The sequence below is a fragment of the Vulpes lagopus genome, chromosome 4 (assembly GCF_018345385.1).
Source record: "Vulpes lagopus strain Blue_001 chromosome 4, ASM1834538v1, whole genome shotgun sequence".
Lineage (NCBI taxonomy): Eukaryota > Metazoa > Chordata > Mammalia > Carnivora > Canidae > Vulpes > Vulpes lagopus.
The window spans coordinates 144,683,280-144,754,885 of NC_054827.1; the positions used below are offsets into that span (position 1 = coordinate 144,683,280).

General features: G+C 46.8%; 1 protein-coding gene and 1 long non-coding RNA gene across 2 annotated transcripts; both read right to left on the reverse strand.

Moving 5' to 3' along the window:
* Positions 1-32,414: 32,414 nt before the first annotated feature.
* On the reverse strand, positions 32,415-32,840 carry LOC121489075 (nuclear transport factor 2-like). Its single transcript, XM_041751546.1, has one exon. The coding sequence runs from the start codon at positions 32,838-32,840 to the stop codon at positions 32,457-32,459; it is 384 nt and encodes a 127-aa protein (XP_041607480.1). The 3' UTR covers positions 32,415-32,456.
* A 6,989-nt stretch (positions 32,841-39,829) lies between these two features.
* Positions 39,830-49,664, reverse strand: LOC121489981. The gene is made up of 2 exons (XR_005987475.1): positions 49,442-49,664; positions 39,830-40,205 (listed from the first exon to the last, which is right to left on the reverse strand). It is a non-coding gene; the product is annotated as an uncharacterized LOC121489981 (long non-coding RNA).
* Positions 49,665-71,606: the final 21,942 nt, after the last annotated feature.

The window sequence follows — 71,606 nt, forward strand, 5'->3', positions numbered from 1 at the left end:
TTTCTGAAATCCAATTTTTGTGTTTGTTTGTTTGTTTGTTTGGGGAGGATGTGACAAAGAGCCAAGTTCTATTTTAAGAATAAACTAGAGCACTAAGCATCTCAGCTCTGCCTATAGTGTTTCTCTTCAGCTAATAACTGCTTTGCTGCTCTACTGTCTCCCTCCAATAGACACCGTAGCTTGATGAGCACCAGCATTCTGGTGTCTCCAGAATTCTCTTTTCCTCCCTTCCTGGCTCTGTCTCTTCTTTTTTCCTTTTCCTTAACCAACACTAGCTGGTTCTATGAAGGCTTCTCCCAGGCTGCATACTCCTATTCATCATCCCACTTAGCTGAGCCCTTGGAGGATGCACATCTTTGAAAGAAGAATTATTTTTCCTGCTGCAAATCTATTTCTCCTCCTGTCACATTAATATATCGATAATAAAGTATTAGGATTTGAGAGATATAATCAGATTTCTCTTTCTAGTTTATTTTCTTACTCTAAAAGAAGGAAGTTTGGTAATACCAATTAAATACATTTCCTGATTGTACAAGAACTACTTACCGCTGGCTTTGTCTTTAATGGTATTTGGGAATGAAGACACCCCACAGAGTAAAGATGAAAGTATAAATGAGAAATAGAAAAAAAGAGTCTGAATGCAGAAATAGTATCCTCCAATAGACATTCAATACAAAAAAGGGATGTTTGAAAATACGGACCCTTGGAAGGGAGAGCTGTGGAAAGGGTTAGGATACGCTCCCATCTCCACACCACATGAGTCAGAAATCTGTCTCCCCAACCAAGTAGACTGAGGAATATGCTAGGCTTCGTAAATCCCCTTGGCCCTTCCCTTTTTGCTTGGTAGCCTGGTTTATCCCTGGGCATGCCCACAGATCTTCTCCCCTGTGGTATGACCAAGGGGACGGTCTTAGCTCATCAACCTTGGGGCCAGAATGACCTGCTTTGAATAATTAATGTCCCAAGGGCTCATGATTACCCGTCCCTTTGTTGGGCACCATATACTCAAATTCCAACTCAGGATATGGGATAAAAATCAGACTATTGTGTGTGCTTTACGTCCAAGTACTTTGTGTAAGTTAAGTGATTTAGCCCATAGTCACATCCCAGATTTTTAGGAAATAACAAGAATGAAGCATTATAATCACACATAGAAACTTTTGAGAGTGAAATCACTTTTATAGAATGCTAACGCTGAAAGGCGCTTCACGGTCCTCCATTCAAATCCATTTGTTAAATGGAAATGGAGCTGAGGTCCAGAAATAAGTGACTTGCTGTAACTAATGACAAACTAAGTGTCAGAACCCCCACGACAGTGCTCCCTACACCACAAGATGCACCCATCATAAAAGCTCAGTTCTGCTTAGCTTTCAAGCAGAACCATGTGGACAAATATAATAGCAGAAGTCACACATCAGTTTGAAGATGGGCATTTGTAAAAAGCCTGAATGGAAAGCATGAATGTGTTAATATAACACTTCTCTTGACCCCGTGACCCCCTATTTACCAAAGGTACTATATTACTCTTACTTCCTTTCTAGACACTTGGTTACAGGGATGTTGTTTCCTCTCGTTTTTACTGTCTATGACTAAATAAAATTTCCTGGTTAGAAATCTCTTTAACCCCCTGTAATTTGGCTTCTGTTTCCACTCCTTTGTTAAAAGCTGCTTTGACAAAGTTCATCAACAGTAGCTTCACATCCATATTTGTTCTTTTCTTTCTAGAACTCTCTGCTGCATTTGACACTGTGAAGGAGTCCTTCCTCCTTTTCTCTCTTGCTTTCCTCCTATCTCTTTAAACACTTCTCAGTCTCCTTTTGGGGACAGCTTCTAACCACCTAGAATTCTTGTTCTCCCTGGAGTTGTTCTTGCTTTATTCTTTCACGTGCTTTCTTGGAAATACCTTATCCAGTCTCCAAAGTTTTAATCTTTATCTGTTTTGGTTACGTGTTGCTACAACAAACCACCTGAAACTTAGTGGTTTAAAGCAACAATAAATTAAGATCCCCACAATTCTGTGGGTTAAGTGGGTGATTCCTATGGTTTTTGTAGTATTGGCCAGGGTGCTGAGGAGGATGATAGTTCCAAAATGGCCTCCTTCACAAGGCTGGTGATTGATGCTGGCTCCTGACTGGGAGTTCAACTAGGGCTGACAGTTGAGGGTCTTTGTATTCTTCTACATGGTCCTTGCCTCGTGGAGGTTGAGCTTCCTTACAGATGGTGGCTGTGTTCCAAAAAGAAGGTGGTAGAAGCTGCCAGTTCTCTTAAAATGGATATTCAAAAGTCCCAGGTGTTACTTTTGCTGCATTGTATTGACCAAGGAAGTCATGAGGCCAGCCTAGGAGAAATAAACCTCTTCTCTTGATGGAGGAGTGTGACAAAGGTTCTCTCATTGAGACCAAACTCCACTCAGGCTTCCTGACTTTTGGACTTTCATGTACATCTGCCTTGTCCAGTTTTAGTGAAAATCCTGCTAAGCGGGTTTAGCCAGAATCCCTCATCTTCCATATCTGATCACCCTCAGGATCTGATTTAGGTTCCTTACCTACCATCCCCTGGGTGAGCCCCCTGGCTTATCTTCAGCAAGAATCCTACTCGATCAGTTTAGCCAGAATCCTCCTTTACCCCCAACTTTTCCTTGTAGCTATTTTCATCCACTGACCCCCACCCCAAACTTGCTTCTTGGCTATAGATGATCACTTACCCATGCCATGTTCAGAACTGAGCCTGATTCCGTATTGAGATCTCTTTTTCCTTATTGCAATAGTCCTGAATAAAATCTGTTTCACTTCTGTGACTATAGTCCAGTCCTAGTTGTCCTTTGACAGGTAACATATGCATTCAAGGAGGGAAGGAATAGATAGTGGATATATTTGGAGATTTACCCACCATAGTTGGCTCTCTGACCTCAACAATGAACAATACTCTTGTGTGCAAAATGCACTCACCTCTCCCTCAAAATTCTCATCCCCTATGGCATTCACTCAAAGTCCAAGATATCATTTAAATCAGGCGTAAATGAAGATGAAGAGGGCACCTGGGTGGCTCAGTGGTTGAGAGTCTGCATTCAGCTCAAGTCATGATCCTGGGGTCCTGGGATTGAGTCCCACATCAGGCTCCCTGTAGGGGCCTTGCTTCTCCTTCTGCCTGTGTCTCTGCCTCTCTCTATATGAATAAATAAATAAATAAATAAATAAATAAATAAAATAAATAAATAAATAGAATAAATGAATGAATAAATAAATAAAATATTAAAAATATAAAATAAAACAGATAAAGATGAAGCACCTCTGGTCTGCTTCAGTCATGGTCTTTTGGGTGTGGAGATTTATGAAACATAATAGCAAGCATCTTGTAGTGATCTACATTGCCTGTCTGAATAAAGTAATAGATGTTCCCACTCAAAAAAGGAAAAGTAAAGGAGGTACATATTACCACCACCATCCTTAGCAGTTTTGAAATCCAACTGAACCCATGTGGTCATTTTTCTCTGACTCCAGGGGAGAGAACAGTTCCTTGATTAAGAGTTTATTTCTTGCTCCATGTGAGTGGTTTTCCATGGCATTTGACTCCTCCCTCTGGAATCTTGGCTTCTCCTTCTGAGTTGTCCTTCCTTTCCTAGAGGAAATACCTTCTGTTTGCTACTGGGTAGCTTTCTCAGCCTCCTTCCTGCTCATAGAAAGGGACCGGGACCTCTTTTCATTTCCTGTGATCCATCCCTTACCACATTCTAGATCTATAACCTAAACATCATGCATTGTCGTTCTCCAGTGAAACATTTCTCTTCTGATTAATAGTTTCTCAAGCCCTGTTTGTTGAGTTTAAAGTGACAAAATTCCTTTTTAAAATGCCGTGGACTGTGAATTAAATTATAATTCATGCACATAAATCTCTTTGAGATATGATCCTCAAAATCAGTGTGCCACGGGGCAAAAATCTTTAAGGTTCTCAGAAGTCCTATTGTCTTACTGAAAGGGTCTAGGAAGTTCTCCACGAGGAAGATCTTTTATCGAGTTGAGAAGCTTCTGAGGTACTACCTTAAATATTTCTGAGGTGTCAACAAAACGTCTTAATATCACATCCTTGATCTGATCTTTACCAAAGGCTATGTTTTCTTAGAAGCCTCTGGTTTCGATTTTTCCCTGTGCCTATTCATATATTTATTTATTTATGCCTCACCTCCTTTAAGTAATCTCTACAGGGACACCTGAGTGACTCAGTCAGTTAAGTGTCTGCCTTTGGCTCAGGTCATAATCCTGGCGTCCTGAGATAGAGCCCCATGTCCTGCTCTCTGCTCAGCAGGGAGTCTGCTTCTCCCTCTCCCTCTGCCCTCCCCCCCACCCCAGCTCATGCTTACTCTCTTACATGTGCTCTCTGTCTCTCTTTCTCAAATAAATACAATCTTTAAAATAAAATAAAATAAAATATTTTAAAAAGTAATCTCTATACCTGAAGTGGGACACTCTACCAACTGAGCCAGCCAGGCACCCCTCCCTGTGGCTCTTTCTTACTCTGAGTATCTCTTGTTTCCCTGAGAGCTGCAAATACAAAATTGTTTTAATTTCCCATCAAGCAGATTTTGCATCAGAAGTTCTGCCTCTAAATTCTGCTTGAAAACTGAAAAGTTCCTTCTTAATATCATCTCATTCTTCTTGTACTTTATTATTGGCAGCTAAAGGAAGTTGTCACTCTGCTTGGAAATCTTCTTAGCTAGACCCATACATCAATCATCCCGCTGATTACATTTTATATATTTATACATATAAAATTAGGTTTTTGTTATAAGCATCACTGCACTCTTTCAGTTACCAATTTATCTTCCTATTGCCATGGATTAAGCCATTTAAAACTAGTAGCTTAAAACAGCAACAATAACCATTCATAACCATTCATTATCATGATTCTCTGGGTTAATAGTTTGGGCTTCCTCATAGAATGGCAGTTGCATTCCACGTTATGATCCAAGAGGAAATAACTAAAGGTTTTCTGTCTTCTTAAGTCTTGAAACTCAGAAGTCCCAGAATATCTCTTCCCCAGCATTTTGTTGGGCAGAATATTTACAAGTTCAGATGAGATTTTAAGGGAGGGCCACAGAGTCCTCCTGTGGATGGGGGAGTGGCATATGCATTACCTGGAGGGAAGAGATTGATGGCATCTTTGAAATTAGTGATCACACCCTCCAATCACACCCTCCAGGCTGTAAGTACTGAATTTACATTTCCAACTCTGTCAACATTTCCTTGGTTTCAAACCCTTCTGCTTCCTATTGGGTGTTCCCACATGTACCTCAAATCCATATGCCTGAGACTAAACATCACCCTCATTCCTAGACCTGTGTCTCATCCCCTATTCTTTATTTCAAAAAATGATAGCCATCCAGGCCAGAAACCAGAATTCATCCCAGTTGCTCTAGTTCTGTTACCATTCTGGCTCCCATGCACACACAACTGACCAATGTTAGCTCTTTGCTCTTTCTCAAATATGCTCTCTCTTCTCCATTCCTAATATTATTCCAGCTTAGGCCGTCAGCAGACTCTCTTGCTTGGCCTGTTGCATTATCCTCCTTCTTGGTTTTCAGGTCTCCATTGTAACCCTTGTGGTCAAGTTGAGGTGTGGTTTTATGCCAATTTGGCCACTTGATGAAATAAGTAAGATAAAAGTAGAAAGAAGGGGAAGAAAGGAATTAAGGAAGAAAAAAAGAATAAAAGAGGAAAGAAAAGGACCCTTTTCAGGCATAGATTAAAATTATTTACACTGATGATGTCATGGTTTAATTTGTGGAAGGAAGTAACTAAGAAATTACTACTTTTGGGCAATAGACTAATAAAAAGAAAATTGTAATTTCAAGACAAACTACTTTGTCCACCTTATAATCAGTTTCTTTTATTTTTTTTTAAGATTTTATTTATTTATTCATGGGAGACACAGAGAGATAGGCAGAGGGAGAAGCAGGCTCCCCACAGGGATCCTGATGCGGGACTTGATCCCAGGACCCTGGGATCATGACCTGAGCTAAAGGCAGATGTTCAACCACTGAGCCACCCAGGTGCCCCTCTAACCAGTTTCTAACATAAGGTCTTCTATAAAGAACTATAAGAAAAGATAGTTAAAATTGCCATCCTCTCATCCTATATATATATATATATGGAGAGAGAGAGAGAGATCTCTATATAATAATTGCTAAAGTGATCTAATATCATAGTACTCTTTGCTTAAACTCCCCCCAATAGCCACCCATCTCCTTAACTAGGCCCACAGAGCCATACTGGCTGGACCCCCATGTATTCGTTCAACAAATGTATATGGTGTGCCTTTAACATGTTAAGCTCCCAACTATACCTCACTTATCTTTCTCCTCGTACTCTATAGTATTTCTACCTCTAGATTGCTTGTTTCTCCCTGCACACACACCCTTTTTATTCCTGTTGTCTTGGTTGTTTTCCCTCTGCTTCTTTGTTTCCCTAACTTATTCCTATCCACTCCTCCAGATTCTGGTTAGACGCCACCTCCATTCCAATGACTGGACTATGGGCGTCCCCAAAACCCTTCCTTATCCATCATCTTCTGTCCAAATAATACTAGTATTACTGTTTATAACCCTATCTCTCTGTAACCTTCTTGAGAAAAGAAATCATGTCTTAAGAAACTATAATATAGTGATTTATAACCCAGTTTCTGAAGACCTACTAAGTTTAAATAACAGCTCTAGTATTTACTACCTGGATAATTCTAGGAAGATACTTAGCCTTTTTGTGCCTCATTTCTGCATTCTTAAAGTGGGGAATCATACTAACAGGTATAAATATTATAGGTTTGTAATGGGGATTAAATGAGTTAAGACATATACTTAAAATAGTGCCAGACAGGAGGTGGATGAGGGGATGGATGAAATAAAGGGGATTAAGAATACACTTATAATGATGAGCACTGAGTAATATACAGAATTGTTGAATCACTACCTTGCACACCTGAAACTAATGTAATACTGTATGTTCATTATACTTTAATTAAAAACAAAAGCAAAAATCAGTGTCTGGAACTTGGAAAGAAGACAACAAGCATGACCTACTCTTACAATTGTTATTATGATGACTCATCTAGCACAGCACCTAATGCTTAATAAATATTTGTTGACTTGAATTCCTTCTTTTTGCTTTTTTCACTTTATGGCATGACCTTCCCTCTTTCTTCTCTTTTTTTCTTTTGCCAATTTCCATAGCTCTCGGTTTAAGTCATAGGTTGTCTTTAACCTTTGAAAGGTGGGATTTCCCACACCACCCTACCCCCACCCACCCCAACTCCCTCCGACCTGGGGACAGTTGCAGAAGTAAGTGAGATCCAAAGATATAGTTCTATTTTCCATCTCTTAGCACTGGTGAATGTCTCCTTGGCTGATTGTGAAGGTTCTTTCCCAACACCAGTCAAATGGAGGCAATATCTATCAGTGGTTACTGCTTCTTCATCTGCCCACATCCTGAGCAAAACAGATGGGGGAATTCTTTATGCATCTAGAAGAATCCCAAAGATACATAGTCAATTTGAATGCCTGATTGCCAATCATGATTCAAAGAAAATGTAGCAATGAAAAAGCATGTGAGTCCCTCCTCATAAAAACAGCTCTCTAACTGAGGAAGGGAGTATCCCCTAAGAGGTAGAACCAGCCAAGAACTGAAATAGTGATCTTGTTTCTTGGCTATCCCTATGGTTTCCTGTATGAAAATAAAATGAAGTTAATCATGTTTGCACCTCGCTAATATGGCTGCCCCAGTTGTCAGGAGACATTTTTCTACAGCCCTATTCTGAGAACTTCTTCATTTAAAAAATTCTTTGCATTTCCCTGAAGCTTCCTACACAGACAGTCCTGACTTCTGAATTCACTCTTATTTTTAAAAGGATCACATGATTCCCCTGTTACAAAGGCCCTATTACTGCTTCTGTCCAGTAAGAGGAAAAGTCTCTATGTTAGTTTTTTGTCTCAAATTCCTCCTTATCCTTTATGTGCATGAGGAACTGAAGCGCTGCTGCCTTTGACCTGTGGCTCTGGCTAATAGCTCAGAATCTCTTTATAATATCTCCTCGCAGGAGACCAAGCGGAGAGGACCTTCTGGAGCTCCTAGTGTGAGTAGGGCATCTGAAAGGATGGTTTTTCTCTAAAGAATGCCCTCCACTCCTCTCTTGCATTTTAGAAGATATGTCTGTTTACAGAAGGCAAACAAAATGGTTTGGTTATGTAAAAAATATAATAGGACAACATGAAAACACCTCCAAGGAGCAACCAATATCCAAACAAAAGCAAATACAAACAGTAATATCCCTTTGGCTTCCATATCCCATAGAATAAGCGAGTTACATGCAGATTCAGGAATTAACTTTAATGCAGTGTTTCTCACTGGGGGTATTGTAAGAAGGTGCCCTCCTTGGGTCCCTGCCTTCTGAGGTCAGTAGTGCTCAGCTCTCCTTCTTGTCCCTCCCCAGACATTGAGACAATCCAGTAGAATTCTACAGATTTTCAGATGTCATCCCCCATCCCAGGGGACAGTACCACTTTTCCCTAATACCAAGCTGAAAATCTTGTACTAAAGAACGCAAGTAAACAAACACCTTATATTAAATTCCCATGTGCCCTAAAACCTTCCCAACATGTGAGTAGGTATTTACCATTGGCCCCAAATCCAGCATTCGCTGGCTTATAGAGATCACTCTGTGTGAATATAACCTCCCCCTGCCCTTAATTGAGTAATCTATCCTAATTCAATTCAATCTCAAACTGGGTCAACCAGTTTCTGTCCTCTCAGAATTGTTTACTCAGAACATGAAGTTGTCTCATGAATGGCAGCTCCTGCTGCTAAAGATCCTGAACCCTCTCAGTCCTTAGCTTTCCCAATATTCATTAACTCTCCATTTCACTGGATTAGTCTCGCCAATACCCTTCCTTACAATTGTCTTTTTTCCTATGCCAACCACAAGTGATTTTTCACGAGTGGCCAAAAAGTTCTTAGCTAATTTATCATTTTAATCCCATTTTCCCAATTTTTAATTTTATGTGAAGTAATAGTTGAGGGGGGGGGTGCTACTCACACCAATCTCAACATAGGGTTGAGGAATTCCCAAACGAGACAACCAAGAGCTGACCCCCAATGATAGCTTCCATGATGCCCATACCTAGCAGGGATGAGAACGACCAGGCCATTGTCCTTCTTTATCTCTGGAAAGGTCCAACTTGACTTTCCACCAGAAAAAAAAAAAAAAATTTGCCTACACTCATAAATTGGCAAAATATACCTCTTGCTATAATAGATATATTGCCTCTCTGAAGTCCTTTTGGATAAATTTCACTAAAGTTCCCTATATCTTTTTGTCTGTCTTCCCTGCAACATACACAAACATTGTCCAGACCTCAAAGATACAATGATTAGCTGTGGTGGTTTTTTTTTGTTTTTTTTTTTTTTTGGTTTTTTTTTAGTTCATTAGCCCTTCTGATATATTAGTAGATTATCAAAAGCAGTTTCAGTATGTCATAAAATCTGTTTGGTATTAAGTTGATACATGATGTGTTTTTCTCCATCCAGCTACATAGTTTCCTTCAAATCTGGACCAGATGAGCACCCTGGGACTTGTATGAGCTCATGTGTGTATCTGCAAGGAATGCAATGCACTGCATCCCATTGGATGTGTGGAACACGTGCTTGGCCCCAATGGAAACATCCTTAGGCACTGATGCCTCAATTAGGGAAAAGATAAAGACACAAGATCAGATATGGCATCTGTAAAACATTAATATCCTGGTGATGCTCTCCATTTAAGTCTATTTTTTGGTTTTCTTTGATGGCTAGTTTAGGCAAAATTGTGATGTGCATAAAATTGCCCTTATGCAGCCCCGCCCTTTGGGAATAGCATCCCATCTCTGCCCCTGCTGACTCTTACCTTCTCCCTGCTTCAAGCTTGCTAACCCCCTATTGTGTGCTTCTGCTCATTCATTCAGTAGACCACGTTTGAACACCTATTAGGTGTAGGTATAGGGGAAAGGGAATGATAAATAGTCCTTGCTTCCAAGATGCTGGGGAGGGGACAGGAATGGGAACAATTGTTTTACAGCGGCATGCATGTATGATTCGGTGCTACTGGAAAGGTGATGTGTCCAAACTAGTCTGAGGGAGGTTATGTGGGTGAGGGAAGGCTTCCTGGAGGACCAACTCAGGAAGAGAACCTTGGACAACACCCAGGAATTAGGGCTACTGCAGGCCCATCAGAAGAGAAAGGCCTCCCTTCTAGCAAGAGGCAGGTTCGCGCATAGCACACAGTGTGGCAAGCTGAGTGAAACCTGGATGTAGTCTCTACTCACCCTCTCAGCTCGGTGGCCTAGTGACAGCAGCAGCCAGCAGAGCCTTCCATATCCATGGGGAGAGCCCTCGGATATTCATTTCCTGGGGCTGCTATAACAAAGTACTACAAACTGGGTGGCTTTAAAGAGCAGAAATTTATTCCCTTCCAGTTCTAGAGGTGAGAAGTCCAAAGTTAAGGTGTTGACAGGGCCACATTCCCTCTGAAGTCTCTAGGGGGGAATCCTTCCTTGCTTCTTCCAGGTTCTGGGGGCTCCAGACATTCTTTGGCTTGAGGCCACATCATCCATTCCCTGCCTCTGTCTTCACATGGCCTTCCCTTCTGTATATCTCTGGTCAAATCCCCCTCTGCCTTTTTCTTATAGGGCCTCCTGTCATTCAATTTAGGCCCTCCCAGGTAATTGAGAATGATCTCATCTTGAGAACTCTTAAGTTGATTATAGCTGCAAAGGTTCTTTTTCCAAATGCATCAAATTCTTATGTTTGGGAAGTTAGCACATGGACATCTCTTCCTGGGGTTGACCAGTCAACCTGCTACACCATGTGAAGAAGGGAGGGAAGGGGTTTTTAAACAGTGGCACAGAGTATGGAAAGCCAAGGAGGTATGGGAGGGCAGGTTGTTTCTGGAAATGGCTTGGAACCCTGAACACAGGGTTCCGGGGGTTGGGGGTAGGGAAGAGCTGAGGTTACCTGGGAAGCAATCTGCCTGTATGCCGGCCAACAGGCTTGGACTGTGCCCCGAAGGCAAGGACCAGGTTTTACATGATCTTAATTTTAACTCAGAAAGATCAGTGGGGTTGAAGGTCAGAGGAGGAGGGTGAGACTAGAGGTGAAGAAATTCTTCCCAGAGGGTGTCACTCCTACTGAGGTGAGGAATTCAGAAAGTGAGGGCAGGAGACCCAAACACAGTGATTGGTGACTGGTGTGAGCTTTGTGAGGAGGGAGTTGAGGGTCTGGGTTGATCCCCAGGTACCTGTCAACACTCCAGCCCCTGCAATGTGCCCACCTGGCTGTCCACATTCATGTGGTACTGGACACATTAGCTCTTTGCAGACAAGCCACTTGCACTTTAGAACTTGAATGTGAGTCTTTAAGAAATCACATTTGGACTCAAAAGAACATCCCCTTGTGCTGGGTGGCTTGGTGTCCCCCAAAATTCATGTCTACCAAGAACTCATGTATGTGACCCTTGCAAAAGGGGCTTTGCAGATGGAATCAAGTTAAGGATGAGATCATACTGGGTGAATGCTGGTCCTAATGCAAGGACTGGTGTCCAGCTTCAAAGAGGGAAGTTTGGGCACAGAGCTGCACCCGGAGAACACCATGTGCTGACGGAGGCAGGACTGAGTGAGGAGTCTACAAGCCAAGGAAAGCTAAGGATTGCCGGCCACCAGTGGAAGCTGGGAGGAGACAAGGAAAGATCCTTCCCTAGAGCTTCCAGAAGAAGTGTGGCCCTGCTTACACCTTAAGTTTAGATTTCTGGCTTCCAGAATGGTGAGAGGATAAACTTTTGCTTCTTCAGGCCGCCCAGTTTGGGGTAATTGTGAGCAGCCCTAGGAAACTAATATACATCCTGGAAGGTGGGATTTCCATACACTGTGGACAGCCATGGGGAGTGATATTTCCAGGAGTCTGACTGTGGTGCAGAAAAAAGAGCATGGACCATCAGGGCATGCCCAGGCCTGTCCCTGCGCCAGGAGTCTCAGAAAGGACCTTCATCTCAGAAGGGTCTTGTGAGGATTAGATAAGAAAACGAGTGTGTCTATCAAAACATCGCTTAAGGGCTCAGTCTGTTAAGCATCTGCCTTCTGCTCAAGTCTTGATTCCAGGGGTCCTGGGACTGAGTCACGCATCGGGCTCCCTGCTCAGTGGGGAGTCTGCTTCTCCCATTGCCCCCACACCCCCTGCGTGCGATCTCTCTTTCTCCCTCTCAAATAAATAAATAAAATCTCTTTTCAAAAAACCATTGCTGGGCAGCCCGGGTGGCTCAGCGGTTTGGCACCGCCTTCAGCCCAGGGTGTGATCCTGGAGACCCGGGATCGAGTCCTGCCTCGGGCTCCCTGCATGGAGCCTGCTTCTCCTTCCGCCTGTGTCTCTGCCTCTCTCTCTTTGTCTTTCATGAATAAATAAATGAAATCTTTAAAAACAAAAAACAAAACAAAACAAGACATTCCTTAACATGGTCAAAAAAAGGGAGGTAGATGACAGTGAAGGTGGTGGTAATAACGAGCAAATTGAGGCTAAGATTCATGTGTACTGCATGCTTGGAGTCAAAAGAAGCACACACACACACACACACACACACACACATATATACATACTCACTACACAAACATACACATTCACATGTCATGTAGAGTAAGAAGAGTAGCTGGGCATACTCCCATTAAAAAAAAAGAACACATCTTGCCCCCAGATGGCTCAGTGGGAGGAGCATGTGGCTCTTGATCTTGGGGTTGTGAGTTCAAGCCCCACACTGAGTGTAGAGATTACTAAAAAAAGCAAACCTAAAAAAAATTAAAATGAAAAAAAAATATATATCTATGTGTGCATGTAACGAGGTGAGCATGAGGAAAGGTGTGGGATGCTACATAGCCAGTCAATGAAGTTTGTTACCTTAAGGGAAGGTGATAAACTTTATCTATTAATTTTTTTACATTTTTTAAAAATTTAAATTCGATTTGCCGGCGTATAGTATGATACTAGTGCTCATCTCATCAGGTGCCCTCCTCATTGCCCGTCACCCAGTTACCCCATCGCCCTACCCACCTCCACTTCTGGGAGAAACTTTGTTTCCCAGAGTCAGGAGTCTCTCATGGTTTGTCTCCCTCTCTAGTTTTTCCCCATTCACTTCCCCTCCTTTCCCTTATAATCCCTCCCACTATTTCTTATATTCCCCATATGAGTGAGACCATCTGATGATTGTCCTTCTCCGACTCACGTATTTCACTCACATAATACCCTCCAGTTCCATCCACGTCCATGGTGGGCATTCATCTCTTCTGATGGCTGAGGAATATTCCACGGTATACACAGACCACAGCTTCTCCATCCGTCTGTCCAAGGACACCGAGGCTCCTCCCACAGTCTGGCTATTGTGGACACGGCTGCTGTGAACATCGGGGTGCAGGTGCCCTTTCACTTCACTGCATCTGTATCTTTGGGGTAAATCCCCAGCAGTGCAGTTGCTGGGTCGTAGGGCAGCTCTATTTTCAACTTGTTGAGGAGCCTCCACACACAGTTTCCCAGAGTGGCTGCACCAGCTTGTGTTCCCACCAACAGTGCAAGAGGCTCCCCTTTCTCTGCATCCTCACCAACATGTGTTGTTTCCTGTCTTGTTCATTTTGGCCATTCGAAGGTGATAAACTTTAAAAAAAAGAGTGCGTCCATAGCAGGTGCGTGTGCCGCTCTCCGACGCCACACACCCACACGAAAGCCATTTCTGTCATCTTTATCACCCGCTGCTTTCGTGCCACTTTGCTTCCCAGCCGAGAGTCCCATATTTTGACAGTTAAAAGAAGCAGTGTATTTTGTTTACAAGTAATTTTTTGAAAACAGTCTGGCAGTTCAGAGTTTAAACTCATTATTATCCTTTCCTCTGGTCTCAGGAGCTCCCTCAGCCCTGCTCCCTCCCCGATGACCTCCAGGAGGGATAGGACAGAAAGTGACCTTTCCTGGCCCTTTCCATCTGTAGGCACCTGGCACAAATGCCTGTTGGGGTGTAGCTCAATAATCTCATTTCTTGATTTGGGGACCCCTGTCGCAGAAGTCCATGGGGCCCTATATTCACGCCTTATTGAGATCCCTGCACCCAGAGGCCTTGTGGTCGCCATGTCTCTGGGATTTACCTGGTATCAGTAGCTCCATGTCCCCTTCTGGAAGTTGCACAGAATTTCCAGGACAACAGGCCATCGGAACTGGGGTGGCTTCTCCATCTGTGCATGCGTACCCTTCTCTCGGCCTTCTTTATTTTTGTTTATTTATTTATTTGAGAGAAAGCCAAAGTACGCAAGTACAGGGATGGAGGGAGGGAGAGAATCTCAAGCAGGCTCTCTGTTGAGTGCAGAGCCCGAGGTGGGGGCTCGATCTCACAATCCTTGAGCTCACGACCTGAGCCAAAACCCAGAGTTGGATGCTTAACTGACCCAGCTGCCCAGGCACCCCACTGTCAGCCCTCTTTAAACCGCCCTCTGGGCAGTGCCCTGTCACTTGGCACTCTGACAAACACAGGGCTTCTGTAAGGGATTTCCGGTTGTCTTGAGCTGGCCTGCGGGGATGAGCATACAGATCCTTACACTTGGAGTTCCCAGTTGGTCTGGGTTTTCCGATTCCCTTCACTTCCTCTCCCCCTAGGGTTCTCCCTGAAAGGGGAGGGGGCGGTGAGTACCCAGGTGGAAACTCTTCCTCCTCCCCTCTCCCCTTCTTGACCTCTCCTGGGAGTGGGAGGGCTCTCTCCTTACCTTTCTTTTTATCCTGCTCTTACCCTTTTACCCTTTATCTTCCTTGTCTTCTACTTCATAGTATTTACTGAGGCAGGAAACAAGTGAGGGCGGGCTACAGAATGAGAACTGAGATAATCAAGAGAGGGAAAATACGTTGACAAGGTTTGCCAAAACTTTATCCCTTCCTTAAACCCACCTTTAAATTCATTCATTCATCGCCTGGATGGCTCAGTGGTTGAGTGTCTGCCTTTGGCTCAGGTCATGATCCTGGGATCCCAGGATCAGATCCCACGTTGGGCTCCCCACAGGGAGCTTGCTTCTCCCTCTGCCTGTGTCTCTGCCTCTCTCTGTGTGTCTCTCATGAATAAATAAATAAAATCTTTAAATAAGTAAATAAATAAATTCATTAGTTACTACAGTGGGTTGGATGTTGGCCCCTCAAAGGCTATGTCTGCATCCTAACCCCTGGTACCTTTGGATGTGACCTTATTTGGAAAAGGGTCATTGCAGATGTAACTAAGTGAAAGATCTCGAGATGAGATCATCCTGGGTTGTGCAGGGGGCCCCAAGTACAATGACCAGCGTCCTCATATGAGACCCACAGAGGGAGAAGAGCACAAGGCCATGCGGGATGGAGACAGTGGCTGGAATGATGTAGTTACAAGTGAAGGAATGCCAACGATTTCCTTGGAGTCACCAGGTGCTGGAAGAGGTAAGGAAGGATCCCCAGCCCCCTCCCAGAGCCTCCAGAGGGAGCACAGCCCTGCCAACACCTTGATTTTGAACTTCTGACCTCCAGAACAGTGAGAGAATCATTTTCTGCTATTTGAAGCGCCGAGTTTGTAGTAATTTATTGCAGGGCCCTAGGGAAGCAATGCAGATTGATGAGGAGCAGGACAGACTTTTGATGTTAAAATAAGAAGAAAGAGGCAGATGCAGAGTGTCCACGGAGGACCTGGTGGATGGGGGCTCTGGAATAGCTGATCTCGTACTAAGGGGAGCTGCCTTGGTCCCGGGGCTCCAGGGACCAAGCTGTCTTGACCCTCTTAGCAAGTTCGCGAATCCCTCCACCTGTTCTCTTTGCTAATAGAACTGTTCTTTCTGTCAAGCCAGCATGCACCCAGGATGCTGACCGAGTTCAGAACCGCTGTCTCTTGATACTCATCATGCAATAAAAATGGCAAGCTGATTAGTCAGCGGGAGGAGAGAAGCCTTTTTCCCATTATAAGCATGATCTCATGCTGTAATCACCTAGCCTGCTGCCAGCCACCGGGTGCTCGTGGTCACCCCACAACAGGTGAGCCCCGAGAAGAGGCGTCCGACTACATGGTTTCAGCTGCCCTGCCGACCGGCCTACCTCCAGCTCCCCGACGTGCAAGCGCAACATCCAGCTCATGTGTCCCTGAGTTTCTTGCCACCTTGCAGGGCTTACCCTTCTTTCAAAGTAAAATAACTCCAGCTTCTGACCCATAAGACTTTGGGAAACCCAGGCTCTTTCGAGAGTGTATACATAATTCTGGTGGTCGCTTGCCATTCTCCATGTGGATGGGGCTCCTGCTGCCCAGGCCGACTCGGTGCATTCCATCGCCTCTAAGGCAGTGCTCACATGAGGCTTCCTGGCTTGAGTGAAAACCTGAAGGAATGTCAGCGCACAGAGGAGAAATTTAAGTTCGGTGCTGGCCATAACCACACCCCAAAACCCTGGACTAGATGTCATCCCACCCAGTTCCCTAGTGGTCTTCCTCGATCTTCAGGTTCCCACATATTGCTGAGTATGGCCCTGCCCTTTCCTCACCTCTGCACAGAATTTCGCTTGGACCATGTCTTTCCTCCTCCAGTGCTAGACCCCAACAGCTTCTTCCTTCTATCCCACCAGAGAAAGACCTAAATCCATTAACATCAGAACAACTCCCCCACATTTGACTTCGATGGACAGCAGAACTTGAGGGGTCTCCTTGTGTCTAGGCTTCCCATTCCAGGATGGAATTTCCCTTTTTTCTCCAGTTAAAAGTCCAGTGAAGTGCTTTTTCCCTATAAGAAAGCCTTGGCTCTCACAGGCCAAGTTGGCTTCCCATTTTTAGCAGCACTAAGAATTGGAAAGCTTTGAAATTACCATTCTAACTTAACGGTTCTGAAGAGCCTGGATCCAATTCCCACTCAGGATTAATGCCCACATACAGAATTTCCCTCCCCTTACCTCCACTACAGGGAAAGTTTTCTGCCAGCCCAAGGGAACTGGGTCTTTACAAAGCAGAAGCTGTATTTCTTCTTCCGTTGTGTTCTAGCATTGTGTGACTTTGGGCAAGGAGTTAACTTGTCTGGCCTCACAGCCTCTCTCTGTAAAAAAAAGTGTAATAATACCTCTTGCATAGGGTCATTGTAAGAATATTTAAAGGCAGAATTTAAGAAAACTGTTTAGCATGGCGCCTGGAATTCAAGAACTATTCAAGAAATCCTAGGCTCTACTTGTTTCTCTCTTTATGTGATTAAACAATGGTTTGCTTTGTTGCCTTATGCAAGTATTGTAATGCAGTTCTGAGAATTATATGAAGGTTCAGAAACTTGTTAACAAAGATACACTGAGTCTTCAGAGAAGCTGAAATGTTCTGCTTTGTTGAGTATCTTTTTAGCTATGTCTTTGCACACATATGTACTTATTTCTTTAAGATTAATTCCTAGATGGGGAATTGGTGGGCACAAAAATATGTGCATTCTTAGGACGTTGGCTACATATTACCCAATTGCCCCCTGGAAAGTCTGTACCAGTTTACATTCTCCACAGCCCTCCAAAGCCCTCCAAGCGCCTTTCTCTTGGAATCTTTTCTGTTTTGTTTTGTTTCTATCGAAGTTCAATTTACCAACATATAGGATAACACCCAGTGCTCATCCTCTCTCTTGGGATCTTAAGTTTTTCTGAAAATTTACTAATTTGATGAGTGAAAAGCGTTATTGTGGTTATTAAATAACTTTTTAAACCTGGAAAACAAAAACTCCACAATTCCAACTCACGGATTTTCAAGATGAAGATCCCAAGACTCAGAGAGATTAACTGACTTGGCCAATTCACCTAATTAGTAGGACAACCCAAATCCATGTCCCATGTTTCCTAACTCTGGAATTCTTTCCATTATACTCAGGAGAGGCAGAGTTAGCCCGGGGGTAACACCACTCAGGGCCTACTAAATAACGAGGTTCAATTAGACCTAGGGGAGTATGCAGTAGAGGAAAGAGTCAATGAAGGGAGCTCTAATTAGCGTCTGGCTAATTCATCATCCGATAATGAGTATGACACTCTCCATGTTAGCGCCACCTACTGCTGAGAATTTAAGCTCGCCCAGGATTTCTCTCTGAAGTTGAAGGTAGAATGGGGGATGATGGGAGATTCAGAATGGTTTAAATTGTTTTATTCTAGGCAGGAGTAGACAAAGAATTCAGGATGGAGTCACTGAGTCATGAGCCATTGGGACTTCAACTTGCTGTGGTCTCCTGAATTGCTGTGAATGAAGTGGTTCCAGTTTCTTATAGCGGCAAAGTCAGTTTTCTGTTCTTCCTATTGTGTACATGGCAGGCAGCTTTCTTCATTTTTCTATAACCTAATTTCTAGTGTAAGCCCACATTCTGCTAGTGGCAGGAAACTTAATATAGAGTGACTTCTGGAGTAAAATCATCCATTTTGGTATTTACGCAGTCATTTCTGGTTCTAGTCACTTATTTCAACATTTCGCTCCCTTCCCTTCTTCCTGGGGTTGCAACTAAGATCCTGAAACCTTAAGATTGTTTAGGTGTAGGAAATGGGGTGCTGAGGTGGGTGAGGAAGGATTGGCGGTGGTCTGGTCCACGGATACCTTTAATCCGATAGAGGCCTAGTCTTTGGCCATTGACATCTATTCATACTGGCACCCAATGTCCATAGTTGGCATCCTGCCCAGATCTTAATTGTTAGGGAGCCCTCCCTCTCCAACATATCCTCTTTATCCCAACTTCAAGCCCTGCTCAGCTCTGCTGATCTTTTTTTTTAGCCATTTCGAGCCCATGGAGGAATGTACAGAACAAGGGAAGATGCTGTCCTACACATTAATGTTATAGGAACATCCAGGGACTTTCTCAGGGCCCTTCTGCCTGCTTCACCCTATTTCCCATCTAGGACACTATTCCCAGCATAGGGAAGAGGAGGTGGCAAATTATGTCTTGTAAAAGGCCAGATAGGAAATGTCTTAGGCAAATCCTCAACTCTGCCGTTGTAGCACAAGAGCAGCCAGAGATACTTTGTGGATAAGTGGACATGGCTCAGTTCCAGTTCCAATGGAACTTTATTTATAAGACCAGGTAGCGTGCTGAATTTGGCCCTTGGGTGGTAGTTTGCTGACTCCATATATTTATCTGTGGTGTCCCCCCTACCTCCAGGCATCTTCCAAAGAGCAAGGCTCAAATTCTTTCACGTCCTAGTGCCCCCTAAACCTATCTTGAGGATTTATTACCTTGCCTCTGAAAGTCATTAGGTGTGGGAGAAGGCAAGGTACATGACCCCTCGGGGATCTGTCAGCCTGTGGCTCTCTGACTCCCTTTCCTCTTTCTCTGGCTGGAGCAACTACCCTCACTTTTCTTTCCATTCTATTGTGTAGAGTGGATTTTATGTTGCTCTTACTTAGGATTTAGATGCAGTTTAGATTCAGTTACACCTAGCTCTTGCAAATCACAAACCTTTGCTCTGGAAGCTCTAAATTCTGTAATAAGAGTCAATGGCTCAAGGTCAAGAACTTGATGTTTTATTGTCCACATTCTTCATAACCTTCCCTTCTCTGGGAGCCACCAATGCTGCAAGTGACTCTTGCTTAGTCTGGGCCTTGACTGAATTTAACCCATACTCTAAGGGCAGCCAAAAATAAATTTTCTGGCCAAAGTCTTTTCAGCTGGGTTTATCTTATGAGGAACCGAGAAGAATAAGGTTGACCTGAAATTCTTAGAAAAAGCTGCCCACTGACATGAATAGAAATAGATGCTTTCAGGGCAAAACCGTTTAGAGCAGAGCTTTTCAAACTAGGGGTTACAACCCATTAGGACATTAGGACAGAAGTAGGCAAATTTTTGGTAGAGGCACAAGTCATAAGTATTTCAGGCTTTGTGGGTCATACTTAACATGCAACTCTCAACTCACTACTACTCAACTCAGCCATTATAGCGTGAAAGCATTCATGGACAATGCGTACGTGAATGAGTGTGGCTGGGTGCCAATAAAACCTTATTTTTGGGCACTGAAATTTTAATTTCGAGTAATTTTCACATTATGAAATACAATTCTCCCCATGATTTTTCATTTAAAATCATAAAAACCATTCTTAGCTCACTGGCCATACACGAAACAGCTGACTGGTTAGATTTGGCCCTTGGGCTTTAGTTTGCTGACCTCTGCATTAGGGGGTGAGGAAATCAATTAAGTGAAAAGCTAGACCAGGAATTTTTCCCAAAATGAAATAAAAAAAAAAGGGAGGGTAAAGAAGATAGAAACTGTCAGACTGCACTGTTGGTAGAAAAGGTTTTGTGAGATGTTTATTTCCATTAATTCACATACATATGTGTGCATTCAATGGTGGGACAAAATGTAGTTCTTACGGAGGGATATGATGCAAAGTCATCCATTTCGAGAAACATTCCTTTCAGTATGACATTTCTTTTCTCTAGAGTCATTCTTTTATCCATTCCACACCTCCAGATTTGATGCAAGCATTGCCACCTAAAATACCAGACAGCAAGTTAAATTTAAATTTCAGATTTTTAAAAATGAATACTTTTTTTAGTATTAGTATGTTCCTTGTAATAGTTAGGAAAGATTTATACTGGAAACATTCCTATTTCTATCTGAAATTCAAATTTAACCAGGAACCCTCTATTTTTTTGTTTGTTTTTTCTAAATCTGACAGTCATAGTTGGTATATAATGAATTGCATCCATTATTACTGTAATCATCTTAAAACTCCAGGAAGGGGAGTCCAGTTTAGTTGGTAACTTAAGAAAGAAACCTGACATTTAAATGATTCCTCCGACACACCGGGATCTGAGCCATTTCACAGTTGCATAAGTACTAACCTTCCTTACAATGTTCTAAGAAAGGGAGCTTTGTTGTCTCCATTTTGCAAATGAGGAAAACCTGAAATGCAGCTTGCTCACCAGTGAAGGTAGAGCAGGGATAAAAGGATGGATTGGAGGGATGCCTGGGTGGCTCAGCCGTTCAGCACCTGCCTTTGGCCCAGGGCGTGGTCCTGGAGTCCCTGGATCGAGTCCCGAGTCGAGTTCGCAGCATGGAACCTGCTTCTCCCTCTGCCTGTGTCTCTCTGTCTCTCTGTCTCTCTGTCTATCATGAATAAATAAATAAATAAATCTTAAAAAAAAAAAAAAAGGATGGATGGCCCTTCGGACTCCAATTTCTCGTTCCCTCACCAGGTGGTTCTCAGAGGTGGGCGGTGTGGAAACGCCACCCGCAGTCCTTGGTCCTAGTAGAACACTGCTTGGTGGGAGCAGGCCAGCCAGGGTGTAGACAATATGAATGCATTGTCTGTGGGGAATTTAAGCCCAGCATCAGGCCAGTGAAGTCCGGTTTTTATTACGATAAAATATCCTTCTGCATCAAGGCCGACTTCCACCCTCTATGATAGGCCCCTACTTGGTACATAGTTGGTGCTGAGTAAATGCTGCTCTCATCTTTCTCCCTTCTTTCTTTCTTTCTCTCTCTCTCTTTTTAAAAAAGATTTTATTTATTTATTCTTAAGAGACACAGAGACCCAGGCAGAGGGAGAAGCAGGCTCCCTGCGGGGAGCCCAAATGGGACTTGATCCCAGAACCCTGGGATCATGACCTGAGCCAAAGGCAGATGCTCAACCGCTGAGCCACCCAGGTGCCCCTCCTTTTCTCTTTCTTTCTCTCTACCCTGGGGCTGGCAAATAAGTTACAAACCACTTGCCAACTATAATTGGTGATGACAGCCTGACTGTCGGGTTGAGGAGAATTCTGAGGTTGAGTCTTTGCTCAAAACAAAAGAATGCTCTGCCTGCTCAGTGATGTCTGCCACAGGAAGGTGAGTAAGGGGTGGCAGCTTCCATGCCACATGTTTGCCAAACCACAATGAAAATCTACAGCCTCCGGACAGCAAATAACTACACTGGGCAGCTATTAAACATGAATCCAAAGCTCCCTCCCACTTAAGACAAGGCAAGAAGGGCGGAGGAAGGGAATTTCTGCCCATCAAATCCCAACTCCCACCCTCAACACACACCACTTGTGAGTGACCTGGAGCTCCAGGCTGTGTGGATGGTGGAGGCATAAGCAGATAGGCAGGGAGGGTGTGTTTGTTTGGGGCCAAGGGTCAGGGGCAAATTCATATCTCCCCTCACTCAGCCTCTCAGCGCCTGATGCACGTGGCTCGTGCTCAGCGCGACCAGAGGTCTCTGCTCGCGTGTGCCTTATTGGAAGCAGTTGAGGAGGAATGCCTTCTCCCTCCTCAGATGTGTGTGTGGCTGAAGAGAGGGCTACAAAAATAGTCTGAAGGCAAGAGTTTCCATTCCTCTATGTCCCCAAAGCAGTTTCCTCTTGGACACAAACCTCCATCTTCCTTAAATTCCCAGATTGAGTAACTTCTTGGAAGGCTTTCTTGGTTTTTTTATTTTAAGATTATTTTTCCAGCTGTAATTTTTCTTGAATCTGGAATTTTGCTCTTTCTGCTTCAAACTTCATTGTAAATCCAAGTGTAAAATCAGACTTATAAATAGCCTTTGTGTACAGCAGGCGTTTGGGTGTGCCATGTTTTAACATTGAAATAGTCTCGCATTTAGATGACTCCATAATTCCTCTGCATCTCAGTTTACCTTCCCGCCCCAGAAATTAGAGGTAATCATTGGAAGGCCTTGGGCAGGCCTTCCTCTAGGAGGAGTTGATAAATTTAAGAGCGCCTTTAAGGCCAAAGGGAAGGAATGTTCAAAGGCATATAAAGGCAAATTTGGCTAGCTAGTTGGATCTTTAGTAGTTTTGGCAAATACCGTATTTTGTTGAGTCAGTATCCTGTGGACCTAGAAATGGCTTCTAAAACTATCTGGTCAATTTTCCCTTGGGGAGTGGTTCTGTGAAAGGTTAATGATCCCTCATATGGGTCAGAGTAACTTTGTATTTTGTACAGAGGTCAAGATATTACTCATCATATGAAGGATATTACCTTTTGATGATTCTGGCCTATGTACATCTAGAAATTGGAGATTTAGGATGCCTAGGTGGTTCACTTGGTTAAGTGTCTGCCTTAAGCTCAGGTCACGATCCCAGGGTCCTAGGATCGAGCCTCGTGCCAGGCTCCCTGCTCAGCCAAGAGCCTGCTTCTCCCTCTTCCTCTGCCCCTCCTCTGCTTGTGCTTACTTGCTCACTTGCTCGCTCTCAAATAAATAAATAAATAAATAAATAAATAAATAAATAAATATCTTTTAAAAAATAAATAAAAAATGAAGATCTGATTTTTTTTCTTAACACACCAGTGAGACAAGGATCTCCAAGGAAATGGGTCCAGACTCTGGTGCTTTGTTTTGTGTTGCCTCAGCCAGATGACTTAGTGAGTCATTCATCATGCTTTCCCTATGGATTATTCACTGTTGTTTTTCATCATGTCCTTAAACCCAACTTCTGGGACACTTAGTTGGGTCTCTTCACCAGACTCTCTGGAGCCATATTAATTTCTACCTCAGAAACTTTGTTACCACTTTGTTTCAGATACCCCCAACCTGTGTCTTCCTCTATACCTAGTCCCCTACCCAGCCCAGCCTTCAAGGTCCCATGGATATCAGCTCAATCGAGCCATCCTTGACTATTTGTCTACTACCCTACAATTTCTCCCATTCCTGAACTCCTGCTGGGAACTTTGTCAATACTCAATCTTTGCACTTGATCTCAGATCTCCTGTACTTGTCCACATTTTTCTGGAAAGAAAAGATGCTGCCATGCTTTCTCTATATTTTCCAGAACATGGAGCCCAGGTTGGGCCTGCCTCAAGCAACTCTGGATCTATGAATGGCTGAGACATCTTAATTGGGCCTACAGTTGACACATCTAAGAACACAGAGGTTCCCTTTATCTTTGTGGTGTTTGACCAGAGCTTGCCCCCAGCCATACCCAATTACAGGAAAAATAGTGTTTGAAGTAGGAAGCTAGTTCTGTGAATCCACATTTCCTTTGTTGGGCAATGGTCTAGCTGCATGTGGCATAACTTTTGCTGACACATAGTGTACTCATTTTTTAAATTTTTTCTTTTTGTGTCAGTAAAAGACTATTTCCATTCAAGTCACAAGTGGTGAAGGAGGGTAGTGGTTCCTCTGTGACCTTGGACGAGTCATTTCATCACCTTCAGCTGCAGTTTCTCTTCTACAACTTTTCCAGCTCCAATGTTCAGCAAGTCTATGGTTTTGTGGCTGCTAAACCCTCCTCACATCTCATCAAAAAGATTTGTTCACATGACAAAGGGGAGGACTACCTTAGCTACCTCTCCATTTTCTGCTTTGGATCTGATGTTGACAGATGGAGTTAGGAGTGATGTTAATCATCAGTGGCCTGGCTGGGCCTTCTTTCTCTAGTGACTATAGCTCCTTGTATCCCACTAGCTAAGACTCAGAGCTCCCTTTCAGGGTAGTTGCTTTGACTTGTCCACTCAGGGGCATCTAGACAATCTGATTTGGGGGAAAATTATTCTGCTAATCTTTCTCTCTACCATGATGTATATCCTCAGTAGCATAAACTGTTTTGCCTGTGGTTTTGCAACATGGGCCAAGCCATTTCTTCTGTTAGAGCCTTTGGAAAATTCACATGTTCTAGTGATTAATAAAGCAACTAATAAAGGCTTTAATAGATGTCCTTTTTCTTTCTTTTATGTAGTTGATTGCAACAACAAAACTGTCTACCATTGTTAGCCATAATTTTATGAGTTGTCTTTGGTGACTTATGTTTCTGCTGTTATCATTTTAGGTGTCACATCTTGAGGATAGATGTCTTGGGTAAGACATGACATGAGTTGATTTTCACATGTTAAAAGTTGGCCCTTGTGCTAGACAGAAAGTAGAGGAAACTACTCTGTTATTAGGGTTTTCAAAAGAATGTTTACATCCCTGTAAAGCTAGTTTGATTTCTGCCATGATGGAAGAGAGATCTAAGGTTAGAACCAATTAAGAAATATCTATTGTCTGGGATCCCTGGGTGGCGCAGGGGTTTGGCGCCTGCCTTTGGCCCAGGGCGCGATCCTGGAGACCTGGGATCGAATCCCACGTCGGGCTCCCGGTGCATGGAGCCTGCTTCTCCCTCTGCCTGTGTCTCTGCCTCTCTCTCTCTCTCTCTCTCTCTCTCTCTCTGTGACTATCATAAATAAATAAAAATTAAAAAAATAAAAAAGAAATATCTATTGTCTAATTGCTGCTATGTTTAACAAGCTATTTAAGACAGAAAAATTATTTTGTGGAATTTTAAAAAGTCATTTGACTAGATGTCTTTTGGTCTTCTAAAGTACCTGCAGCATTTTCACCAAGAATGCATTATTCAGTGGGAAATGGCAGCGGGATTACTCCTTCTTGTTAAGTAGATTTGGTGTGTGATTTATGTGCTTATACTTCCATGCACACTCAGGGAAGCAATTCCCCTTTGAAATGAACAAAATAATGATGCCAAGAAAGAGAGAGAGAGAGAGAAAAGAAAGGAAAATCAGAATTTCAGAAGAAAGTAAATTGCTTAGATATAGAACTGAAACCATGTGGGGCCCAGGAATCTTGTAATATTCTGTTCATTAAAAGTTCTTCAAATAAATGTGAACATACAGGAGAGAGAGAGAGAGAGAGAGAGAGAGAAGTCTTGCATTTGGATTCAACAGCGTGTCAGCCTAATTATATTAGACAATGGTGAGCTCAGTAATTCCACTTTTGATCCATTGCTGTATGAAGTTCATTATTATCTGTTTCAAATTATTGTTCATTTCAAGAGCCCTACAATGAAAAAGCATGTAAAGACTTTGAAAGAGCACTTGGTGCCTTCCCCGAAAGCTTTGTGAAACATTTCTTTGGAAACGTTTCTGCTGAGGCTGTGCATTGGTTGTGAGTGGGCGTAGGGGACGGGCGTCTGTGTTTCCCCTTTTCAAATTTGTTTACCTTAAGTACGTTTCCATGGAAACAAGGCCTGCTTTTGAGCTGGCTTTAAGGGTTGTCCACAAGAAGAAGGAACAGAAAAATATAGATAGCTAAAATTCTCATATAATCCAGAAAAGGTCATTCAAGGCAAGAGAAACTCAGATGTATCGAGCCTGTCTTTAAGACTGATGATTTAAAATAAGTTTTCTTATTTAACTCTGAGAGCTTGACGATATTATCTCTGTCTTACAGACGAGGGCCTTGAACGTCTGAACATTTACTCAAATAGTAAGTAACAAACGCAGATTTGAACCCAGGTCTGTCTGATTCTGAAACCCACGCTCTCTCTCTAAAACCATGTTGCCAGTAGTTTCAACCTTCCTCCTACCTCCCTCAAGCATTTTCCAGAACCTTATAGAAATGGGCCACTCTTGATTTTACCTTCTTTGGGGTAAATAAAGTACTTGTGAGGAAAGAGATACTAGGAAAAAAGAAAAATAAGTGGCCTGAATATTCCAAGTATGAAATCATCAGCAGCAGCAGCAACATCATGAACACTTGCCCAAAATATTTCCAGAATCCTCGGCTGGTCCAGGAAAGCCTCATTTAGCTAACAGTCCCTTGAGTAAGAAAGCCTCCATTTACCAAAGTATTGGCTATGCTCTGCTTTGAAGAGAAGACAAGGCCATGCCATGGAAAGAGTCCTGCAGTGACATGGGTTCACATCTTGCCCCTCCAAATGGGAGCCCCTACAGGATCCTAAGAAGCTTCTTTGAGCGTCAGCTATAAACAGGATATCTTGATGGAGCAGGATCTGGCCCTCAGCCATTTCGGCCAGTGGTGATAGGCAACGCCCTTCTTTATACTCATGATCTCTATCTCAGATACATACTAAGTTCAGTTTGTACAGAGCGTTGACAAAGGCTATGAAAGAACTCACACTAAGGGAAGTGGTCTCGTGTGGAGAGATGGGCCCAGCAACCAGGCCTGAGTGTTGGAGAAGAAGTGTGGCCCCAGCAATGTATTTATTGTGGCTGATATTAGAATTTGGCCCCACCCAGGACTTAAAAAACTTTGACATAAATACCATAGCCCTAGAGGTTGAGCAGCTGAGTGTGGGACCTTCTAACTCCTACTCCAACGGGCTGTAACACAAAAGGAACATTTTCCTATTTATTTTGGGGGTGACAAAATCTCTGGCATTGAGGTGCAGCTCTATTTTCAGCTCTAATGGTGATAGAAGTGGGACTTCCAGCTTGGAGGGGCCCCTCCATGGAACACTGAGGACCTGAGGCCAAAAATCCTAGTTTTGTGAGCTTTGGGTAAGGAGACGACCAAAAGGGATCCTTGGACACAACTAAATAGCCCAGAGTTTTCCCAGCAATCTATAGGGAGGGCAATGTCTTAAATATTACACTTCCTATAGTCAAAGAAGTAGGGTTTTACAGCCCCTGGGATTTAGGTGGAGATGAGCATAAGACTGGACTACACTCACTACAAGTTACCTTTTAGGTTATTGGGATGAAAAAGTGCAGTGCCAGGTGCAGAGTAGGCCTTCAATAAATGTTAGCTATTTTGAGCTGTCTGGGGCATAAGCAGGGATTGGCAAGGTAGGCAAGTTCCGGACACTGGGCAGAACTTCTCAATGCCACCCCAGATCTCAAGGGGCATCGAGCCAAACAGATCAGCTCCCAGGGTGCGTTCTGAAAGGAACATTAGACACGGGAAGAGGAGAGAAGGTGTAAATCCAGAAACTGGCTGAGAGGACTTGGAGTGAGAGAGGCCAAGCTATAAGGCCTCCAGCGGGCAGGGCTGGTGGGAGCAGGAAAAGATGAGGGTGGGGTAGGGGATGGGAGAAATAAACCAAAGTCACACACTGACTCGGAGCCAAGCAGGGACTGGAACCTAATGGCTCTCTTCTCTTCCATTAACTTTTCCATTCCGACACAATTTAAGACTCACAGGAAAGTTGGCAAGCACAGCACAAAGAGTCCTCATACACCTCTCACTCCGATTTCCCAAATGTTAACATTCTACCTCTCTGCTTTATTCTGTATAACCAGCTCTATCTGACCTCTGGCACTGTCTACACCCATCCTCGTATCCTCATTCATGCTGTATTTTTTCTGATCCATTTGATGAGTGATGTCCCTTTACATATTTCAATGTATATATCCTAAAAATAAGAGCATTCCCTTTATCAAGTCACAGTAGGGTGATCAAATCAAGGAGATTTGCATTCATACAGTATCATTATCCAATGGACACATCCTATCCAGATGTCACCGATTGTCCTAATACTATCCTTTAAAGCAAACGAAAATCCCACATTATCTGTTACATTTCACTTGTCACATCTCTTCAGTCTCCTTGAATCTGCAACACTTCCTTAGTCTTTGTCTTTCACGATACAGACATTTTTGAAGAACATGGGTCAGCTGCTTTATAGAATCTTTTTCAATTGGGGTTTGTCTGATGTTTCCTCATGAGTTCAATTCAGTTATACTTTTTTGGCAGGAATGATGCAATATGTGCTCTTCCCAGTGCATCCTATCAGGAGACCCTTGAGGTCGACTTTTCCCATGACTCAGAACATTAACTGTGATCATTTAGCGGAGGTGGTCCCTGCTAGGTTTCTCCACAGTTGGGTCACTATGTTGATTTTGTCATTAAAATAATAGGGAGGACGGATACTTTGAGACTATGTAAGTGTTCTGTTTGTCTCAAGCTTGCCCCCTTACATTCACTATTCAGCGACCTTTTTTGCCCAAATCACATCCCACGATTACCAAATGGTAATCTCTTATCCTCTCTATTTCAGTTTAGTGAGCTAGGAGTGTGTGTGCCTTTTGCATACCCCGCATGCCCTCCATGCCTTAGCTTGGTGCTACCTCTTTCCTGAAATGCCTGCCTCCCCCTTGTCTCTTACTGTTTACCAACAATTTAAGACCCAACTCAAGGTTCATCTCCAGGGACATTTTCCCTGATTCATTTCCCCTGATTCATTGACATTCCCTTGCTCTCCTTTGTACTTTGGCCTTTAGATGTTTCTCAGTTTCTATCCATTTCTCGAAGGCTTGGCTTTTCCTTACAACATGACTAGGGCAACATCATCTTTTATAACATGTTTTTCAAACTATCTGGTGAAGAACCAGTTTTTGAATGTTTCCAAAATGCTGAGGAAGAATTTGTGGTCCCAGTGTATGTGACTCACCACCGGCAGGACCAGCAGTCCCTACTGCCCTGTTCACTGACACAGGCCCATTGATCATGGGCTTGGATGTCATGACAAAGTCAAACTTCCCTAAAAGTTTAACATGAGCCAGTTACATTTTGTACTTAACATTTCTGAACTTAGAATAGGTTGGTAAAACTTTGAGTAGCATGTTTTAGGGCATCCCTTCCCTCTCCCTACAAACACCCCCACTCTCAGACCCAGGATATTTGCATATAGTAATCAGGTGAGAGAGAAAAGCCTTTCTCTTCCCCCAATAGTCTCCCTTCTACCTGAGTTTGCCCAAGATACTCTTTGTGACATAATTACCACTGGAGACCTGAGACTTCATGGGCGAAGAAATGATGAACAGTGGCTCCTGATCAAGAATGAGGTTTAGGGATGTGAAGGGAGCATTAAGATTAAGAGAAGTAATTGCCTTAGTAACAGCATCATGTTTTAGAGGAATAAGCACATTCGCATTTGTCACTGGAATAATTCAGTCTACAACAATCAAATCAAATGGAACAATGAACTCTCCTACTCTATTTCTCTTGGTAAAAACAGAGCTCTTCATCTGAGATCTCCAACATTAACAAAAGAATGCTATTTTTATAGAGTTTATTGTGTTTTTTGTAGTTGTTGTTGTTGTTAAATACTACTCAGGCATTGGGGCCAGTAGGTGCTAGGAAAAAGGAGGAAACAAAACAGAGTCCCTGCCTTCATGGAGCAGATGTTTCACTTGGGGAGGCAGTGATAGAGCCTACAGGGAACAACACTAAGGAGCCCTGAGATCACAGCAGCAATTTGGTGGTCACAGAAAACCCCTCCAAGAAAGGGGTTTTGGAAGTGGGAGCTGAAGATGAGTAGAGGTGGGCCAGTGGGAAGGAGGATGTGCTTTTCCAGCAGAGATGTCAACACACACAATGGTAGGTGGGGAAACCACACCTTCCAAGTGCCACTTGGGGAGTCATGTGAATAGGTACAGAATGAGCCCAATGTGGTTGTAAGATTGGCAAGAACCAGGCACATGAGTAGTGGGCTGATGGGAATCCTGTTCCTAGAGCCACAGAAAGCTATTGAGAGTTCCTGACCTGGGGAGTGATAGGCCGGATTGTGTTTGAAGGGGGCGGGATTTCTCTGTTGTAGAGAGTACCAGCGGAAGGCTCAGGGTGGGCTCTGTGGGATGAGTTAGAAGGCTATTGGCGGTAATGCTGGCTTGGATCAGGCAATGGAATCTCTTGCTCTTTTCATCTTTGGGGGACTTGCCAACAACTGAATTAAATCCTTTGAGGGATGAGTGGACAGCATTCCCATTTTTCAGATGAGGAGACCATCAGAAAGGGCCCCAAATTAAGTTATTTCTGCACCCCTTGGGTAGTGAAGAGGAACAAGTTCTTGGAAAGGCTGAGACTACAGGCCACATGGAGCCCAAGTGTGTGGGCTGCTGAGAGATTGGTTCAGGACTGCATCCCCCCCCTTGGCAATGCCCCAGTTGTCATTTCTAGCTCCTTCTGATCCACCATGGGTGTGTTTTTCACCCAACAGATCTTGAGGACGACAGGTTTATAATAGGAAATTAAAGCTGAGCTTTGGCATGGGACCTATGAACGAGTTCCTAAGAGTCTTGCTGATTAGGAACAGAGGAGAAGGCCGGTACGTTAGATCAGATTGTGAATTACAGTATGTCGTCAGAGGATCAGCGTGATGACTACCAAGAATAAAGGTAAGTCAGTTAGGAGTCGTGTATACAAAATGGTTTTCCTTTGCCTAATAAACTAATTTGCTGCACAGTGTCATCAGACGCTGGTATATTCCCATCAACTGTGGGAAAAAGAATAAGAAAGTTTTAATAATAAGCCGGTCATCACCTATTATTTACCATGTACCGTAATAGAATCCAATCCTAACAACAAACCATTCACGGTATGAGGTCTATTATCACACCCATTTTGCAGATGAACAGAGCTAAGGCTCAAAGAGGTTAGGTAAGGCACCCAGGGTCACACAGCCTAGGGGAGGGGGTCGGAGCCTGAGATTGCCTGATGTCCAAGCTTGTAATCTACGCTAGCAGTGGGGAAGGCAGGGAGGGTTCTGTGTGATTTACTTCTTTTGCAAATTAGAATGAGCTGGGGGGGGGGGGTGGGGGTTCTTCCTCTGTGAATCTCACTCTCAATTGCCGGCACTGGTGGCTCAAGAAAGTGTGTAGAACCCTGAACCCAGGGTGTATCAAGGATACGGGTGTGGCCAGGGAAGGTCAAGTGCCTGTGTGTCCCCTCAGGAAAAAGGTTGAGAACCAGTGGCTTAGTAAAGAAATCACGAAGACTGACTGGGGAGGGAGGGAGAAGTGATGTCAGGGTGGGGGTGCCTGGGGACACTCCTCTTCCACTTTCAGCCTCCTCTTCTACTCTGCATCCTGGGGGCCTTCTCCAAGGTGTTGGTTTTGTGTCCCCAGGGCCATCTGCAACCACGTGGCTCGGTGACTCTGGAAATGCCCTGGGTACATAATCTAAATCCTAAGGACAACTGTCTGCTATGGGGTCCCGGGCAGTGAGGCTTGCTGGGACCTGGAATCCTCCTCATCCAAAATAACCTCAGCGGCCCCCAGCTCTGGCCCCTCTGACACAGGCTCTCCAACAGCAGCTGGAGGGAAACATCTGGAGATCAGCTTGACACCATCACCCACTGACCTTGAGACTCCTCGGTGGTTGCCTTCATCCTTGCTCGTAATGCCAATGCCTCTTGGATCTGCCCTCCTCTTCATCTCCAGCCCTGGCTCTTGCCAGAGATCCCTCATTCTATCTTGCGGCTATTGAGCCACTGGCGATTCCCCAAATGCCCCTGTGGACCGTCTCTCTTCCTTAACTTCACATGCACTGAACCCCCCCACCTGAAATGAAAACTCTTTCTTAACCTTCTCTTCTTTTTTTAAGAAAATTTTTGTCATTTTATTATATCATAAGCCATTGAAACATTGAACAAATCAATATTCGGGCGGTCACTATCTGGGCGGTGAGGCAGCTGCTTTCTCCTTCACTTCTTTGGGTGACTAGAGCAACTTGTCAGTAGATTTAAAAAAAAAAAAAAAGAAGACAACCTTTTGCATTACTTAAGTCTTTCCAAGGCATGTGCTGGTACGACTCAAACTTCTCCTGTCAGATGCAACTAGTCTAGCATCCAAACACGCACAGTAGTAGCAGCGCACTGCGCCCGCTCCCACCACAGCCCTGCTCATTTGTGTGTGATATTTGGAGCATCTGGAGGAGTGGGAATAGTATCAGGAAGAGGAGGGAGGAGGAAACCGCATGAGTGCCTGGCTGGAAAGAGGTCAGCCGAAGTCGTGCAGGGCAAGCCTGAACACGGCATTGGTGCAAACCCAAGCATCATTGATGTTCTTTAATAGGAACATCTGGTGGAACCGCATGATGGGGTCTTCATCCGCCGTGAGCTGGCCCACAACCATGCTGATGATGCAGCTATCTGGCGTGGGCTGATGGTCCTGTGCCATGAGGCTGTGCTGGATTTTCTGGAACAGAAGGCTAGACAACTTCCCCGCAATGGCAGCTTTCCCCTGGAACTGCTGTCCTTCCCATGTAAGGCATGATGCATCAATAGACATTGTGTCTAGTTGGGGTCTGTCATTATCAAATAACTGGTAGTAATGCTGAATGAGGCTGGATCTGATCTGCTCCCAAATTGGCTGGTCTCCCATTCTGGAGTGTCACCCGGCCTCGTTGGACCCGAGGGACTGGCACGATGGCAGCAGTGGCGGCGATGGCCATTAACCTTCTCTTCATTACTCAACCAATTCCTCTTCATCTCTGAGACTCAGCTCCAGGGTAACCTTCCTTCTTCTCTCTACTGAGGTCATACTTGCATCATAGAATTTCTCACCTTGCATATGTGAGGTGTGTGTGTGTGTGTGTGTGTGTGTGTGTGTGTGTGTGTGTTCTGCTGGTCTCCCAGGTGAATCACATGCAGCTGACACCTGAGAAGCACTGGCCTTCCCCTGGGGGAAAAGAGAATGAGCATCCCGCCAGGGTCTGCCCCTTTTGTTCGGTGTCGTGCCAAGGCGAGTGACAGAGGCTGCACTTGAAACTACGTCTTCGGGTGACAAGCCTGCGTTTGTCCCTGTTATGGCTGCATCACTGGGGTTAGGAGCGTGAGCCGTGAATGTAGACAAACGTAAGTGCTCATCCGATCTGCCACCTGTTATCTGTGTGGCTTTGGGCAAGTTGCTTGACCTCTCTGAGCCTCAGCTTCTCATCGGTGGGATGGAGAAAACTAAAGTAGAATTCAATGCAACAACCGATGCAAAGAAAATATTTTATGCACAGCACCTACAGACCAAGTGCTCAGCAAATATCAGTTACGGACGCTGCACGTAAAACAGAGGCTTTTATCATGCATGGACGTTTAATCTCACTGAAGTAGCTACTCAATCACACACGTATTAATTAGGTGACTTTATTATTCAGGGTGTTTGCCAGATGCTAAAAATAGAAAAAGACTCCACTCCATCTAATGAGACCACAGAAGATTTAGGTAATAACATAACAGATAATTCAAATTCATAAAATGGAACCTGCTCCAGAGAGTAAGGGCTCTGAGGTCTCAAAGAAAGAGAAGCTCATATCGTATGGAGTGATTAGGAAAGGCTCACGACCTAGTCAGGGTTTGGTAGGGCCTTGAAGAGTGGATGGAAATTCACAGCCTGGGAACTGCGTTATAACCTAACAGCGGGATTGGGGTGGTCAGTAGGGTTATTCCCTTCAGGGAACATGGCAGGAAGGCCTTCACTTGTTTTTGTTTTAAGATTTGTTTATTTATTTATTTATTTATTTATTTATTTATTTACTTATTTATTAGAGAGAGAGAGCACAAGTGGGAGTGGCGGAGGGAGAGAGTCTCAAGCAGACTCCACACTGAATGCGGAGCCTGATATAGGGCTCGATCTCACGACCCTGAGACCATGACCTGAGCTGAAACTAAGAGTCAGGCATTGAACTGACTGCACCACTCAGGCCCCCCGCCCTTCTTTAATTTACAGAGATCGGCGTGTCTGTGTGGCCTGTGGGGCTCACTCGTAACTCACCAATGAAATGTGAGCATAAATGATGCTGGGCATCATTTTTTCTGGGCAAAAGCCAATGTGTCCCTTTCTATGATCCGTTTTTCTCTGTCACAGTGACCGGCAACACAAGAGGTGGCAGCTACTCTGTCAGTGTCCCTTCCTGAGGGACTATGATAAGCTGATCCATAGTGGGCACGTAGTGTGTGCAAAAAAAAGAAAAATTTGTTACCTTAAGCCTCTAGGACTTTAGGGGATGTTTATTACCGAGACATATTGACTGATACAAATACTTTTTGAAAATAGCAACCAATACGCTGACTATATGCTAGGCACTGTTTACAGCTTCTCATAGGTTAACGTACTGAATCCTCCTATCAACCCCATGAAATAGATGCTATTATTGTCCCATTTTATAGAGGAGAATATTGAGGCCCAGAGAGATAAGTGTCCTGCCCAAGGCTACATAACTAGTAAGTGGCAGATCCAAGGTAGCCTGACTCTCAATCACTCATGTATATATGTCCTACACACGCAAAAGATAATTCAATGCCTTCTATAATGTAAAAGTCCAAGTATATCTGCTACAGGCACAGTTGGATCCAGGTGCTGAAAACATATCAACTGGAAGAATCACTCTCTGGGCTCTGCTCTCATCCTCAGATGCTCTTCTAATGAGGCCTCCTCATCTCCAGGCTTACATTCTAATGCTAAGCAACTACAGAGGCAAGAACTATCCGTTCCCCCAAATTCTCACAAAAGCTCTTTAGAGAAGCTCCCTCCGCTTTCAGTCCGTATCAATTGCTATCACTCTACCGGAGGAGGAGCAAGTGGGTGCTGGGCAGGCAATGGTTCTGTGAAGCTGCCAAAGAGCCTGAGAACTCTAAAATCTGCAGTTGCTGTCATCATAAAACTAAACAACCCCCAAATGGATACCAGTAATATTGTCAAACATTGTCATGGCATTGAAGATGGCAAAATTCCAGGTTGGAAATTTCTGGAACTTGCATGAGCATTGGAAGGATCTCTGAGTTCTGTTTTTTTTTTCTTCCCCTTTGACTTTCTTGCCTGAGTTCCTTTTGCTCTCCATTCTTCAGCCTGTGCAGAGTTTTATGCCCAGATATGGTTCCCCGGACCCCGTGGACATATGCACACATGCGCACACACACAGACACGCACATGCATGTACACACACCCTCTTTGCTTTTGTCCTCAGAGCAGTAGTAGAAGGGGCACTGGATAGAGGTCAGGAGGCTTGGCCTTTCATTCATCTCCACTCCCAGTGAGCTTGGCAGGGCCACCACCTTGCTCTGGGTCTGTTTCCCCACCTGAAAAATGTGCCTTGGGTCAGATGATCCCAGACCCTTCCTCCTTCCATACTGTTCTTGGCTCCAGCTCCCTTCATCCACCCCCTACCTCAATCCCACCCTTGGCCCAGAACCCCAGACCTGTCCCTGGCCTCAGCACGGCCCCAGCCCAGCAGTGTACCCCCTCCCAGTGGCTCCCTAGGGCTTAGCTCCCTCAGGACGGCTGCTCCACTGCACCCCAGCAGCAGCACCCACAATTCTTGGGCCTGTCCTTTCAAAAGGCAACATCTTCCAGCCATGCATTCATGCCTCGCGCCTCAGCTGGGACCTTTATAGGCAAAAATGGAGGAAATTCTATAAATGCTCGCTCAAATAAAACGAACCATACACAAGGCACCATGGTATGCTGCCAAAGAAATATCCAATTTGGTATCGATGTTCCTTTGTACGGCTCTCTGCCTTCATGGTGGTGCCCCGTCTCCCCTTGAGAGGCAGGGTGCTTCAGTGAGCAAGGGACACACTTGACATCTGCCAAGCCCAAGCTCCCCTCCAGGGCTGGTCTGCCAATTTAGCTGCTGTGTAACCTTGGGCCAGGTACTGGAGCTCTCAGTAAAGCCTCAGACCCTTGCAGCAACACGGTGGTGGGACCTGCAGCCCCTGTCTCCCTGCTGGGGCCATCAGGGTTGAGTTAGATCACTAGCATAAAGCACCTGCATGGTGCTGGCCCCTAGCAGGCTCCTTGATTGCTGGGGATTATTGCTTTCTGGAGGGAAAAAAAAAAAAAGTTGTACGGGATATTACAGAGCTGTTTCCAAAAAGGCAGCTCTCTCCACACTGCTCACGGCTGCAGCGCTCAATGACAAAGCAAGGTGAAGAACGCCGTGTTTCAAGAAAAGAGGGGCAATGGGATTCAGTTCACATCCGTGCAAACAGATACAAATACACAACACACTGGGCAGCCCGGGTGGCTCAGCGGTTTAGCGCTGCCTTCAGCCCAGGGTGTGATCCTGGAGACCCGGGATCGAGTCCCACGTCGGGCTCCCTGCATGGAGCCTGCTTCTCCCTCTGCCTGTGTCTCTGCCTCTCTCTCTCTCTGTATCTCTCATGAATAAATAAATAAAATCTTTTAAAAAAAACACACACACACACAACACACACATACGGACTGTACAGGTGCACGAGGACTAAGGAAGCCCAGTGAATGCGGCCCGGGGACGGCCTCCCCGTCCAACTCAGTGTGTTCTTCAGGCTTTTGCCCCCTGCGTACGTAAGCTATTCCCAAAGCAGAGTTCAAAACCATCAGGATTAAAAGTCATCCCCCCTCACCCCTCTTTGCAGAAAGCTGAGAGGTCTGGGGCTGGGGGAGGAGGGGGAGACGGAATCCCCAGCAGATTTCGTGGCTCGCTCAAAGTCCAAGCCCCGGAGGACCTGTCACTTGCAGTCACCTTGGAAAGTGGAGGCTTCAGATCTCTGCAGGACGCCGGCCTCTGATCAGATTCCTCTGAGGGACGTGGGGCAAGTAAAGAAGCTTCTGAGTCACTGTTTGCATCAAACAGAACATTGGTAGGATGCTCTTAGCTGACACTGTGGTACCGCACCTGACCTCCCGAGGTGCCATTCCGGTTCTCTTGCTCCCCTGCCTGAGTCCTCGGAGGGCAGGGGCAGCCGGGGTCTCCCCCTCCAGCCTGGGCGCTCAGCATCCTGCTGGCCTCCTGCCCGAAATATCGGGGCCCCCGTCCTGGGGCTTTGTGGGAGCCCAGGGCAGCTCGGGTGCTGGTGCGGGCATGGCTCTGGGAGCTGCCTGCAGGCTCAGGCCCCAGGGTCCTCACCTCCGGGATAGGCCACCCTGAGGCAAGGTGACACCGTGTCCCTGAGGCCCCGCTGGGGTTCCTCCTCAGTGGCCGGCAGCTCCTCCAAACAGGGATCCTCAGCAGGTCCTCCAAGCAGGGGTCCTGGGTGCCCCCCATCCTGTCCCGGGGTTCCTGGGGTGTGTGCCCTCACACTTGGTCCTGAGGTCACCCTCCGAGGGAGCCCAGCCCAGCCAAAGGCACAGCCCCGGAGGGCGCAGGCCAGGCACCCACCCGCGGCCTTGTCTCTCTGCACCCTCTGCTCTGTCCCTCGGAAGCTTCCAGGGAAGACCCCAGCCCGACCCCAGAGGGCAGGCCCTCCCTTCAGAGCTCAGGCTGAGGGCAGCTCCCGAGTCCTGCACGCTGAGCCCTGGGCAAAGCATATTCAAAGCCAAGGGAAACCTGTTGTCAGTTAATGAGCAGCAGCATCTCAACCTGTCTGCCTGAGCAACATCTTACAAATTGTGATTTTTTTTTCTTTACGCATCTATTGCATGTTTGGAAAAAAAAGAAAAAAAAAAGACTGTCAGTCTTCACCAGGCTCTTTCACAAATGTGCTGCTTAGGGGTTTGTGGGTTCTGTTTTGTTTTCTGATTCCTTACTTTCTCTCTGTCTAGGAATTAAATTGTTGCTTAAGATGGCCTATTACTTCCTTTTGAAGGCTGATCCGTCCCTTGAAGGGGGCTCTGCTTCAGGAAGAGCAAGGGGGCCGCCCCAAGGCTTGGAGGGGAGCTGGGGGAGCGGGGTCCAGCAGGCAGGAGCTGGGGGGCCTCCCTCCAAGGCTCAAGGCCTGGCCTGCGCTTCCCGAGCCCGGGGCTTGGGCCCAACTGGACAGTGCGGGACCAGTGTGAGGGGGAGCAGGTGGGAGCCCCACACTCCCCGTGCCAGAGGCAGGAGGGAGGAAAGGAGAGGCTGGGGGGGAAGCATGCCTGGTCTCCAGCACACTGGACTGGGGCCCCGAGGCGAGCCTGCCCTGGCACGCCACCGAGGGTGGCGGCGTGTGACACCCCCGAGTCACCCCTGTCACTACTCCAGGACACTAGAATCCTTGCTAAAGACCCGGGCTCCTTCCAGAAGATCCAGCCTCATGAGGCAGGGCCCCTGGGGAGGCCCTGTTACCAGGCCAGGGGGTGCATCCAGGGAACAGGATGTACCGCCAGGAGGGTGTGCGGCACTTGGCGTGCTCACAATTTCTAAATGACAGAGGGGCAAGATCAAAAAGCGTCGGGCCCACTGTTCCCTTAAGCCCTATGTCTTGTGTTATAACCAGTGGGGTTTGCCTGCAGGGACCCCGGTTCCGCACGTTCTTAGAGGTTCTGCGCCCCATCGCAGTGCCGGGCATCCAGTAGGAGCTCAATCAAGGGGACCTCACGGTGTACACAGAAGCTTCAGCATCTCCCTTGGGTTTGTCTGGATCAGGGAAAAGGGTGAAGAGTGTCCTGCACTTGGGTCATCACAGGTGAGTTGGATCTGCTGGCGCCCCTCAGTGCTGAGTCTCCGGGGGTGGGGGGTCCCCAGTTCCATCCCTCGTTGACGCCTCCACACCAGGGCGGCGCTCGCAGCAGGCTCACTGCAGCAGGGCTCCTCCTGCTCACTCATGCCAGTCTGAAGGGTCCACTCTTGGTGATGGATTTTTCTTTACGTTGTCAGCTGCCTTTGTGGCTGCCCCCCGCCCGGAGACCCGATCCTTCACGGCATCCTGGGAGTGGCCAGAGCTCGTCTAGAACTTTGACTAAGAGGGAATAGAGATATTGGAGCATGACTTTTGGACAAAAAGTGGGCTTGCAGAGCCCTAAGAACAAGAATCCGACGCTCGAAGCTTTCCCTCCCGCTCCCCTCCCCTGAGCCCCTCTCCCTTGCTTGCCCCCATCCTTCGTTTAGCTCATCTCTCCTTCTTCCAACAAGTCTGATTTTCTTCCCTTTAAGTCTCAGAAGCAATGGAGCATTCCAGGAGCGCAGCGTGCTGCCTGGGTGTGGATCCCAGGCCTCACTTTTATTACTGGTTGAGCGATTATGGGGCAGTGGCTTAACCTCACTCTACACCACGGATGCTGATGATGATAGCATCTACCTCACGAGGCTGTTTGAGGATGAAATATATGAATAATTGGTTTACTTTGTTTTAAATACAGTGATAATTGTAAAAGGCTTAGGAAACTGCCTGGCGCACGGTAGAGGCCATGCGAGGGCTGGGTGGTGTTATTCCCTGGCAGAGTAAATGCAGGTGGAAGATAATAACGAGACAACACACACATCGGGATGCTCAGATGCTGCCCTTGAAAGGGCACTGAAGCTCCTGGAAGTCTCCAAGAAACATCTGGGAAACAAGATGGCCTTGCGTTGGGATGTGGCCTAGGACGGGACTTCATGTTCTCACTTAGAGTCTTGGCTGGGCTCTAGGACTCTGGGCAAACCAATTAATGTCTCTGGGCCTTAATTCTTTCATCGGTGAAAAAAGAGGGAGAGAGAAGGGGAGAAAAGTTCAAAGAAAAGAATATGGTTTTATTGCACAGAACAACTTGGCTCCTAAGGACTGGAGGGACTAAACAACTCTCAGTGACTTTGGAAGTCGTTGCTGGAAGACAATGGCCTCTCTAGGATCCTCCGGACCCTTGGGTGCCGGGGATGAGCTTGTTGCTGCCAGATGGTGGAAATGAGCTCTCGTAGGTTACGTTTCCAATGAATGTGAACTAATGTAAGTTAAAAATAAAAAAGCATTTCCCGTAAATTGCGGCTCATCAACATCTTCCTCATCACTTCTTTGACCACAAAGAGATGGAAACAACTTCTCTGGGGCTCGCAACTCATCGGTCTGTCTCCCTCACAGCTCTGGGGAACGTCACTTGGGAAACCTAAATGGAGACACAGGGTTGACCGAAGGGTTATTTCTCATTTGTGAAGATATTTGAAAAGGGGATAAATGTATAGAGAGATAGAGAGATAGCTGTAGGACCCTGCGTGTGTGTGTGCGCGTGTGTGTGTGTGTGTGTGTGTGTGTTTTGTTTATTTTAAAGACTATTTTTTTTTCAGAGCAGTTTTAGGTTCCCGATAAATTTGAGAGGAAAGAGATTCCCCATATATCCCTGCCCCCACACATACACGGCCGGCCCCGTTATCACCATCCTCCCCACCCCCGGGGGGACTGTGTTGCATTGATGAACTTACACTGACACATAATCACCTCAAGCCCATAGTTTGCCTTCAGGTTCACTCTTGGTGTTGTATGTTCTATGGGTTTAGACAAATGTGTTATAACATATATCCACCCTTATCATTTTCAGAGTATTTTCACTCCCCTAAAAATCCTCTCTGACCTGCCTGTTCATCCCTCCCCTCCCATCCCTGGCAACCATCGATATTTCTCCCCTTCTCGTTGGTTTTGCCTCTTCCAGACCACATACAGTTGGAATCATTCAGTCTGTAGCCTTTTCAGGTTGGCTTTTTCACTTAGTAATATGCATTTAAGGTCTTTTCATGGCTTGGTAACGTTTCTTTTTAGTGCTAAGTAAGATGCCGTCGTCTGGATGTGCTCGTTTATCCTTTCACCTACCAAAGGACACCTTGGTGGCTTCTGAGTTTTGGCAACCATTGATAAAGCTGCCAGAAACACCTGTGGGCACGTTTCCACGTGCACGTAAATTTTCAGCTCCTCTGGGTAAATATCAAAGAGCACAACTGCTGTGTTGTGTGATAAGAGTATGTTTAGTTTTATAAGAAACTGCCTAATTATTTTCCGAAATGGCAGCCCCATTTCGCATTTCCTCCAGCAACAAATGTGAGTTCGTGTTGCTTCACATTTTGATAGCATTTGGCCTTGTCAGTGTTCTGATTTGGGGCCGTTCCAACAGGTCTGTAGTGGTGTTGGTTGTTGTTTTAGTTTGCATTTCCCTGATAATATATGATGTGGAGCATGTTTCCTTATGCTTGATTACCGCCTGCATATCTTCCTTAGCGAGGTGATTGTTAAGGTCACTAGCATTTTTTAATTAGGTTGCTTGTTTTCTTATTGTTGAGTTTTAAGAGTTCTTTGTAAATTTTGGGTAGCTGCCCTTTTCAGACAGGTCCTTGAAATTTTTTTCTCTTAGCCTGTTCCTTATCTTCTCAACCTCTCCATAGAGTCTGTCATAAAGCAGGAGTTTTTAAGTTTAATGAAGTTCATGGAGTGTCCTTTTGATGTTGTAGCTAAAAAGTCACCACTGTGTATTTGGTTATATATTTTAAAAGATATTTTCAAAAAACAACACTATGGGCACCTCAGTGGCTAAGTTGGTTAAGCCTCTGCCTTCAGCTCAGGTCGCGATCTCAGGATCCTGGGATCGAGCCCTGCATCGGGCTCCCTGTTCAGCGAGCGGGAAGTCTGCTTCTCCCTCCGCCTCTGCCCCTACTCCTACTCTCTCTTTCTCTCTCTCTCTCTCTTCCTCTTCTTTCTCTCAAATAAATAAACATTTTTAAAAATAAAAATAAAAAAATAACAGAAATATGAAATTGGCGTTATCCTGGACAATCTGAGCTGAAGTACAGGGAACAATTGTTCATCTCCCTGGCCTCAGTCTGTCACTTCCCAGGAAGCCCTGATTTCCATCTGTGGGCTCCATGCTCAAGTCAGCCTGCAGAGGATGTGTGGTCTAGCTCAAACCAGTCAATGGGCTTGGGCCTTGGCCACAGTGATTGGCTCAGTTTTGGGCAACTGGCCAAAGCCAGTTACAAGCAAAGTGAAGTTCGGGCTCTTACTTAGAAACTGAGGGCCAACGTATTCTCTCCCTTCTTTGGAGGCAGCATGGTTTATGGGTGTGAGGAATGAAACTGCTGTAGCCATTCTTGCTACCTGGAAGGTAGCCATTCTGAAAACAATCCACATACAGCAAAGATCAGTGGTGAGAAAATGTTAGAAAACAGAATGGGGCCCTTGTAAGATTTAGACCCTCTGGAATAAATTGTGCCCGAAGACTGTTCTCAATCTGGACTTTTGGGTTACGTGATCTAATAAATTTTTCTCGATTGGTTGGGGTCTAGTCAGAAGAAAGAGAAACCACACGAGATATTTCAAAACACAGGGGCTTAATAAAAGAATTTGTTACACAAGCAAGAGATCAGAAGGAGGATGCTGAGGTAACCCAGAGATTAATAAGTCCTGAGCCAACAGAAAAAGAGAGAGAGGGTGGTTGCCAGAGCTTATGACCTTGGAGAGAGAGGGTCTCATGCGATTGTGCTGGGCTCCCGGGGGGAAACCCGCATGGCTTGTGTTCAGACCCTTGAAGCTCTCAGACCACTAAGGGGAGAGGGGGCAGGATGTGATGGGTGCTCGCATCCCTAAAGTGGCAGGGTGGTTGCTCTGATGGCCCAGAGCACATGGCCCATGGGATGAGAAGCTAGTGCAGCCGGCACCCCACGTCCCAAGGGACACGGCTGATGGTCTAGTTCCTCTTCAGGGCCATGGTGAGGGGGCTCTGGGAGTCCCAAAAGGAGCTGGAAGTGAGTCCACTGTCGATGCCTGCTGGAGAGACACTGCCAGGAGCTGAAAGTCAGAAATGAAGTTCTTCTCTCCTTCTGTCTCCGAATCTTCCTCTAGTGCCTCTAACCGGCAGAACATCATAGAAAACCAGTCTGTGCAATGTGGCTTACAGAGTACCGTCCCCTCGCCACAGAGCCAAAGGGTGAGCTGGGAGCTGAGAGATGAGAGGTAAGGACCAGTCACGATGGCTTCCTGTTACTTGCATCCTATTGATAGACCCGATTGTCATGATTACCATAATTGCAGCCTTATCCCACTTTTCTTTGGGCTATAATCTGGAAACCATCTTGGTAATCCCAAATTCTACTGTTTACTCTTACATCCTCTGTTGATTGCTGGGGTGTTCATCTTCCATTCTCTCTGATGAGAAGACCAAGCAAGAGGAGGCCAGATACCAAGTTCACGCCAAGCTGACCACTTCCCTTTTGGAAAAGCTCCTAGTGGATGGAAACGTTGGGATCCATCGCAAGAAGAAAGTCTGAGGCTTCTTTTTTGGGGTGGGAATTGGACTAGGATGCCTTTGGCTTCAAGAAACAGGAAACCCTGACTCAAATGGCTTAAATGATGACAAAACACTCTCTCACATAACTGGAACTCCAGGGGTAGGCAATTTCGAGGAAGGTTAATTCCTCAGCTCATCTATATCTACAAGGATACAGGTTCTTTCCATGTTTTCTCTCTAGCTTGGTCCTCAGCTTACTTCTTGGGACAATACCCCCACATGGCTGTAGCGGCTGCCTCCATGCCAAGTTATTCAGATACAACGCCTAATAGAAGAACACCATCGTTGTTTTGTTTTTTTTTTTGTTTTGTTTTTTGTTTTTTGTTTTTTTTTTTTTTTGGCCTCTTTCTCAGCCTTTGCCCCTTGAAACCCCCTACTGGAGTTTCCATAACTGATTAGACTCAGGTCTTGCCCATACCTAAACCCTTTACCAGCAAGGGGGCCAGGAGCACCATGATTGGCTCAGACCAACCAGAATTCACTCCTGAGCTGGGGCTATGGTGTCCATAGGAACCTGTATCATCAGCGAGGGTTCAGAGTTGCAGAACCCCTAGAGAATTGCTCTCCATAAAAACATGCAATCGGATTTGTAGCAAGGTCTTCACGCTCTGCAACTGTGAGAGCTGGTTAAACCCTCTCTATAGGCCTGCTGTCTTTGCATCTGATGCTGCGGCTTCAAAGCCCACGGAGCAGGAAGTGAGGAAGACAAGGTAGGTGTGACACGCGGGAGAGCAAGGACAAGCTGGACAGGGACGGACTGGAGCCGGGGCCGTTCTGAGGGTCCCCAAGCTCAGCACTCTGCAGAAGAGGCGGGGGCCCGTCGTCACTGAGATCCAAGATCCCCAAGGCATTGGAGGAGTCAAAGGAGGCTCCAGATTGAAGGCGAAGCAGGGCCACCGTTCCTTGATGATGATGAGATGAGCTTGGTGATCCCACTCCGATCTTCTGAGCTTGACGCGGACCCTCCAAATCTCAGACAAAGGCATCTCTCGTGGCCCCACCGGAACCACGCAGGAAGGGAGACGCTGGGAAGCAAAACTTGGGCTGGCCCTGCTGCGTATGGCAAAGCCATCATAGTTACCTTCCCGGAGGAAGTGATCTTGAACCAAACTGGGGTGTTGTAAGGGAAGAAGAAGGAAGAAGCAGATGTTGGGGAGACAACCAAACGTGTCTGTGCTCCAAGGTGAGCAGTTTTCAACTGCTTCGGGCTAGGATCCGACGTCAGGCACGGACAGTGTGTGTACAGGGCGCGTGAAGGTGGGCCACGACGAAACCCATAACGGAAGGCTGCCCATCCCCGCCTCTCTCTCTCTCCACCCCCCCCACCCCCCAGGCTTATCAGGGGCCAAACCCTGACCGAAAACACTAAAGAAAAATAAACTCATGCCTTCAGCACTTGGTGCAACGCCAGCCTTACCTCTGAGTCACCACCGCACTGTTCACTTCCTCTGCTTGGAACCCCCTCTCTCCACTTCCTGTTCTCGTTCGGCAAGCATGCATTAAGCACCTACTGTTTGCTGGGTGCAGGGGATGCAAGATGAGGAAGAAATAAACTCGAGCTCCCACTCCAGGAGGGACGCTCCTTCCCCTGCCCTAAATCTCCCTCCTTCCAGAACCCTTCCCAGATGTCTTCTCATGCTCTCCAGCAAAATCTTGCAGCCCCGGCACCAGTCTCTGCACGGCTGTGAGTGATTATCTACAAGGATGTGTGTATATGGACATGTCATTTTTGTTTTTAATGAATGCTTTATTTTTGTTGGTCCCATCTTCCCCCTGGAGCGCATAAGCACTTTGAAGGTCGGGTTTCTGTTTCCTTCACTGCTCATAACCACGTGCAATGTGCGGGGCGGCTGTGCTCAAAAGGGAGAAATCCAAGCGTTCCCAAAGACAAGAGGCAGCACTTCCACGTGCCTTGGAAGCTGCAAAAGGGGTGCCTCACAGCCACTCGGTGTGGTCCTTGACCCCCTGTTGTTATCAGCTCTGTTGTGAGCAATATTATTGTCCCATCCTACTCTGAGGAAGCTGAGGCTCAGGGTGGTTGTGGGACTTGTCTAGGGGCGCACAGCTGTGGCACTGTAGAAGCAGGGCTCCAGTTCACGCTCCTGCCCCGGGGGATCTACACTGGGTCTCACGGTTCCACCGACCACAGGGGGTGTGGGTGTGGGTGCCGGTGCCTTGTCACACGTTCATGAGGGGCTTATTCTGCAGGGGGGGCCCTGGGTTGAGGCTCACTGGTAGGTGTCACTACCAGGCTGAAGGAGCTCATGTAAGTTGAGACTGAAGCTCACATCTAGGTCTCTCTAATAGCAAACCGCTATGTCATCCTGCCATAACCACTATCATGTTTTAGTGAGTGAAATTCCAGAATTCAGGTCTCCACACCTCCATACCTGGGCCCTGGAGTTAGATCACCAGGGTTGAAACCCCAGTTCTGTGGCCTTGTGCAAGCCACTTGGTATCTCTCTGCCTTTGCCTGTCTCTGTACAATGAAGATGGAACAAGCAATAAATATTACCAACTTCACAGGCCGGTTTGAAGACTAAATGAAAGAAAAGAATATATATATATATTTGTGCGTGCTTTCCACCATCTCTGGCATGAGGGGTGCAAATGATAAGTATTAGATTTTTTCTTTTTTTTTTTTTTTTTTTAGATTTTTCTATTATAATAGCAAGAATTCTTACTATTGACCTCGTCCAATCAGTCTGGCCAGCAGCTTGCCTGGCAAAGCCGTCTTTGGCAGGGCATGGTTAGCACTTTGAAAGTGGAGTTCTGGGGAGCCTTGGATTCCCCCAGAACCCTGTACCAGACCCATCCTTGCAGCTGCTTGGGAAAGCCTGTGCGTGCAGCCGGGCTGCAAAACCCAGGCCTTACTGATGTCCTGTCTTAGCCGGCCCCACTCAGCTGCTCCACACATGTTCCATAAATGGGAGTCATTAGCGGTGAGCCCCATAAACACTCCCTGCTAACCATGCTGTGCCGCGTGTGCTGGATGTGGGGCAACAGCTCCATCAAACCCCTCAGCCCAGATATGAAACAGCTATCAGCGTGCATATAAACCAGCATGTCCTAAAAAGAGCCTTCCAGGGGCCAAGCGGGGGGAGGGGGGACGGCTTCTCTTGGCCGCCTGACCAAACTGCTCTCACTTACCTCCCTATAAAGGACCAGTTGGTTCAGACAAATCATCACAGGGATCTGGCTCAGACTTCTCCACTGGGACATTTGAAAGTGATGATCTTCTTTGCATTTAATAAAACTTCTTTATTAGGTTCCCCAAATCCCAAGTTAATTGAGGGAGCGTATTCACTGCAAAGGAGCTGACCGTCCTGGGTTTGCAAGGCTGAAACGATTCCATCGCAAGCACATACGAGAGCATCGTGTGTTCAAGTGGTTGGCAGGGGTTATCTCGAGGAGCTGGGAGCTGTGTCAAAACACGGTTTTAGGGGATCCCTGGATGGCTCAGCAGTTTAGCACCGTGATCCTGGAGTCCTGGGACCAAGTCCCACATCAGGCTCCCTGCATGGAGCCTGCTTCTGCCTCTGCCTGTGTCTCTGTCTCTCTCTCTCTCTCTCTCTCTCATGAATAAATAAATAAAAATCTTAAAAACACACACACACACACACACACACACACAGTTTTGCTCACGCTCAATGGTTCTGGTGGAGCCTGGGATAGGGGAAGAGCCACAGCATGCATGAAGCTTCTGCTACACTGAGGGTCTCAATGAGAGGCTGCGGAAGAGGCGTGAACGTTCAGAGAACTGGGTTTAATATCCCTGGTGCAAGCTCGTCGACCAGGTCTTTCCCAACAAGAAGATGGAAAAATTAGATGCATTTAGCAAGAGCTTCCCCAGTTAGGTACAATTATGGCAGCAGAAGCAGCAGAGAGCAGATAAATTTGTCTCTCTGAGCCTCAGTTTCTCCATTTGCAAAATGAAGATAAAGCTAGAATGTGAGGTGTTGGAGGAAGTAGGATGTGTGGGCTGGGGTTATCCCTGGGGCTGGCACAAAGAAAGACACAGTTACTGACCCACCCTCCCCTGAGGGCCCAAGAGGGTTTTCCGGGGCGGGAAGGGGGGGGAACCCCAAGTGTGGAGCCTAGTGAGGGGCCTTTAGGGAAACCACAGCTTAGCAAGAAACTGTCCAGAGCTTGAGGCCACCAAGGCCAACTCCTGATTATTCCGTGGCCCTCTGCCAAAGGGAGTGGGAAGGAGAGGGAGAGTCTGAAGTTCAGAGGGGCAGAAAGAGGAAGGGGAGTGAGGAGAAGGCGGAACAGAGAGGAGGCAACTCGCCAAGCTGGGGAGAGGAAGAGGTGGGCAGTGGCCAGGCCTGCAGGAGGGCCCACTGGGCCGCTGCCTTAGCAGCAGAAGGCACCGGGGCCCTTGGGTCCAGCCCAGGCCCTAAGGGAGGGGACGGGCACTGTTGGTTCTCCCAAGGTGAGGAGCTTTTGGGAGGGAAGCAGGTGCTATAGAGAGGGAAATGGGGTGTGGGGGAACCATTGTTACTTTGCCATTGTCATTAGAAGGGCTAATGACAGAAATGTCAGATGGGCAGCCCTGGGTGGGCTCACATCAGCAAGGAGGGGAAGGGGGATGACAACTCCCAATCACAGGGATTAGATGGGTGACTGGCTAAGGCACAGGTCCCAGTCCCAAGCACTGCCACTGAGCCCCCCACAGTGCTTCCCTGGGCTGCCCCCAGGAGCTGCATCCCCTGCACTCAGCTCCTCCCCTGGTCCCACAGCCCCACAGCGACCCAGGCCAGGATACCTCTCTGGCCGGAGGAACTCCTTGTATGGCTCCATCCCCTTGAAGAGCTCTCGGAGGCTCTTCCTGAGACGACATCCCCCTGTAGCTCTCAGACCAGAACCTCCTGCACAAATTCTTGACACCGGACAGCATGCCTTCCTGTTGTCCCATGTCCCACTCCCCTTATATTTCAGGGGGCTGAAAGGATGTGTGGCTGTCCCGAGCCTTTCTGACGGTGCCCCTTCTGTCTGCCCTGCTGCCCTAGTCCTGTGGTCGATGTTAACGACTTGAGAAACAGATCTAAGAGGCTGGGGGGGAAGCATCGGGGTGTCATTTCCCGAAAATGCAGATGGAGTTTCCTCCTCCTGCACCCCCAACCTGCCAACCTCTGTCATTTCCACAGTGTGCCCCATTCCCTTCATCACACCACGCCCACCGCTGGCCTTAGGTTCTGTTTATTATCCCTTTAAATTACATACCCCCTTAAGAGAGAAAAAGAAAGTCTGATATGGAGAACAAAGAAAGTTATGGCGTTTTAAAGTACTTTTATGGAGGCTTTTCATGAACTTTACGAACGGAGTAAAAAACAAGTGTGAAAGGATTTTTCAAGGAAGGAACATGCTTTTGCAATTTGCTGGAAGTTTTCCCTTGTGTTCCAGAAAAGCAGCCTCCCCATTACTCACCAGGGAGGCACGCAGGCCAGGGAGGAAGGGGGCTCAGCGAATAAAAACAGGCCTTCCCCCCATCCATGTGCAAACAACACTTAATAATCAAATTGAAAAAACACACAAATGAAATTAAAACGTTTTCCAAATGGGCTGCAGCCCTGAGGCCAGACTTCATGGGGCCGTGGCTGGGCGAATTTGTATCTTTGCCTTAATTGGGCTCCAGGCAAAGTGGCTGCGGGGAAAGCCAGATTCTGGTGTCAACAGGAGGGTAGGACACAGCCACTGGAGGCAGGGAGGCCGGCTGGGAGCCAGCACCCCGGCCTCTCTGTTGTTTCTGCTCCCTGAGGTGTCACCCATCTCCTGGGACTCGGTTTATCAAGCTGCCCAGACCTCTCCCATATGGCAGAGAGCCCCTGCTCGCCCCTGTAATCACACTGGTTCCCTCACTCTGTCCAATCAGCATATGGACGCGCTATCTTTTCTCCAATCTTAAAACAAAGACAAGAAAGAAAACCCAAAAGCCAAAACTTCTCTCGACCTAACTTCCCCTTTGGCTGTGAACCCATCTCTCAGCTCCTGTTTCAGTCGCCTGGACTCTGGTGTCCAGTTATTCCCTTCTTGATCTCTCCTGCGCTCCATCTGCTCAGGCTTTTACCCACCTCACTCCACCGGAACTGCCCTGCCGAGGTCAGGGTCAGCGGTCCTGTGCGGATGAATCAGGTGTCAGGCCTCATCCTCGACCTCCCAGCAGTAGGGGGCCAACTCCTCCTCCCCGAGACGCTGCTCTCACTGGACTTCACTCCACTGCTTTCTTTGGGTTCTCCCCTCTGTGCTGGCCAGTCCTTCAGAACCACGTTGGCTCGTCTCTCCTGGCCTCCTGGCCTCTTGTCTCAGAGCATCCCAGTGAGCACTGCTCGAACCTTCTCTTTATACTCATTTCCTTGATGATTTCATGCAGCCTCATGGCTTTGCAATTACGGCATATGCTGATGACCCCCACATTTTTATCTCCTTAGCTTCTCCCCTGGATTTCAGACTTGTTTTCCCAAAGGCCTACTCAACATGACCACTTGGATGTCAAATAGACATTTCAATAGCATGTTGAAGATCGAGTCAAGTCCAAAGTCTTTACAAGGACCCTACACCTTCTACCCTCCTTGAAACTTTCTCACCCTCTCTAGCCTCACTGGGCTCCTTGCCATTCCTTTAAAGGGCCAGGACAGGGTCTCCCTCTGTACTCACTGTGTCCTCTCCTTGGGAGGCTCTTCCTCCAAATATCCACACAGCTAACCTTAGTTTTGTTTTCTCCTGAACCAGGATACAATCCAACATATTGTTGTGGTTCAGTCTTTTTAGTTTCTTGATCTTGAACTTCCTCACCCCTTTTTAAAAAAATGATATTGATTTTTTTCTTTTTTTTTAAGAAGTCCTGACTTCCTTGTAGAGTGTCCCTTGCTCCTCAGTGGCCAGATCATCTCCCCTTGGTGTCATTTAACTTGCTCCTCTATCCCTTACATTGCCTGTAAACTTGGTCTGTCACCAATCCTTCTTCTATGGGTCTCATGCGAGCACTTGACAATCCTTCCTGTTGCCTAGGCTCTCTGACGGTTCCCTGAGCAGCCATTAGCAGCTCCTTCTCAGCCAGCCTCCTTTAGATTGCTTATCCTTCCTCACTTATGTGGCCACATAAAATGCCATTGTTCCCCAAGGATTTGACTCCAGCCACCCTGTCTTCTCACTATATACAAATTCATTTGCTTCTATTTTTGTATCTACGTTCTTGATGCTAATGGTATCCCAAATTTATAGCTCTAACTCTCTGCTAGAATCTTCAGTTAGATAGTGTTCATTCTTATACTCTCTCTCTCCCAAACCCTCTCCAGAACCAACTTTGTCACAGGCGCTGCAGATGAAGTCAAGAACTAGATAGATGCATTCCCAGCCTTCATGGAATTTACTATCTATTGGGAATGACAGACTAAACAAAGAGGCTGGAGAGCAGGCAGGGTGATGCATGTGAGGTACAGGAGGTCACATCGAGGACTTTGGATGATAGCTATGAGAATCGAGAAGGCCCTGATCAGATCTGAGCAGTTTGCTCTCAAGGCAATCACTCAGACCACCATGAAGGAAACAGACCAGAGGGAACAAGAGCAGATATGCATGTCCAAATAGGAGAAAGGTAAGAATTGATGGTACCAGCCCCAAATAGTCATTATCATCATCTTTTCCTAACATCTGTTCTTGTTTTTCTCATCTGGCCACTAAGTAAGTATGTAGGTGTGAAGCCAAGAGCCATCACCTTAATTCATGGCCTCAATTGCTGCAGTGGTTTCCTATGGGACCAGTTATCTCTACTTTGTCTTCATTGGGGAGGGGATGGGCTTTTCTTTTTCTCTTACTTCTCTTCCCCTCCCCTATCCTGACTTTCTGGAGTTCTTGTCCCCAAAAGTAAGTGAACTGAATATTGTAATGTAACCTAGAAGGCCCCCTATGCCATGCTAGGTGCTGAAACTCTGTTAGCTGGTTCATTTTTATACCTGGAGATGCACCTAAAATGGTTTGTTTGTTTGTTTGTTTGTTTGTTTGTTTGTTGAGACATTCCAATATAGAACAGATGTCCATCTTCATTTTGTTTCCCTCCTCCTCAAATTGCAAGACCTCAGGTCCCTTCTGTCCCCCATCTGGCAGTTGGGCTGGTGAAGTAGGTGGTGACTGACACCTAGAAAGAGACGTGTTGTGGTCTGGAGTGGAAAGGGCAGGAGGAGGCAACTAAGGTTAAGGGAATAGCAAGGAGTTGGAGAAGGATCCCAGTAAGAGCTTCTCTGGTACTCTTTGCTGGCCTAGGGCTAGCTGTGGGATTAGTCCTGAAAGGGAGCCACGTTTTCCACCCCAAAATATGACTCTTTGGCATAAGAATTATTTTAGGCTGATTATTTTTAAGAAACAGCAGATACAGGAGAAGCTCTAAAAACTGAGTAGTTAACCTTTTGAAAGAAACATTCACAGGGGCACTTGGGTGGCTCAGTTAGTTAAGTGTCTGCTTTTGGCTCAGGTCATGATCCCAGGGTCCTGGGATCCAGCCCCACATTGGGCTCCCTGCTCAGTGGGGAGCCTGCTTCTGCCTCTCCCTTTATCCCTCCCCCTGCTTGTGCTCTCTCTTTCTTCATCAAAGAAATAACATCTTTAGAAAAAAAGAGAAACATTTACAGTTGGCCCTTGAACAACATGAATTTGAACCATGTCGGTCCTATGTAGATAAACTGTTTTTGATAAATAAAGTTCAGTACTATAAATGTATATTTTATGCCTTATGATTTTCTTAATAACATTTTCATCTCTCTAGCTTATTTAAGAATATAGTATATAATACATATAACATATAAAATATGTGCCAATCAACTTTTTATGTTATTGGTAAGGTCAGCAATAGGCTTTTAGTAGAGAAATTGTAGGGGAGTCAAAAGTTATGTGTGGATTCTTGGCTGCAAGGGGGTCAGTATCCCTAACCATTGGTACAAATCTCTACTTGGAACAGTGTCTCCTTCTCTGAATCAGGAAGAGAAGGATGACTAAATCTTCAGAAACTTATCAATGGGGAAAGCATGGCTTAAATCTGCATAATAATCATACTCTTGTTTGCTCTGTTTTGCCTAATAACCTTCCACAACTGGCTCTCCCTCCACCCTCATTTGAGTCTTGAGTCTTGACTCACTCATCTTGAGTTTTTAGCTGGAGATATTATTTAAGGTGGTGGCTTAGGCCATTTCAGGGAATGACTCAGTTTTCCTGGATATCTTCCATGTATATAGGAGGTATACATGCTATTAAATTTCTGTTTGTTTTTCTCTTTTTAGTACAGGAGGAGTCTCAGCTTAGAACCTAAAAGAGTAGAGAGAAAAAAGATTTTTTCCTCCCCTACAGTCCTGATGTTTTAGAGGTTAATGTGAAATGGGAGGAGTTATCCAAAGAACCCCCTCAAAACTCCTCAACACACTCCAGACTCAAAGTAGATCAGACTATACCACTCGAACTTTATTAAGAAGTAAACAAACAAACAAAAAAAAAGTAAACGAACATTCTTCAAAGGCATATGCACACATGTGTGCATATGCTTCCTGGCTAAGGGAGGGAGCGTGACCCTAACATCCCCTTCTCAAATGTGAACAGATACCTGGATCCCTCCAGGGTGGTGGACAGAAGTCTAAGTAAGTGAATGAAAGGATAAACATATGCATGCCATGCACTGTGAGGTGTAGGGTATATCATTATTCAAGGCAGGTGAGATGTTTTCTCCTCTCTGAGAGTCAAGATCATAGGTAAGGAAAAGGCTAAGAGTATACAGTAGGATAGTTAGGAAGGAAAGATAGAACGGGCAGGGAGAGGACAGAGCCAGGAAAAAGGGGGAAGGGAGGGTGGCTGGGGAGCTAAGACCCAACTTTTGGGTTTCCCATGGCTTTACTAAAATTACTCAATTCTTGGCCTGTAGAAGAGTAATTCTTCAAAGAGTTGAGAAAATGCTTCTTGAATCTGACGCTGAGTGCATTCCAACTCTAAAACTCACTCTGTTCCTCAGGTCCTCAGACTTGGGTACAAGTAGAACGGAATGCACCAGGTTGAAAGTGTATAGGAAAGTCCAGCTGGTTTGAGACTTCCCATTAGGACTGTCTAGGTAGATGAGTAACAGAGTCAAGAGGGGTAGCCTTTCAAATGTTTAACCAGGGTGAGTCACCTCTGCAGAGACCCCAAGGATGTAAGGACCCCGTGGCAGCCAGAAAGTACTTCTAAGGTCACATCTTGGTGTTGGATCCTTTCCTGGAACAAATGGACAATAAAAGTCAACATTGACTAATATTCCTTGAGTCCCCACAGAGCCTGAGCCTGAAGAACCCAGAGGCAGTCCTTAAAGTACCTGTCCTTGAATATTTATGCAGCTCTGACCATGGACCAGGCATGATATATGGAGGAGAGGGGTGAACAAGGTAAGCTCCCTTCTTAAGTATAGTTTAGTACGGCAGGAAGACAATGACACAAATAATTGCGGTTCAGTGAAGGAAGAACTATAAAAGTGCATAGAATGTGCGGCTGAGGGAGTGCAGAGGAGGGCACCTCTCCTTGACTATTGGAGAGGAACTTTTGAAATGAGTCCTGATGGTTGAGTAGAAATTCTTCACAAAGAGGGTAAAAGATACCTCTGGGTGGATCGTCCAGCCAGAAGCAGCACGTAATATAAAAAGGTACGGGGAGAAAAAGAACTGAAAGCAGGGATTTGAACAGATACTTGCACACCAATGTTCACAGCAGTGTTACTCACAGCAGCCAGAGGATGGAAACTACTCAAATGTCCATTGGCAGATGAAGGGATAAACAAAATGTGCTATGCACCTACAATGGAATATTAATTAGTCTTAAAAAGGAAGGGCATTTTATTTTATTTTATTTGAATTCAATTAGCCAACATAGAGTACATACTTAGTTTTGGGTGTAGTGTTCAATAACTCGTCAGTTGTGTATAACACCCAGTGCTCGTCACGTCACGTGCCCTCCTTAATGTCCGACGCCCAGTTACCCCATCCCCCATCCCAACTCCCCTCCAGCAACCCTCAGTTTGTTTTCGATATTTAAGAGTCTCTCATGGTTTTTCTGCCTCTCTGATGACTTCCCATTCAGTTTTTCCTCCCTTCCGCTACGATCCTCTGCACTGTTTCTTATATTCCATCATATGAGTGAAACCATATGATAAGTGTCTTTCTCTGATTGACTTATTATTTTGCACAACATGATACCCTCCAGTTCCATCCACATTGATGTAAATGGTAAGTATTCATCCTTTCTGATGGCTGAGTGATATTCCATTGTATGTATAGGCCCCAACTTTATCCATCCATCTGTCCAAGGACATCTCGGCTCCTTCCGCAGTTCGGCTATTGTGGACATTCCTGCTATGAGTGTTGGGGTGCAGGTGCCCCTTCAGATCACTACAATTATATCTCTGGAGTAAAAATACCAAGTAGTATATTGCTGGGTTGTAGGGCAGCTCTATTTTTAACGTATTGAGGAACCTCCACACTGTTTTCCAGAGTGGCCGCACCAGCTTGCATTCCCACCAACAGTGCAAGAGGGCTCCCCTTTCTCTGTATCCTCACCAACATCTGTTGTTTCCTGTCTTGTTAATTTTAGCCATTCTCACGGGTGTCAGGTGGTATCTCATGGAGAGTTTGAATTGTATTTCCCTGATGCCGGTGTGGAGCCTGCTTAAGAATCTCTGTCTCCCTCTTCCTCTATTGCCCCTAAAAATAAAGGGCTAAAATGGTAACTTTTATGTTATAATTAGGTTTTACCCACAATTTTTTTATATAAGGTTTTACCCACAATTTTTTTTAATTGACAAGGAAAAAAAGTTGTGGGAAAAGGAATGATCGTGGTGTATTTGGAGAAAGGGAACACAAAGGTATGGCTGAAGCTTCAGGTGGGATGAGAGATTGGGTAATGGGAAGCTTAGTCCCGGTAATAGAAAGTCCTGTACCCAAGGAGGTGGGGCCTCACATATGGGGAATGGAAAGTTCACAGAGCTGGGAAGCAGGGAAGTACCAAGGGGTTTAAGAAAGTTCTAGCCGTGAGAGAAGGAAGCCCAGAGGGGAAAGGCTACCTAAGAGGCACTGCAGGAGTCTCTGTGAGATCGGAGGAGGAGAGCTGGCACCTGCCATGGAGATGAAGAGGAGGCAAGAGTCTCCAGAAATGAAGTCGAACAGATGGAAATGTATACCTGCGGCACTGAGTGAGAGGCTGAAGGAGAATGGGAAGCTGAGGATGTAGCTGGTGAGGCTTCTGGTTTGGGACTAAGGGAGCAGTGGGACCAGCCACTAACCTAAGGATTTCAGCAGGAACGGTGTTCTTTAGGGAAGAACACAAATTTGATTTGAGATATATTTAAGTTTAAAATGCACTTGCATTTAGTACCATGTGATTATCTAACTTATTTGTCTCCATTTCTTTTACATCTCTTGTGTTCTTGCGTCTTCAGCTAAATATTTAAACACACAGTTCCAGTGTATGTATTCATTCGTTCATTCATTCATTCATTCATTCATCCAAAAGGCACTAATGAAGCACATCTGCATTGCTCATGGCACTTCTTTGATCTTCAACCTCACCTCAGTATCAAGAATAAGCAGCACATCTAGGCATGGAATACGGGTGTTCTGCTGTGGGGTGCTTTCACAGTACAAGAATTTCTTCCCCCTAAGGAAAATGAGCCAGGTGTGTAACAAAGCCCTCTCTATGCTGGTATTCATTTAAATTCTGACAACCACCCCTGTGGTCATCACCATTCTTCTTCTTTGGGGAGGGAAGGACCCCAGGAAACCTTTGAGGGTGAGGGACAGGTTCATCATGATAGTGCCAACTGTGGAACAGGTATATACGTAAGTCAAGACTTATCAAATTGTATATTTTGAATTTGTGTGATTCACTGCATGATAGTTACAAAAGATAAACAAAAATCTGTTCTTTTTGTATTTTCCTTCATTTTTTTTCTTATCACTTCAGCTTGTTTCCCTTTGTGTGTGTGTGTGTGTGTGTGTGTGTGTGTGTGTGTGTGTAACCATTTTCCATCCCCTATATTCTCCAGAACTGCTTTAGGTCAAATAGAGCAATTCTATTTGTTTGTTTCAGGTATGATGTAGATAGGTCAAATTTACCCTTTTAAGTGTACATTCCTGTGTGGTTTGACAACACATACATATGTGATCCACCACCACAAGCAAGATAGAGAACATTTCCATCCTTTCCAAATTCCCCTGTGCCCTTTGGAAGTCAATCCCCTCCCCTCAGCCAGCTTCTGGAAACCACAGTTGCATTTTCTTTCTGCATGGTTTTGCCCTTTTCCAGAATGTCATATAAATGGAATTATACAGCATGTAGCCTTTGGAATCTGCTTCTTTCACTTGGCACGGGATTTCTCAACCTTAGCACTATTGACATTGGGCCTGCATCATTCTGTGGTGGGGGCTGCCCTGTAGCATCCTGGCCTCTACTCACTAGATGGCATCTTTCTCCAGTGGCATCTCCTTCCCCAACTGCCACGACCAAAAAGGTCTTCAAATGTTGCCCAGCATCCCTTGTGGGGGCCGAATCGCCCCAGATTGAAGACCCCTGACCTAGCACAATGCATGTGAGGCTGCACGTGTTGGTTCATGTATCAGTTGGATGCTTTTTATTTATGCAACGTTAACTGCTATTGCATATGGTCTGTGTAAGATATGATAATTCAGAACAAATCCCCCCGCTGAAAAAAACACACCCTGAATGGACATGAACCAAAAACATGGCAGGAATAGGTCTCTCTGAGATGAAGCAGGGGCTGGTATAAAGATGGCAGGTTCATTTTCCTCCGAAAGCATTTCTTCCTCTAGACAAAGACTTGAGTTATGGCTTTCAATCCAAATAGGAGGTGTGGGCCAAAATATCTACTGCTCCCAAAGTTCCCATAAAGTAGCCACACTCAGGTGTCGACCACTGAAAAAGTGGCAGTGCCTCAGTCACCTCGAAGAACAGCGTCCCTCCTCCTAGGTGGGGTGAGCTCCTCAGTCTATCTTGGTGTCTCCCTTATAAAGCAGGAATTATAACACTAGCAGGACGGTTGGTGCTGCTTCAGGGGAGTGCCAGGAAATGAAGGAAGAAAGCGAGTCCAGCCTCCTGCGAGTGGCTGGGCGGGCACAGCCATGTTACCACTCTGGTTTCCACTGTTTGCTTCTTGGCTCAGTTGTGCATACTTCATGCCGTCTGTCCACTAACGGCCTGCACCCACTTAATTGCGTGTGACCACACATCTGCTGTGTGGTGAGCAGCCGTCATTGCGCTTAAGGGGTGGCGGAGGGCTCTCGGCAGGGAAATGCTCTCCAACATTCTGGAGCAGGGAAGGGGCTGCTAAAAATGCCCTGTGCTTGGCCAGACAGAGTGCACTTGGGATTTGTGCTGATTGCATGGAGGCACTGAAGTTTCTGTTTGGAACAAAAAGCCTTCTAGGGGAAGCATTAGAGGAATGGGCCTTTGCACTTTGTTTCGGAAAAACCCTGTTTATAATAATAACAATCACATGATTTTGCAGGGCTGCATTTGTTGACTGACGAAGTAAATAAGTGAATAAATTTAGTACACAGCTGGCCCCCGAGGCAAAACTGGGAAAGAGATAAAGTTGGTCACGGACACTTCCAGACTCTTTGTAGGAGCCCTTTTCTTGCCTTTCAACAAACGTAACAAGTATTGAATGAGCAACTCCTATGCCGTAGGCCCAGCGCTGGGAGGTAAGCGGGGGCAATGGTACATGTACATCAAAGCATCGCACTGTACACTTTAAATAGTATCATTTTGCCAATTGTATCTTGATAAAGCTGAAAACAAGAAGAATGCAGGAATGATAAAACACAGCCCTCACCCTCCAGAAGCTCACGGTTGTGTCATGTGGACAGCTGGAAACAGCTGGATGGCCGTGTGACGGAGCGCACCATGTAGACACGGACACGGCCCCTGCTCTTGGCCATCGTGCTCTGCTTTCTCATATCATACGGCTGCGTCTTTAACTGCCAGATGTTGAATCCCAGTTTGATTCATTCAACAAATATTATGTGTCACATGCTGTTCCAGGTACCGGGTAGGTAGCAGTGGACCACAAAAAGATTAAAAATCTGCCTTCCTGCATCTTATAGTCTAGCAGGGGGAGGCCCCCAACACGCAGACGAAGAAGTAAATTGCACGGGAGCTCATATAGGGAAATATAAGGCAAGCGAGAGAAATAAGACCACAATTCTCATTCACTAGGACAGTGAAGGAGGGCCTCATATTTGAACAAATACTGGAAAGAGCCGGAAGGTCAGATATCTCTGGAAAGAACATTCCAGACACAGAAATCAACAAGTGCAAAGATCCGGTGGTAGAAGCATGGCATTAGAGTGACACTAAGGAGACTAGTTTACATGTGGTGGTAGGACAAGGTCCAGATGTAGGGCGTCAGATGAGGAAGGTCTTACAGGCTATGGTGAGGGCCGTCCCCTTCATTCTGTGTGTGATGGTATGTGCTACGGTCTGAAGGTTTGTGTCCCCCGCCCAGATTCATTTATTGAAATCCTGATGCCCAATGTAATATTAGGAGGTAGGGCCTTTGGGAGGTGATTAGCCCATGAGGGCTCATGAATGGGATCAGTGTCCCTGGAAAGGAGATCCCATGGAGTCTCCACAGAGACTCCTTCACCCCTTCTCCCAAATGAAGATACAACAAGAAGCTTGTGACCCAGAGGAGGGTCCTCCTCTGATGATGCCTGCACTCTAATATTCAACTCCCAGCTTTTAGAAATTTGAGAAATACATTTCTGGGGTTGATAAGCCACACAGTCTGTGATATTTGTTATAGCATCCCCTCTGTCTTACAGACTACGACAGTAAGCTACTGGAACATTCAGAGCAGAGGGATGACATGCTATGACGTAGGTTAATAGGAACCCAGTCTGGCCGCTGCATTGAGAATAAACTGTAGGGGGCAAAGTAGATGAGGTTAGGATGCTCTTAAGGTAATTCAGATGAAATAGACAGTGGGCTTTGACCAGTGGAGGGAACCAGAAGCAATTGAGTTTTACATATATTTTTAAGTAGTGCCATTGGGTGGAAAAGAAAAAGAAGAATCAAAGATGATGCCAAGATCTTTGGTCTGAGTAACTGGAAAAACAGAATTTCCATTTGCTGAGAAGGGGTGGGCTATGGGAGAAGAAAGTTGAAGAGAAGGGTCTGGAGCTTCATTTTTGGACACATGAAGCTTGTGAAGCTATTAGTGATCCAAGCAGTGAAGACAAATGGGTTGTTGGCTGTAAGAGTCTGCAGTTCAGAGGAAAGGTTTAGGTTGCAGATGCAAAACTGAGAGTCCTCAGGGCACAAAGATCACAGGAGCATGGGTGAGGCTACCAGGGGGTGAGTACAGACAAGGAAAGACACGCTCTGCACTCAACTCGGGAGCATGCCAACATTTAAGGTTTGAGGAGACTGAGAAGGAGCAGGCAGGGATATAAGGCACATTATCTTGGAAGAGAAGAAAAGAAAGGGGTTTAAGAAGGAGGAGTGAATGATGATGACTGGGGATGAATGCTGTTGACAGGTCAAGCAAGGTGGGTTCTAGAAAGTGACCTTTGGATTTAGCATCGTTCAGGTCACCATCAGCTTAATAAGAGCAATATGTGAGGAGTGATGGGGACAAAAGCCTGAATGGAGATGGTTCAAGAAGAAGAGAGGTCCCTATTTGGCTCAGTCAGTAGAATGTAATTCTTGATCTTGGGGTCATGAGTTTGAGCCCCACCTTGGGCGTAGTCTATTAAAAAAAAAAGAATAGGAGACAGTCAACACTTGAGGAAAGTTCTGCTGTGAAAGGAAAGAGACATTTGTTTAGAAGATGGAAGAAATTCCTGCACATCTGTATACTGATGAGATGCCCATGGGGGAGGGACGTTGATAATGCAGGAACTGAATCTGTGAAGCCGTGACCTAAGACTATGCAATGGCATGATGCAAACTAACTATGTAGACTAAGTAGCAACCCAGAAATACTGACAGTATAATGTTCTGTGGTTAAAAAAGAAGAAACAAAACGGAATGGACCTATAAACGCAAATGGGTAAAAACAAGCACTTGAGCAAAGAAGTGAGGAAAGCGTGCAGCATGCTAATTGTTGCTCTGAAAGTAGCAATTATGGGTAATATTTTTTTCTCCTTCAATTTCTAATTGTTCTGTAACATTGTTTTGTTGGCATTATAAAAATATTTTTAGATGAGTTGAATCGCTGTTAGCGACCTTGCACCATACAAACATGATAGGAATAAAGACTTTGTGTGGATGAAATTAGCAGTGGATTTTTCAGCTGATGTATTTGATCTGTTCATTCAGTGAGTGTTTGTGGAGCACCTGCCATGCTCAGGTACCCGGGATAAAGTGGTGAACAAGGCAGCTTGAGGTCCCAGTCCTCAGGATCACTCTGGTTACCAGAGAGCAAAGGGAACAGCCCAGTCAAGCTTGAAGGAGGGAGAGTAGGAAAGCCAGGACCGCATTCATTCCCTGAAAAAAGGCATTTCTTATTTCCAGCAGCCGTGCCGCTCATACCTGTCCTTTCAGGTACAGGACCTTGACTCAGAATTGGAGGATCACCACCCATCACATTTCCAGGGACCATTACAATGACTGGTCCCCCTGCCTTCTTGGCTTCTTCCTACTGCCCAGATCCATATTGTTGCTACGGCTCTACGGGGCTGGCCTGTCTTGGCCGCGAGTCTTGGGTTGGCATCACCCACGCTTTCAGCTACAATGCAGCTTTGTGTGCCCATGGAAAATTCCTTTCCCAAAGCTGCGCCCAGTGCCAAAGTCTGTGTTCTCAACTGCAAGGCTAAATCACCTCCAGATCCCCAGGCTTTATTATCTCCAGGGGCCATTCATCAATACTCCCGTCTTATAACAACATCGGTCCCTGGAAAACAGAATGGGAGTATGAGGCAGCACACCGGTCATGATGACTTTTAGACTCAGTCTTGGGACCACTCAACAGGAGGTGACACTCTCTGGTGGTACTCAAAGGTACCAGAAAAGGTACTAGAAACCTTGGGAAAAACCACTCATTCAAGTCTCTTAGGGAAAATAAAAATAGTACCAAGAAGAGAAAGAATGTCATTCATATATGTTAAAAAGCAATATGGTGGAGAAGGATGTGGACTTTGGTGTTAGACGGGCCTGTCTTAACATCTTGACCTCATTGCTTATGGCTGTGTCAGAAACAAAACCTCTGTGCACCCAATAACCTGTAAATGAGAATAATGTCATTGTCATCAGGAACAAAGGAATTAAGCATAAAATATGTGACACACTGCAGGTACCTAATCAAGCCTCATGATATCATTTCTCCTGCACTCCCACAGCTTTGTGGTGGTAACAGTGTGAGCACATGCTTGTGCCTGCAGGTGCATGTGTGTGTTGAAAGTGTGGTCCTAGCTTGAACCCAGGAGTGGGCTTGCTGAAAGGTGTTTGGGTCGAAGGAGAATGAGGGGACAGTTTGGTCCAATGTTCCCCAAAGGGCAAAGCAGAAGTTTGCCTTAGACCCTGCTTCCTGCCCTGGTCCCAGAGATGTGAGTTGGAGGAGGGACCCCAGGAAGACACCGAATGAGTTATTTTTGTGAAGGCCTGTGTGATAAGGAGAACTGCAGAGTGAACAGGGTAAGTCCTATTTCTCAGAGCGCTAGCGAGGTGCCACCACATGGAGGCCTCAGGACAACACCATGCCACACGCCCAAGGGTCTGGACACTCGGGGTGGCACATGGCAGCAGCCGGAGCAGGGCAGCATTCTCAGGGAGGAGTCCACCCCTTCTCAGTGGCTTCTGGACTTGAGTAAGGAGGGCTGGGCAATTTTTCTTGAGTTCACCCGAGATACCCCAGGGATGCAGAGAAATTACCCAGAGGATGTTGAGGGGAACAGGAGTCTTGCTTTTACTAAGCAAGACTAAGATGCAGGCTATCTCTGTGAATGTACTCCATGAGCTGGTCCTGGGCCTCTTTACCCTGGATACACTCCTTGCCTTTCTCCCGCTCTGCTCTGTGTTCCAGGGAGCTGCCCTTGACGACTGTGTTTCTGAGGCCCCTTATTATGGACTGAAAGCTTGTCCCCCCCTCAAATTTATATGTTGGGATTCTAACCTTCAAGGTGATGATACCTGGAGGTGGGCTTTTGGGGAGAGATTAGCTCATGAGAGCAGGGCCCTCATGAATGGAACTAATGCCCTTGTAAAGGAGGCCCCAGAGATCTCTCTTACCCCTTCCCCTCTGTGAGGACACAGTGAGAAGACACAGTCCCTTGACCGTAGACTTTCTAGCCTCCAGAACTGTGAGAAATAAATGTTTGTTGTTTAAGCCATCGAGTCTTAGTATTTTGTTACAGCAGCCCAAACTAACTAGGATCCCCTATAGCAGTCGGCTTTTGACAAGCATTAGAAGGAGGTGGGGGTTGAATGGAAGGAAGAAGGCAATGTCTGGGCTAGAGAAGCTTCTATCTTCTCTGTGGCTCCAACTCATACTGAACAGTCCAGTCATAGCTCTGGCTTGTACCAGGTCACCCTGCTCCCTGGGCTCCATGACGGGGCCTTGTCTCTTGCCTCTCCAGCCTTGAGGTAGCAGTGACTCCTAGAGGTCACTCATCCCTGGGTTGCCTCATTGTCCCTGTCTGGTTCTCCCCTCCTCTATCACCAGTATAACCAGTTCCCTCTGTTGTAGAAATGACACAGTGCCTGTTTTCCTATTTAGACTCTATGGCTACACCAGTCTTTCCCATAGGCTGAGGCGGCCTGAAGCATCTTGGGTTATATCTACTTCGAGATTTTGGAAATAGGGGAAGAAGGCATTATAAAATTTTATGAGATGATAAAAATGACCCCCACTGAGTTATTCAAGTCTTACTAATCCAAGCATCTCTCTTCCAACAGCCCCAGGAAATAGCAGACTTGTTCTAAAAACCCAATGAGATAATTCTCTGGTCTTTCTTCCCTCAGCTCGAGCTCATATGGACTGACTTGCATGGTTTGCATCCCACTGAGGTTAGGGCATTCGATTCCATTTCAGATTTACTTCCTTCTTGTGGGTAGACAGTTACAGTAATGGTTCCCAATGGAGCCAGGGCTCCCTCCCTACATCCACACCCTGGTGTCATCCCCTCCCACACTGACTTGGAGCTTGGCCATGCAACTTACTTTTGTTAATGGGACAGCAAATGTAACATAAGCAGAGACTGGAAAAATGATTGTGTGTTGAGCCTTTTCCTCTCTCTTGCTGCTTTTGGAAACTAGCCACCATGTGACGAAGCTGAGGCTGGTCTCGGGAGACGCATGGCCCAGCTAACAGCCAGTATCAATTGCTAGAAAAGTGAGGAAAGCCATCTTGGGCTACCAACACCGTTTTGAGCTGCCACATGACTGCAGCCAGATGCCCCCAGGTGAGATAAGCAGAAGAATCACCCAACTGAGCCCAGACCAAACTGCTGATCCCCAGAACCATGAGTGAATAAAACAGTGGTTGTTTGTAGCCACCGAGGTCAGGGTGGAATGTCGTGCGGCAAAGACTAACTCGTGCAATTCCCTTTCTGCCTTTGGCTCTTTTCTACCAACATACCAGCCCTTTCTTCCTGTTAAGCAACCCTTCCGGAACTCTCTGGCCCTCACAGGCACCTCGGCTCACCAAAGGCAAATTCACCTTCTACCAATGGCCATCCCTCTACTGCTTCCCCTCAAGAGTTAAGCCCTAGCTTCATTGCATGCAAAGTTGTCTTTAAAAAAATTTTTTTTTTGGAAAAAAATGTGGTTTTGCTTCCAAATGATGTTCCAAAGCTCTCTGGCTCACCAAGGAGTAATCCTTCAGCTGGAAAACACAGCGATGCTGCTATTTTAGTATGGCACCAAGCCTCTGGCTTCTTGATGCCGCCAAAGCTGCCGATGCTTCTTCATGGAAAACTCTATCAACTGCCTAAGATGCAGAGACTTGTCCCAAAGGGATATTCAGAAAAGAGAGGCCCTTGGCTTCTTTCCGCTCTGCCTCTTTCTACCCAACAACTCGGTCCCCTGGCCAAAGATGGATCTTCTTCCTCCGGAGCACTGAACTTCTAACCTGCTTAAGTGGAGGCCCATCTGTTGTCCCTGACCCTTTGGCCTCTCCCCACACTCGTCCTAATTGTTCTCTGATGAAAGCTGAACGTAAGCCTATGTAACACTGCAAAAATGCGCGGCTGGCCGACCAAACATTAACAAGAGAGACAGCTATGAGAAAACAATATGCCTGTTTGCTCGACCTCCCTTTCGGCCGGCAGACTAATTCTGGAAACTTTCCCACTCTCCGAGGGAAGAGGTGCTTTGCTAATCCTGCCAAGTGTCAAAATGGATGGCGTTTGAACAGCTTCCTCTGGTTAGTGCTGTTTTTCAGACTATCCCTTGCTAGAGACTCTTAGGGATTCATCGCAGAAAACGTCTCCCCCGGATCCACTGGGGGGGGGGTGGTGGTGGGAGGGGTTGAGGAGGGGTCACCTCTTATGGAACTAGTTACCTTTTCTCAAGTGCTGCTTTTCCCTGGAGGAAGATGAGGTGGGCAGCGGTCACTGAGGAGAAACAGAAGCTCTAGAGGCCACCTCGGGGACTAGCGATGACTCATCAGCCACAAGGAAAGGGACTGGCGCTTGGAGGAAGACCAACAGGTTCAGAGCCCAGGCCAGTGGTCTAAATGTCAGCTGTGATCACCTCTTGGGAAATGCCGTCAGGATCCAAGATTCCTAGGCCTTGCCAATCTGGGTCAAAGAAGGTTCGTGACAGCAGTAATGGACCTGACACCACTTGCTTCTCTCCTTCTCTCCAAAGGTTCCAGGAGCGCTCCTTTCTGGTCTCAGGTCTTTGGGGAACCTTTCCTTGGCCCACTCCCAGCCACATCATCCTTGGAATCTGTAGATCTACCGCTCCTTCCTCTGTGGCCCCACTGTGTCCTGGACATTCTCCCACGGAGAACTTCTACACCTGATTACACTTACCTGTCTGCAGGTTTGTCTCCTTTTAATGGGCCCTGGCCTCCCACAGAGCGGGGACAGGTCATATTTACTCCATATCCCCAGCTGCCAACCCAGGGTGTGCACTCAATAGGTGCTCAGTAAATATCCTCATCTTCCATTTGACGTGGAGAAGGTAGCCTGCCTAAGGTCACCCAATAGGTGAGGCCTGTGCCTGGACTTGTTCTAACTAAGTCTGTCCCATTCCTCTACACCACCTGGCCTCCCCAGTTAGTGACCCCTGCCCATGTCTCTCTGCCTTTCTCTCTGTCTCTCTCTCTCTCTCTCTCTCTCTCACACACACACACACACACACACACACACACACACGTCACAAGAGAGTATGGGTAAAATCACAGATTGTCAGAGGCAGAGATGACCTAAGACATCATGGAAACCCACTCAATTATTTAACAAATAAAGAAACTGAGGCCAAAACCATGAAATCATTTGTGTGAGCCGATGTGCTCTGAGCCAACTTTAAAATGTGGTCTGGGGCAATTCCTATTGATCATCATATTCAACTTATCACTTCATATCAGAGCCTCCTAGTCAGTTTGACTCATGGCCTCATGGAAGAAACGTAGCCAAGTGCTACACGGTGCCTGCCTTCCGAGAGACTCCAGTGTAGTTGGGAGAGAAATACGAGCCCAGCCATAAATCCAGGGTAGGACGTGAGGAATTCGCAGCGGTTTCAGGCCCTCAGAGGAGAGAGAACTCGCACTGAGTGCGCAGAGGCAGGAAAGCCTCGCACAGATGATGAGAACCGGAGGTGAGCCTTGCAAAGAGGCTGGATGATGGGAAAGCCGGGCCTGGGCGCAGAGGGGGGAAAGCGCGCCGTGTGTCTCGGAGGAGGGGTGCCCCGCAAACCTGCCCACGGTGTGGACTCTGCCTGAAGGCGGAGGATGGAGGTGGGGCTGCAGCAGGGGTGGGGGGACCTGGGCCGGCTTTGGGGCGATGAGGGCAGGTAGGAAACAAAAACATCTTCACCTGGAACATCAGAGGACAGAGGGTGCTGACAAGCCCACCCTGGGGAAGGGAGCAGAAGGGACAGAGGCCTGGAGAACAGGGTGAGGGCGAGGGCTCCTGCTGGAAGGCGTTCGTCGGCTTTGCGCTTCTGTTTCCCACTCTCCTGGGTCCACCCTGGATAACCGTGGGCCGTAGGAGGAGGTGGGGGTGCGGGGTCTGTGCGTGCAGATTCCTACTGATTTCCGAAGGAGTTCCAAGAGAGAAAGAAGGACACCCAGCTAATGTTTAGTTCAGGTCATTCAAAATAGGATTACGCAGAAAGTTCTAGCCTTTAGGAGCCAGGCCATTATCTGGAGAAGGGATTTTTCTAAATTCTTCCTCACTCCCTCAGTACATCAAGACTAAGCCTGCAGCTCAGAGTCTTTCCTCTTGCAGGGCAAGAGCCCAAGGCCAGCCGTTTAGGGCTTATAGGAGAGTCAGAAAGGAGGAAATCAGGGGAAAGGAAAGCCCACCCTTTTTCTGTCCCTGAAAACCTTTTAAAAAGAAGAGGAAGTGGACAGAGTGTGAAGAGCCGAGCAATCCGCGGAATTGCCCTGCTGTCCCCATCTCCTGCAGGGGGGAGGCTGCTAGAGAGGTGCCCCCCTTGGGATGCTGGGTGGAAGCCCCTTCACGAGCCGCCCCTTTAGAACCAGGGCGCAGCCGCAGAAAAGGAGCTCCAAGTGGTCTGCCTGGAGGAGGCATGAAGTTCAGCTTTCCTGGGGTGCAGGTGCTAAGGTGGGAGACAACGGGCCCAGGAAAGGGCCTGCTGTCGTGATACAGGTGACTTTCAACCCCGCAGCCACGTCTAAGGAGTGGACCTCCCAGCTAATAGACTGGAGAACCAATGGGAAGAGCTCAGGGCTGCTGCCCAGCTGAGGCCGAGGCACCCACTGTCCCCAGGCCCGGGCTGGAGGAGTAAGCCACACTTCCAGTGCTGGAGTCCGGGAGGTCAAGGCCAAAACAAAAAGGAGCTCTCCCCCAAGACCAAGGGCCTTCGTTTGCCATGGGTGCCATGAGAGGAGAAAGCTTCCCTCTCTCCCTGTTCCAGGCCTCTAGGGTGGGGGGCAGAGCGGGGGATTGTGGGCACGCACAGTGTTTTTCCTAAAGACAGAGCATTATCTGAAGGATTTAAAATATCCGTTCAGAATTTAACTGGGTTGGACATTTAGCTTTTCTTCTCCATCCCACTAACTAGTGGGTGGGGTCCAGAGGAGAAAGACCAGATTAGATCTGAGCAAAATAAATGATACTCTATTTTCCCTTCACAGCCCATGTGTGGTGAGTTATATTTGTGCAGCGGCTACTCTGAGCGTGGGGACACCAGCGCCAGGCCTGAACTGGGCTCCCATGGCCTGGGCAGGGGCCCCAGGGAGCCTGTGAAGAAGCCCCCAGGGCCGCTCCCACAGGGTGGGCTCTGTGCCAGGCGGGGGTGGGGGGTGGTGTTGGCTTCCCGGCAGAGCTGAAGGGCCCCCCTACTCCTGTCCTGCCGAGTGGGGAGGCCTCGAGGAGGGAGGAGGGACAGCAGTGCAGCAAGAGGAAGGGTCTCTGCTCCACAAGGTGGGAGGCAGCCCCCCCCCAGGGCCAGGGGGGGGAGGGGGGGAGGGAGGATGCAGAGGGGAGGGATCCAGCCTCAGCAGGCACCAAAGAGGAGAAAGAGCCAGAAGGGCAGCCCCTAGAAGGAGACCTGGGAAGAGAAGTGGGGGCTCCATGTCCAGGGAGGACCCAGAACAGGCCCAGGGCCTTTGCATGTGCCCAGGACGGGGAAGATGGTCCACAGCGGTGCTGGGAAGCCAGAAGGCCCGGGGTGGGGGATGCTAGGCTGCAGCATAGTGGGGGGAACCCCCAGTGGAGGAGCACAGGAGGGCCCAGGGGAGGAGGGGGAGGAGGGGGACAGAGAGACGGAGGAGAACAACCTGGGAGTCCGGGCGCTGTGCGGAGACGGGCGCGCGGCCGGGGCTGTTCCCGAGGCTGTGGCGCCCCAGGGGGACGCTCGGGCCGTGGAGCGCAGCACGTGCACCCGGGGCTGTGCACCCGGGGCTGTGCACTGGGGCGGGGAGCCCGGGGCGCCCCCCTCCCGGGGACCCCACCCGCGAGCCGAGGCGCGGCCTTCCGCGGGGCGCTGCTGCCCCCTCCTGGGGACGCCGGCCCCTGTCGCTCCGGAGCCGCTTGGGCCGCCCTGGGGCCTGGATCCCCGCTCGGGGCCCGGATCTGCGCCCCCGACCCCCCCCCCCGGGACAGGCCGCCCGCCCGCCCCGCCCCGCCGATTCCGGCCCCCTCCTGCGGAGCCCCCCGCCCCCCATCCCCCCCCATCCCCCCCCCCAGCTTCCTCTCCCACCGCCGCACGACTCCCTCCCGCGAGCCTCCCCGTCCCCGTGTCCCCTTCTCGTCCCCGCTGAGCGCGCTCCGCCTTCCAGCCCCGGGCGCCCTGGCCTCCGCGCCCCGAGGGCTCCAGGGACCCCCACTTGCCCAATCCTCAGGCCGCCCTGGATGGCTCCGCAGCGTCTAATGCGACCGGACAGGCTTTCTGCAGACTTTGCGTCCCTCGAACTTCCTGGGACACTCCTGCTCTAGCCCGCACCTTGAGCCCAGGCCACCTCAGCTGTCTTGCTGGCCGCCGGCACCTGCTGCAGGGCCCCTCGTGGCTTTGTTTTCTTTCCATCCTATACACTCAGCTGAGGGCTGTGCCCCCCCCCCAACGCCACCACCCACGGCCAGCTGCCCTCTAGGGCTCCAGCTGCTCCCAGGTCTGTCTCCAGCTCCCCTCCTTGCTGGGACGCCCCCCTACCTCTCCATGCAGGGGAGGCCTGGCTGTCTCCACGCGGATGGGGAGAGACACCACCAACCAACTCTGCAGGTCCCACCCAGGCTGTATGCTCCCAGGCAGCTCTTCCACAGCAGCCTAGGGGACATTTTTCACTCCTTTCTCTCTTACTTGCCCCTCCTCCCCCCCCCCCCCCCCGTGGTGCATTCTGTCCATTTCATCTTCTTCTTCCTTAAGGCCTGGAATCCTTTTTGCACTGCACTGCCATGGGCTCAACAGCAATTTAGTGGGCGCTTCTTATATGTGCCAGGAACTGCTCCAAGCGCTAAGCATCCTGCACGCTTCGCCTCATTCTCTTAACACTCTGGTGGGGATAGGAAGGGGCTGAGGCATTGAGAAGTTATTTTGCTCAGGGTCATATAGGTAATGAGTGGCAAAGCCCAAATGGAGCCCAGGTCTTGCTGACAGCAGAGGCCTTGCTTTTTAGCATGTTTTGCAGTGTTATTCCAGGATCGTGTCATTCCTCAGTAGATTGTCACATCGTCTCTCACTAGCTTTCCTGCCTCAGTGTACTACCAGCAAGACGACTTCCCCTCTGTTGCTTCCTATAACTGAAATTTAGTACCAGGGCTCTCTTCAAATCCCTTCGATGGCCTCTGCTGCTCTTACGCTACGCTCTGGAGCCTCCTCCTACTTTTTTTACCCAAGCTATTTTTTTTTAACTTATTTTTCATATTACACATGCAGTTTTCCCTGGATCCCCAAGGCGGAATCAAGTGATTTATCAGTTAGGACTAGCTTCAACTACATGTAACAGAAACCCTAATTAATGGTGGCTTAAGTGAGATCATTAATGCCTCTTGCAGAGTTTGGCGTGTACAATTCAGAGTTGGCATGGTGACTCCTTTTTATCGCCAACCATCCAAGATCCTTTGGTCTTTTTGCTCCACCATTCTTAACACTAGTTTCCATCTTTCATGTCTCCTCATGGTACAAGGTGGCTGCTGCGGCTCTAGCAATTCCAACGGCTTTCCCAACAGCAGGAAAGAGGAGGGGTCAAGTGCCAAAGTGTGTTCTTTCCAGCCGGCTTGGATACTTTAATAAGCTCTCCCAAAAGTTGCATCCGGTGACTTCCAATATGTATCTTTGGTCTTTCAACAGAGAAATTGGGGAATATAGTTTTTGAGTGAGGTGCATTGGAAACCCTATTAGTGCAGAGGTCCAGTTAGGGAAAAAGAAGAGGAGAGTGAAGATGGTATAGACAGCTAGTCTCTGGCTAGATTTCCTTCCTCTGCCTCCCCTGGGCACTCCTGCATACGTCTGCCATTGCTGTTTCCACAGGTCCGTGTAAGTATCTGTCTATGGATTTGTTTCTCATACCCATTTGAATACTCCATGCAGAGGATGGCACCTGGCGCGCAGTAGGGGCTCAGGATAAGCTGCTATTTGAATCTCTTCCATATTTAAAGAGACCACAGAATTCTGGATTGTAGGCCCCATCCTGAATTCCATCACTGGACATAGGCACGTAAGAGAATGTTCTTATTCTTAGGAGATACATGCTGAAATATTTAAGGGTGAAGGTCATGACAGTAACTAACTCTTAAATTGTACAAAAATAATAATATGTATTATATTGAGATGCAGATATTATATAGGTATAGAGAGTGTGTTGGCTAATAGGTAAGTAGAGAGAGAGATGAAAGAAAATACGGCAAAATTTTAACAATTGCCGAGTCCTAGTGAAGACGGCAGTTCATTGTTCTATTGCAACTTTTCTGTAGAATTCTTCTTACCAAAAGGAGAAGTTACAAGGCTCACAAAAAAATCTAGAATTTGAGACCTAAAAGGAGGATGTTGCAAATTATCCAGTTTGTTCTTTCAGAGAGATGACATGTCTTCCCTAAGGCTCCCCTGCTCTTCTTCAGCCATAATAACAGCTTAGCTTCTTATACGTGCCCACAATCGCTTCGCCACAGAGCTTTGCGCATGCTGTTCCCTCAGCCTGGAATGTTCTTCCTTCTGCCTGTTGCCTGATTCCTTCTAATTATTCTTTAGATTTCTGTTCAAGCACCACGTCCTCTGGGAAGCCCTCCCTGACTCTCCTGATGGTGTCAAGAGAGGCTACTACAGGCTTCCGTCCTACATCAGCTGTTTCCCTTCATCAGCTCAGGTTCACTTTGCATCGATTTGTGTGATCGGTGCTTGTACCTCTACGACAGTGGTCATTAGAGCAGCTCACCCTCACACAGACCTCATCCTTGCTCTGAACCAAGTTCCATTCTAGGCACTTTGCATGGAGTGAGTGCCCACTGCAAGTCCCAAATCCACAAGTTCAGGGTGAGCAGATCTCTCTCCCAATCTGTATGTCACACTGAGACTTGGTTACGTCCACTTGGGTGCCACATAGGTATCTAAGGGCTTCTTCTCCTTCCCTTTTCCTGTTTCCTATTTCAAGAA

What these genes read in the sequence shown, in the direction of transcription:
- LOC121489075 (XM_041751546.1), bottom strand. Translation starts at nt 32,840, where the DNA reads ATGGGAGACCAGCCAATTTGGGAGCAGATCAGATCCAGCCTCATTCAG.